Source organism: Loxodonta africana, chromosome 9 (assembly GCF_030014295.1).
Source record: "Loxodonta africana isolate mLoxAfr1 chromosome 9, mLoxAfr1.hap2, whole genome shotgun sequence".
Lineage (NCBI taxonomy): Eukaryota > Metazoa > Chordata > Mammalia > Proboscidea > Elephantidae > Loxodonta > Loxodonta africana.
In genome coordinates, this window is record NC_087350.1 from 29,678,735 (window position 1) to 29,750,823 (window position 72,089).

Sequence of the window (72,089 nt, forward strand, 5' to 3'; positions counted from 1 at the left end):
TGGTTACCACATCACCAGGGCACCCAATCAGAACATTTTTCCACAAAAACCAGGATATAAAATTTAAAGTAAAAAAAAAAAAAAAGATAACAAAATTGCCAAAGTCCAAAAAAAAAAAAAAACTAATAAAACACAAAATTGCAAGAGTAAAGGGACCAACCAAAAGCAAAACATGAAGAAATTTCTTCTATGGAGGCCAGACTAATGTGAAAAAATTATAATTTTTAAAGCTATGGTGCTAAATATGTTTAAAGAAAGCAAAAAAAAAAAAAAAAAAAACACAGAAAACAAACTAAGGGACATCAGGAAACAAACGGAGGAACAAAATGAGAGAAACAAGGAAATTGAAAACATCAAAAAAAAAAAAAAAGAAAACAAAAAAACAAAAATAAAAAACCAAACAGAACTACTAAAAATGAAGAATAAAGCAACTGAATTAGAAATAGTAAGAGAAACATTCAATAATAGGGTCAGACAGAGAAGATCAAATAAATGAACTAGAACACAAAATTACTAAACTTACCAAATCTCAAGAGAAATAAGAGAAAAAAGCAAAGAAAAGCAAACAAACCCAAAAGGAAATATGTGATTCAGTTAAGAAATCTAACATTAGAATTATTGGAACCCCTGAGCATCATGACAACAATAAAGGCATAGAAATAATTTTCCAAGAAATAATCAGAGAGAATTTCCCAGACCTGAACAGAGAACCAAGACTGCAAATACAGGAGGCAACACAAACCCCAATTAAAAAAGACAGAAAAAGATCAACTCCTCACCATATCATAACAAAATTCTTGACAACAGAACACAAGGAGAGAATTCTGAAAGCAACAAAAGTGTAATATAACATACCAAGGGTCTTTCATAAAAATTGGTGCAGATTTCTCCCCAGAAACTCTAGAGGTCAAAAGAAAATAGAGCAGCATATATAAAATCCTGAATGAAAACAATTGCGAATGAAGCATTCATTACCCAGCAAAATTGTCATTAAAAAAAAAAAAAAAGGATGGGACAGGTGGAGCCAAGAAGACAGAATAGTCAGATGCTTCCTATTATCCCTCATACAACAAAGACCTGAAAAACAAGTGAACTGATTATATAACTATCTAGGATTCCTGATCATCAAAGACAAAGCCAAAGAGTCCGACTGAGTGGCAGGGGGAAGGACAGACAATTCAAAAGCAGTGAAGAAGAGCTAGTTGTAAGGTTGCTGGCATCTGACTAGTTGGGTCGGCCAGTGCGCTTGGGCTGAGGTGAGCAGTAGCGTTCAGAACTTGTATCGTCATGTCAGGAGAGACTGGGCAGTGGAGAGTCTGCACAAGTCCTTGGAGCCTGATGGAAGTGACACCGGACCAGCAAAAGTTAAGTGCAAGCAGGGTCAAAATAACCCTTCTGCATCTGAGACTTTCACAGCAAAGTGCCTCTTTCCTCTCACCCACCCCCTACTCTGCTCCTCTCTGACACTAGTCCAGCAGTGTTCAACAGCTACCATACCCACTAACCTGGAACTGAGGGCTATCCACACCCAAACCAGTCTCATGGCTTTAAAAAGTAAGCCACACCCCCAAGCCAGGAATTTAGGACAAACCCTGCCCTTAGCCTAGGCATGGCCACAAGGGATCCGTAGACTTGTAGCACCCTTCACCACTTCCTAGATCAGTGTGGGCTGATTCAACACCAAATGCCCTCATTAACATAAAACAACAGGGCATATTTTCAACTGCAGCAGCCAAGGGGGAGTTGAAGATTCATGACATTTGGCACTGTCCTGCCTCTTAAACAGGGACCTCACACACACACACATCAGGGGCCTGAGGGCTGGCATTATCTCCCACTCCATCTAGCTACCCACAACAGGGGTCTGAGATTTAGTGGTGCCTCCAAGTCCCTCCAGCCATCAGCACCAGGTGCCCAAGAACAGGCTACAATATTCCCCCCACGCACTCTAGGGAAGAGGGACATGCCCTCCACCCAGGCACCTGGGGCAGCTGTCAGCCTCCTGCCTTGCTCCGCACAGAACCCCCTACTGCAGCCAGATATCCATGCCTGCTCCAAACACCCCTACGCAGCCTTGTTTATCTAGGATTGTAGGTGAGAGTCTGTACTACACACTTTGTGACTGACGACCTGGACACCTGTGTTGCATCCGCACAAGAAAAGGGAACAGACTCCTGGGCTTACACACCTAGTAGCTGCTCTAAGCACCTGGAGACAGGCCGTGAGAGCTCCAAAGACCAACAACCAAAGTAGCTCACATGCCTAGCCTACTTGGGCATATCAAAACAGAACAAAAAGCTAGGGCACAGTAAACAAACAACTCAATCACAAAATGGGCAAAGGACAGGAACAGAACCTTCACCAAAGAAGACATCCAAGCAGCCAACAAACATATGAAAAGATGTTCACAATCATTAGCCATTAAAAAAGAAAAAAAAATTTTTTTTTGAGAAATGCAAATCAAAACTACAATGAGATACCATCTTACTCCAGCTAAAATGGCACTCATAAAAAACAGGTAACAACAAATGTTGGTGAGGATATGGGGAGATTGGAACCCTTGTCCTTTGCTGGTGGGATTGTAAAATGATACAACCACTATGGAAAATGGCATGGCACTGTCACAAAAAATAGGAACTAGAACTATCTAATGATCCAGCAATCCCATTCTTAGGTATATAACTCAGAGGCCTAAAAATAATGACACGAACAGACACATGCACACTTTTGTTCATTGCTGCTTTATTCAAAATAGCAAATAAATGGAAACAAATGAAGTGCCCTCAAGGGATGAATGGATAAGCAATTCGTAGTACATACATACAATGGAATACTATGCAACCATAAAGAACAATGATGAGTCCATGAAACATATTATAACATGGATGAACATTGAAGGCATAATGCTAAGTGAAATAAGCAATGAGGACAAATATTGTACAATCCTTTTATAAGAAGACAAGAATAGTCAAACATAGAGAGACCAGTGTTCATTGGTTTACCAGGTAGAGGAGGGGAGAAGGGGTAAGTATACTTTAGATCATAGAAACTTGTTATTTTTGGTGATGGGAAAAGTGGCATGAACGTGGATATAGTGAGCACAGTACAGCCAAAGCAAAAACAAGTGTTTGAGCACATATGGATGGGAGTATTGGTATATTGGTGGGTACAGGTGTATACATAGGTAAGAATAGATAGAAATATCTTTAAAAAAAAAAGTTGTCATCGAGACAATTCCAACTCATAGCGACCCTATAGTACAGAGTAGAGCTGCCCCACAGGGTTCCCAAGGAGCGCCTGGTGGATTCGAACTGCCGACCTTTTTGTTAGCAGCCATAGCACTTAACCACTATGCCACCAGGGTTTCTGAAGTATCTATATATAAAAAAAAAAAACTATAAAAAAAGGTATGTGTAAATACAAATATGTAAATGCAGACACATACATTCATCGAAGACAAAAATATGGATATTCTTCAGACATAACCAATCATCTCCCAAAACTTGAAAGCTTAGGACTATAGTTGTCATGGGACAACTCAGTCAATTGGCATAACACAGTTCACAAAACTCATGATCTACATTCTACTGAATTGAGTAGCACCTAGGGTCTTAAAAACTTGTGGTCATCCATGTAAGGCACAACTATGGATCTCTACTCACCAGAAGCAAAGGTAATCAAAGCTCAGAGAAGAAACAACTCTACACAAGCCACAACCTCATCCACCCTGAAACCAGAACTAGATGGTGCCTGGCTACCGCCACTAACCATTCTGACCAGGGTCACGATAGATGGTCCTGGAAAGAATGGGAAAAAAATGTGCAGCAGGACTCAAATTCTTACTTAAAAAAAAAAAAAAAAACTGGAATGGTAGAGAACAGAGGACTCCCTGAGACTATTGCCCTGAGACACTCTTTAAACTTGGAATCAAGCCTATCCCCTGAGATCGCATTTTAGCAAAATAGCAGAGTAGCATATAAAACAAAGGATATTACACGTAAGATCAGTGCTCTACCTAAAAACCATCAGTATGAGACCCAAAGGTCTACAATTACTCAAAAGCATAGACAAGAAGATAAGGGGACAGGGAAACTAGAGTACTGAAAATGGAACAGAACACAATTAAAGAGAATATTGATGCATTGTGATAAATGTAACTAATGTCACTGAACAATGTCTGTAGAAAATGTCAAATCAGAACCTAACTTGCCATGTAAACATTCACTAAAAACTCAATAAAATGTTATTTAAAAAAAAAAAATTCTGGGCTGTAGCAATGAGTTTGGAAAGAATTGAAAAATCAGGGCCAGAAACTAAGAGTCTGGGTTTGGTCTCTGTTCTCTCTATTCCCATGTCCATCACCTGCCAACATTGTGGTTGAAGTCTCAATTAAGAAGGAAAATAAGCTTATTTCTCAATTCCCATCTGGAACCCTTGGAAGAGATGTATTTGCAACATGAGATTATCACAGTAGGCTAAAAATGGTGGTATTCAAAGTATTCTCTATAATAGTAAATATTTTAAAAGTAATCAGAGAAGGAAAAAAATATTTACATAGAAAGATGATCTACATTGTAATAGGTCTACACAAAAGAATACTAGGCCAGAAGCATTTCTGAAATTGTGGTGTGAGGTACTCTGTGCAGTCTCTCCTCAATGAAATAACCATAAAAAACCAAAACCCACTGCCATCAAGTTGATTCTGACTCATAGGGACCTGATAAAACAGTGTAGAACTTCCCCACAGCATTTCTGAGGCTGTAAATCTTACAGAAGCAGCCTGCCACATCCTCTTCTGTGGAGCGGCTGGTGGGTTCGAATTGCTGACCTTTCTGTTAGCAGTTGAGCACTTAACCATTGTGTCACCAGGGCTCCCTGAAATAACCATACCAAAAAAAAAAAACCAGAAATGGTGATAATTATAAGAAACAATCATATTTATAAATTACCCTCAGACATGCAGCAAACGGGGAAACATTTATTCAAGAAAATCTACCAAATCTTGGTAAAAACAGTGATACGCCATGAAAGCAGTAAACCTAAGAGAGCCAGAGTGCCTATGCTAATATTAGACAAAATAGACTTTAAAACAAACAAAGAAAAAGATGTTTCTTGGGATAAAGAGGAACATTTTATAATCATAAGAGTGTCAGTCCATCAGGATGTCTGGAATAGCCCTTGGAAACAATATGGAGCACAGTTCTACTCTGACATGCATGACTCGACGGCCGTTGGTAAGAATACCACTGCAAAAATGAAGCAAGTACCTCAGGAGATCTGAGCCCCAATTTCTTTTTGTCAAACTCTCAAGTGCTTAAGCTTATTTTATCTTCTAGGAATGAGGAACCCTTTCAAGAATCCTTTAACTATCTCATCAAACACAAAAACTCTTAGCTTTGGTTGAACTCTTCCTTTGTTACTAACACTGCTATCTATCGCTCTCTCTGTTTTCATTAGTTTTGTTGTGGATTTATAAGAGAAAGCTTATGGGGATGAAATGAACATAGGCCTGACAAGTTTTTCTTCAATTTATTCATAAAGGCTAATGAACTCATAAGGTCTCATCTGGCCAGCACATTTCAAATAAATTTTGCAATGAGTCACCATTTTGAGAATGTCTTCAAGTTTTTTTTTTTTTTTTTTTTTTGTATCCTTGAGATCTGCTCCATTCTGGAGGGTTATTGAGCTACCACTTATCAATACCTGGACTTTGGCCAGATTCTGGAGATATAACATTTGCCTAATTGTAATTACTACTGATTTGGTAATTTTCCTTGGGTCTTCTCATCCATTTGGTGTTGTGAAGCAAACAACTACTTCTTTCATGGTTATCTCATATGCATATCTCTCTAACTGGCTTAATTACACCCAGAGTAATCTGAAATTGCAGTGGCTACTTTGAAGAACTTTTGAAGTAAATACTACTGTTCATTTGAGAAACAAATTGGAAAAAAAGGGATAGAAACCCTCATGAGGAAATAACCTAAAAGAAAAACTTTTCTTTTTTCTTAATTTAGGAGACTAAGCACACCTTTTATTTCTATACTTCAAGGATTAATAAGTACTTTTGGATAATATGGCTTCCTTTCTATGTTTTTCTATTGCCACGACTATAATCCAGAAAAAAAAAAAAAAAAGCTTAGCTGAGTTTGGATAATGGCTTTGGTTCCTAGGTAAAAACAAAGCCATGTACCTCCTTTTTGCAGGAATAGAAGTGTATTTACAAATTTGATATATGAATACAGATGTTTTTTATGCTTACAAAATTTCACTTAATATTCCAGATAGAAAGATGACCCTTTTGTCAAATTAGGGTAATTTAATTTTTACCAAAACAATCCTATGTCTTTTTTCCTAATTTTCTCACCATGTAAAAATAATATTAGCCCCATATTTTACTTACAATTGTATTCAACTTTAAAAATTTTCCAACAGTAAATACATGGGTACAGTAAGCTATTGCTTACGCAAATTACTTAACAACACAAAATTATAAAATTATCTTTAATTAAATACAATGGTAATGCAGGTGTCTTTTAAAAAATGTTTTAGCCTATGAATTCTTTGAAGCTACAAATCCTAAGAAATTAAATTGCTTTAAATTGTAAATTCTATTTTTTTGAGTTAGTTATAAGATCTGAGACTGGGGTTCCCAATCTCTGCTCTGTTGACATTTTGGCCCGAGAATTCTTTGTCAAACTAGGGGGCTTTCCTGTACATTGCAGGATGTTCAGTAGCACCCCTGGCCACTATCTACCAGATGCCAGCACCATCCCTTCATTGTAATAACCAAGAACGTCTCCAGACATTGCCAAGTGTCCCTCAGGGGTAAATCGACCCCCACGTGTGATCCACTGCCTTAGACTAATGTTAAATTGTGTTAATTAATAAATAACCTTTGACTACCTGGACTGGGGCTATGTGTATAGGTAGATTGAGATATAGGTTTAGGAGGAGATCTGGCGGTCCAGTGGTTAAGAGTTACAGCTGCAAACCAAAAGGTCTGCAGTTTGAATCCATCAGCTGCTCCTTAGAAACCCTATGAAGCAGCTCTACTCTGTTGTATACAGTCACTATGAGTTGGAATCAACTAGACATTTTTTTTTTTAAATATTCCTTTATATTTTATTCCATTGATGCTTTTCCTTTATTTTTGTTTTCTATTGTATCAAACAAATCTAGATCAAAATCAAAACATGGCATTTCCTTCGTTTCTGGGATATCCTGGAATATTTTTCTTTTATATGCTATGCCTCTTCTAGGTCTGAAACACTCGCAATCCTTGTCTTTTGTCAGTAGGCAACTTATGAAGCCTTATAAATGGAACTTGCCATCTGTTTGATAATTAAGAATTTCAAGCCTTGTTTTTTTTTTAAAAAAAAAAAAGTTAAATCTGTATTGGCGATTATAGATTTATATGATAAATTTTAACTTTTATGAGGTTAGAGGCTATGTCTAAACATGACTTTGCTCTTCATCTTACTTGTCTCAATTCAGATTGTTCCTGGCTCTTAACAGAAGCCTAGTTGATGTGGTCTACTAGAGCCAGTATATGTACCTATTTTGAGGACACTTTTATTTGAAGCACTCCATTTCTACCCTAAATTTTCTCCTAATGTAAAAGTTACTTTTATGATCTTCAGGAGAATCAACTAAATTTCTTCCTTTGTTTATTTTAACTTTAATAGAAAGAAATTTATTGAAGTATGCAATGTGGCACACATAGCAGCCGTCACTTGGGCTATAATGTTGGACAAAAGAGACAGTCCCTGCCGTCATGGGGCTTATGTTCTAGCAGTGGGAGAAAGGAGACAAAAGACATGTAACAGATAAATTAATTTTATATTTTGAAAACAGATTTAAAGGAGGCACAAAGGGAAATGTGACATAATAAGTTGAAAATGTACGTGCTCACGCGTCCACTGGTGCGTGTATACACATATGTGTGTACACGTATGTGCAGGTTGGGAAGGGAGGACTGCTGTACACAGAGATGATCAGAAAAGACTTCCTGAGAAGGTTTCATTCTTGTTGTGACCTTAAGGAGGAGAATAAGTTATCAGTGAAAAGACAAAAGCGAAGTCAAGAAAGAGGAAGCATTTAAGATGTGCCCTGATTAAAAAAACAGCAGATGCTTTTATGAAGCAATTAATCAATAATGCAAGTGAACAACAGTAAAAATTGAGGGACAGTTGTGCAGGGTGAGTGCTTAATGACCTGCTAGACCTTGGTAGAGTGTTGATTTTATGCCAACTACAGTGGAGTCCCTGAGTTGTGCAAATGGTTAATGCTGCTAACTGAAAGGTTGGAGGTTCAAGACAATCCAGAGGGACCTGGGAAGAAAGTCCCAGGGATCTACTTCTGAAAACCCTATGGAACAGTTCTATTCTGACACACATGGGGTTGCCATGAGTTGGAGTCAACTTGAAGGCAACTAGTTTTAACTGGTACAAAGGGAGTGACAGACTCTAATTTCTTAAGAATATCACTTTCATTGCTAAATGGAAAATGATTTGGAGAGTCACAAGGCTGGATGAAAAATGACTTAGTTAGGAGGATAGCAGAGAGCCAGGCAAGCGATGACAGTGGTCTGGTCTAAACAGAGGACAGATTAAAGACTTAATTTGAGAAAAAGATTAGCATATCTAGAGAAATATTTGCATGTGGAGAGTGAGAACAATGGAGAATCAAGGATAATATAGACTTAATGATCATGGCGTTATCAAACAGGATAAAGCTAAGTGATGCTGCATTAACAAATAACCACTAAAACCACATGGCATAAAACAACGAAATTTATTTATAATGTTATATATATAATGTTTTTTGTAAAATATAGTGATGTACAGTTTCACATACTAAAATGCATGGTATGGTTTTTATATAACTAACATTGTCTACTATATGACAGGCACTCTATTATATGATTTTGCTTCATCTTATTTATTCCTTACAACAATGAGATGTTTTGGGTATTTTATTTCCATTTCACAGATGAGAAAACTAAAGTTTAACCTAGTCCTACCATTGTTAGGAGATGTGCATTGTTGCAAATTGCCTGGATTTTATTCCAATGCCATATGTTCGAAATTCGATATAAAGCAACATGTTGTGCTATGCGAAGCCAGTGGATAAATACTATGATACTTCCTGGATTGCCAATTTTCCTTTAAGTATGTCCTATGGAAAAAAAAAAGAATATTGTGATTACAAAATACAAAATGTGTTCGCATTTTAAAACAGGAAACTTTAAAGAAAATATTGAATTTTATTGCTTGTTATGTCATTTGTACATACCTTTGCTATAAGGGTGTGTATCTGGTAAGAATTTAATTCAGCGGCATTCAGGGAAAACTGAAATATCACTGGTTTGCATAAGGTAGGGATTTTATTTCTCAGGTAATGTAAGTCTGGATTTGGGCAGTCTAGTGCTGGCACAAGGTCTTATGATATCACTGAGAACCCAACTCCTGACTTCATGATCAGCCATTATCGTCATGTGTTTGTCACCGGAGATGGCTAGTACTCTGCCTCCATAGTTGATTGCATCTATGCTTTGGGTTTATGCTCCAGAAATAAGGAGACTAGAAAAGAACAAAAGCTAAGGGACAGACAAGCCAGTCAAGTTCGTCCCCTTTTAGATGATTCCTTGGAAGCACCAACTAAAAAAATGTCCTCTTAAATTCAATGGCCCCAATTGTTACACGTGGAAAACTTTAGTTGCAAGGAAGGTTAGAAAAAGTAATTTTTGCCTGGGGAATTGCCACACCCAATAAAATTGGGACTTTGTTAATAAGGAAGTAGGTGACAAATAGCAGTTACCTACCCAAATAATAATCTTAATGTAGATGGCACTGGGTTGGGTTTAATGTAACTGGTGGCTCGAGTTGGGCTCCATCATGCGTTGGAGACATGTCCGTTGGACATCAGAGCATGGCTGTCCTAGAACTGGGCCTCCTGGAAGGAAGTGAGTTTTAATTTAAAGGCTTGAGATGGATTCTCTAATTCTTAACATCATGTGCCATCTGGGCAGCTCTTCCCCTGCAGAATCTTGTGACTGCTGTTTGCAGATCATTGAGTTGGTCCTCAATAATCGGCGATTATCAAATTACAGATTATTGAACTAGGAATTCTCCATTTTCTGCTGACCCTGTGAGTGTTCTCTGCCTCTTGTTGGAACATTTACAATGAAAATTGTTCTCTTGATTTCTGAGAATTTGGATGAAGTAATTTAACTATGGAGTGGCTTTACCTAGACCATAAAAATATCAGATGCAATTTAATTAAGATAACTACGATGAACAAATGGCATCAGAGAAAACCCAAATTGGGTCCTTTATCCCATTCCAAGGTACAAGCAGCTGAGTCTTTGACACTGCCTTTTCTTTTTTTCCAGAAAATTAGAAGCTCTGAACCAAGACTGATGGGATTTTCCTGTCCCCAGGTACATTTTTTATGATTATCATTTAATTATATTGTGATCATGGGTGAACCAAGTCCCTCTGATGATACTACAAATGCCACCTTGTTTTCAGGATTCTCTCATGTTTACTTCAAAATAGAAGGAAACCTCTTCAGTGTACAAATCCCAAAATTCAGACTCAAGACCCAACTCAGTGATGTGCTCAGACTAGTTCTTAAAGGGAAGCCACATCTCACTTTTCACCACGGAGCCATGATTCGGTTATTACCTAGAGTAAGCTCACCCAATATAATCTAACATTTTCAACTTACCCAAATCTCACTGGAAAATATAGAATTTGGAGGGTACAGGAAATATGCAGAGCCAAAAGTAGTTAGATAAAAACCACAATTAAGCTGAAAACTCCATAATTAACGATGCAATACTTCATCATTCACAGAAACACAGATAATTAAAATGGGCCAACCATGAAGGGCTCCTAGGAACAAACAAGGCAAAGATGGCCTCACAGTGCCCCCTAGCAAACATACCAAAATTCCGCTCCACAACATTTCCTTGTTATTATAAGCTGGTTCAAGCTATTGTGAAGCCACAGTTCAGGCAATTCTTGGTTCTAATCACTACTGAAACAATCTGACAAATTATTCAAAAACAGGCTGTTATCCATTTAGTATTAGGCAAGCAAACGAGAATAATATTCATTGATTGCAATCTGTAATCAAGCACTTATACGACTGATTTCTTTTTTACTCCCATCTCTTCTTCCTTCCTTTCCTTCTTTCTTTTTTAAAAAATTTTGTACAGCCTATAATCATGAACCTGAAAGACAATAAAAGTAAAGCAAAGCTAATAAGGCTCAAAGCTGTTTTTCTCTCTTTCAGAAATCCGCATGCGTTCGCTTAGCTCATCACTGAGTTCTTCCAAGCAGACTATTTTTATATAGGACTAGCTGAATTTTACAGTCTATTTATCTTACACCTTTTAATTAAATGGCCTCTACCTGGTGCCCTATTCCACTGTCTTACATAATGTATCTGTTCACATTTCCTTCTGATTAAGAATAAGAAACAGTTAACAGGAGTGAAGTAGAAATATGTGAAAATCACAATAAGCCATAGCAATTTCATTTTCCAACCCAGACTTGTCCTGGCCTTTTCATTCAGGTCGGCTGAGCTCCTAAATGCGGTGAGTAATTACTAATTCCACTTGGTGTTCCCAGCAAAGCTGAAGGTGATGAGGGAGGGAGAGATTTTGCGACAACCAGAAGATGGACAGAAGCATAAAACAATAGTGTTCAATTTCGAGAAAGTCAACAGAAATGTTAAAAATTAGCTAACCCTTCTGGGTGTTATGGAAAACTGTAGGAGAGGTAGGAATCGGTGGGTGACATTTGATTAAATATTGAATTAAGCTAAATACACACAAGCCACTTAATTTTGAATATGTTCTGTAGAATGGAGTTCCAACAAAGTCAAGTAGAGAAACATTTTTAAACAACTCTTTCTTCTGATTATATTTAATTGCTGACGTGATCAGGCCAAGCAGGCCATCCAACAGTACTCTCAGACCAAAACTCCATTTCCTAGTCCTCTTCCACTTATTAAACCCATTTTTTGCAGATAGGCTGATGCTCAAGATAGAAATTTTTCCTTCGCATTCAGAATATTCATTTATCAGCATTTTGCCTTCCCAATTAATTTAAGTGGCTTTGGAGAGGTGTACCCATTGGAACTCAAAGATACCAATATATTTTATTACAAGTTACTCTTGCCCACGCTAACGTTCAACAAGAGAAACAGTGATGATGCTTTTCTGGACAATGAGAACTCTAGAAAAATACGGGAAGGGGGAACAGACATCCAGAACTAGGTAATGGAGGCTTAGTGTTTTTTGGTTCCAGGAAACTCCTGAGTGGACACCTAGAACCTCATCCCAGAAAATTTTATTACAGATAATACATTCACACAAGTGAATTAATATACCTATTTCCTTTCTCCCTGAGTCAATGCACTAAAGAATTCCCAAAGCACTAGAAAATGGAGAAAGGAGGTGAATTCATAGAAAAGACATTTTAAAAGGTTTCAAAACATAATTAATTTTTTTTTAATAGGTTTTGTATTCACATTTGTTAGTACACTAACTCCAGGTATAGAAAGTTGCCCCTGGGATATTCATTGTGCTTCTTTTCCTGTATCTGTCACAGACTGTTATACTTCATCATATTTTTGTCACTCTGCTAGAACACTGGTGGTGTACTGGTTAAGAGCTACAGCTGCTAACCAAAAGGTCAGCAGTTTGAATCCACCAGGAGCTCCCTGGAGACTCTATGGGGCAGTTCTACTCTGTCCTCTAGGGTTGCTATGAGTCAGAATCGACTCAATGGCAATAGGTTTTTTTTTTTTTTTTTTTTTTGCTAGACTACAACTCTTCAAGGACAGGATCTGAATTGTAGTCTAGTTTGTATCTCAAGTATTGTACTTGGCACAATGTAATAAGTACACAATATTTTAGTGAATTTAATTGAACTGAATTAAGTTAATAGTGGTAAATGTCACTGTCCAATCAGTCAGCAAGGACTGGAGGCAGGTACTAGGCAAAACAAAGACACTGGTCAGGACCTGTGACTAGGCATTCTACAAAAGAAAGTTGTATTATGTGGTTTTTATTAAAGCTGATATTAGATTTCTCTAAGCATGTTAATAGTTAACTGATTCCACATTTCTTCTCAACCAACCCCAAAGGAAACCAGGTACATATTATGCAGCCATCTTCAACATCCCAGTACCCTCCCTTTTCCATAGTGCAAGATAAACTATCCCTACAGAGACTGTTTATGCATGTGCTTTGTTTTAAAAGCACATCTATCTTGCTAATCAATGTTACAGGTGCTGTCTTTTAGAGTGCCATTGACCTCTAAATATTTTCAGAGCACTTGACACTCAGCAACCCTTTTCTTGGTGCCACAGCATGCGGTGCACTAAAAGAAAAAGAAAGGTAATTGCAAGGTTAGAGCATAATCAAACAAACAGAAATGCTAACACAATCAAAATAACTAAATAAAGGCACTTAACAAAAGAATTAAGAAGAAATCTTGGGAGGCAAATGAAGTGGTCTGTGTCGTGATTAAGAGGTGGGCTCAAACTGGCCCCCTGGCTCTGGAGAGAGAGGATTTCAATTAGGCCCTTTGTGTACTGCTGTAGGGGCCCTCACCCCTGTGGCTGTTGCTCTGAGCACTATGCCAGAAATAAGCTAGGGGAGACCCAAGCAATCCATGTACCACTTAGGGTGAGAACAAAGAGAAAGAAACTACAAACGATGCAGAAATGCTGTCAGGGTAACTGGTAAAGCCTCAAAAGAGAGAGGCCACCGGACCAATTTAACGACACAAAGAGAGAATTCCTTCTGCTAACGCATTGCCCAAAAGTAAACAACTGTATGGAAAGGAACACAATTCATCCATAAGCCTTAGGGATATAGGGAAGTTACGTGATTCTTGTCTCTCTGCTCTCTCTTTACTCCTCCACTACACCACACACCCACCCACACACACAGTGTTTCACTCAGAGCTAGTTTGAGATTATGAACTAAAGTATATCAATGTTTGCACTATTATCAGCTTAGTTTAGATCATTCACCAATTGAACTTAACATCTTTAGCAAATTCTTCAAAATCTGGACAAAGTACAACCCTCTGGGTGGATGATTCTGGTGGCACAGTGGTTAATAGCTCTGCTGCTAACCAAAAGGTCAGAAGTTTGAATCCACCAGCCACTCCTTGGAAACAATAAGGGGTAGTGAGTCAGAATCAACTGAAAAGCAATGTGTTTGCTTATTTATTTATTGGATAAATGGCATACATCCAAGCTCCATGCCAAAATTCTTTACCCACATCCTTGTGATATAACATTTTTCTATGTTTGGTGATTTCCTTTACAAGATATAAAGTGGGGTCATTTTCCTATGCAAATACAGCATATTTTGTCTTGAAATCATGAGTAGTTTTGATAGCATAAAAAACTAGACAGATAGGTGGATGGATGGATGGATGGATGGATGGATGGATGGATGGATGGATGGATGGATGGATGGATGGATGGATGGATGGATGGATGGAGAGACAGACAGTTGGGCAGACAGATGGGTAGACGGATGGTTGGACAGACAGACAGACAGATAGACACATAGACAGACAGAGATAAAAAAAATTACTCCAGGGAGTAGTTTACTTAAGTTTATTTTATATTAAATAAATTTTAATAATTTTAAGTTAAGTATTTTCTAAAAGTTTGTAACATAAATAGGAGTCCCTTCCTTCAGATTTTTCTATTACCCAGACTACTTCCCAAAACTTTTAATTTTTTTGACCGTTGCTTTCGATATTTATATCAGTACTTTAAAACTATTAGCTTGTGTTACTATTTATCCAATCATCAACTTTAGATACTATCAACTGATTTTTTTATGGTAATTAAATCCACCTTGCTTCCAAACAAACACACATAATGGGCATGTACACAGACACACACATTTCCCTTTTCCTCATCCTTCCAGTTGTAGTTATAACTTTTTTTTTTTAATTGAAAGTCTGGGTTTTCATTATTTAAAACGATCCCATAGTATGTTCTCATGATTGCATTTCTTTTCTCTTACATTTTCACCCTGGAATTTTAATAAACCTCTTGTCCCTTATTTTCCTGGATTTGTTTGGAATCATAACTACATTTTTCAAATGTTCCAACAGATCTTTACCAAATTTTTCAGGTGACCAAATAGAATTCCTTTTTGGGGGGGGGGTCTTCAGTTGTTTTTTGAAAGACCTACCCTTTGCAGCTTTCCATCCTCTTGCTCCAGTCTTCATTGGCTGCTTTCTAGGTCTCCTACACAGTAGTCAAACTGGAACTTCACTGTTGCTTTGGATCTTCCATTTGCTGTTTCTCACTCTTGGTTTACTCCCTTGTTTTGCTGAAGCATATCCTACATTAGCTTCCTAAGAAGAGGATCAAGAGATAAATTTTAAGAATGTGTACATCTGAAAATAAATTTTATTTTCCTCTCACACTCCATTGATAATTTGTCTGATATAGAATTCTGGATTGAAAATATTATTACTCTGAATTTAAAGATATTGCTTGCCTATTTTAAACTTTTTTTTTTTTTTTTTTGGAGAAATTGGATGGCAGGTGAATTCTATTCCATGGCATCTAATAAAATTTTTGTTGTTGTTAATGATTGTTTTGCTCACAACAGTGTGTTTATGATCTTTCTTTTCATTGATGTTTTTAAATTCCCTGATTGTTATTGTTGTTAGGTGCCATCATGACAGTTCCGCCAACTCATAGCAACTCTATGTACAACAGAATGAAACACTGCATGGTCCTGTGCCATCCTCACAGTCATTGCTGTGCTTGAGCCCATTGTCGCAGCTACTATGTCAATTCATCTCTTCGAGGATCTTCCTCTTTTTTGCTGACCCTCTGCTTTACCAAGCATGATGTCTTTCTCCAGGGACTGGTTCCTCTGATAACATGTCCAAAGTACATGAGATGAATGAAGTCTTGCCATCCTTGCTTCAACAGAGCATTCTGGCTGGACATCTATCAAGACAGATTTGCTCGTTCTTCAGACAGTACGTGGTATATGCAATATTCTTTGCCAACACCATAGTTTAAAGGCATCTATTCTTCTTCAGTCTTCCTTATTCACTGTCCAGTTTTTGCTTGCATATGAGTTGATTGAAAATACCACGACTTGGGTCAGGGAACCTTTGCCTTCAAAGTGACATCTTTGCTTTTTAAAACTTTAAAGAGGTCTTATGCAGCAAATTTGCCCAATGCAATGCATCATTTGATTTCTTGACTGTTATTTCCATAGGCATTGATTGTGGATCCAAGTAAAATGAAATCCTTGACAACTTCAATCTTTTCTCCATTTATCATGATGTTACTTATTAGATCAGTAGTGAGGGTTTTTCTTTTCTTTATGTTGAAGTGCAATCCATAATGAAGGCTGCAGTTTTTGATCTTCATCAGTAAATGCTCAAGTTCTCTTCTCTTTTAGCAAGCAAGGTTGTGTAATCTGCATATTGCAGGTTGTTAATGAGTCTCCAGTTTTGATGCCATGTTCTTCTTCATATAATCCAGCTTCTCAGGTTATTTGCTTAGCATACAGATTGAGTAAGTATGGTGAAAGTATACAACCCTGACACAAATCTTTCCTGACTTTAAACCATGCAGTATCTCCTTGTTCTGTTCGAATGATTACCTCTTGGCCTATGTACAGGTTCCTCATGAGCACAATTAAGTGTTATAGAATTCCCATTCTTCACTACGTTATCCATAATTTATTATGATCCACACAGTCGAATGCTTTTGCATAGTCAATAAAACACAGATAAATACCTTTCTGGTATACTCTGCTTTCTGCCAAGAATCGTTTGATACCAGCAATGGTATACCCCTCATTTCATGTCCTCTTCTGAATCTGGCTTGAAATTCTGGCAGTTCCCTGTTGATGTACTGCTGCAACTGCTTTTGAATGATCTTCTGCAAAATTTAACTTGTATGTGATGACGATGAGATACTATCTCACCCCTCTAAAATGGCACTGATTTAAAAAAAAATTGCAAATGTTGGTGAGGATGTGGAGAAATTGGAACCCTTATCCATTGCTGGTGAGACTGTAAAATGATAAAACCACTATGTAAAATGGTATGGCACTTTCTCAAAAAACTAGAAATAGAATTACCTGTGATCCAGCAATCCCACTCCTAGGTATATACCCTACAGACCTAAAAATAATGACAAAAACAGGCATATGCACACCTACATTCATTGTTGCTTTATTCACAATACCAAATAAATGGAAACAACTGAACTGGCCATCAACAAATGAGTGCATAAGCAAATTATGTTACATGCATGCAATGGAATACTACACGAAAATAAAAAACAAGGATGAGTCTGGAAAATATGTTATAACATGGATGGACCTGATAGGTATACTGCTAAGTGAAATAAATCAAGCATATTTGAACAAATATTGTATAATCCTCTTTTATAAGAAGACAAGAATAGATAAATATAGACAGACCTATGTTCATTGGTGGTTACCAAGAAAAGAAGGGGGGGGGGATGGGAAGTCATAATTTATATTGCACAGACTTGTTATTTTTGGCGATGGCAAAAGAGGCACCGAATGTGGATGTAGTGAGCACAGCACAACCAAAGAAAAAAACGAGTGTTTGAGCACATATGGATGAATATAGGCATACAAGTATACAGGTAAGTACAGGTGTGTACATAGGTGGGAACAGATAGAAGTATCTATAAAAACCAAAAAAAAAAAAATCAAACCCATTGCCATCGAGTCAATTCTGACTCATAGTGACCCAACAGCACAGAGTAAAACTGCCCCATAGAGTTTCCAAGGAGTGGCTGGTAGATTCAAACTACTGACATTTTGGTTTGCTGCCATAGCTCTTAACCACTATACCCGTACCTGTTGCTGTCGAGTTGATTCTAACTGATACCAACCATATAGGACAGAGTAGAACTGCCCCATAAGGTTTCCAAGGAGCCCCTGGTGGATTCAAACTGCCAACCTTTTAGTTAGCAGTTGTAGCTCTTAACCACTACGCCACCAGGGTTACAAGTATGTGGGTACAGGTACATATAGTCATTGAAGACACAAATACAGATACTCATCAGGCATAAGCAGGCACATTTCAAGATTGGTTTTCTGGGTTTGAAAGCTTAAGACTATAGTCTCATAACAATTGGCATATTAGGTTCACAAAAATCATGACCTGCATCTTAGCAGAGTAGCCTCTGGGGTTTTAAAATCTTGCAAGCATCTGTCGGAGACACAACCACGGGTCTCTACTTGCCGGGAGTAAAACAGTAAGAAAATAAGCAAAGCTCAGAGAAGTAACAAGTCTACACAAGCCATAACCTCATCTACCCTCAGACCAGAAGAACTAGATGGTACCTGGCTACCACCACTGACTTCTGACCACAGTCACAGTAGTTGGTCCTGGACAGAATGGGAGAAAAATGTGGAGCAGAACTCAAATTCTTATTTAAAAAAAAAAGACAAACTGGGACAGTAGAAAACAGAGGACTCCCTGAGACTATCACCTTGAGACACTCTAAACCTAGAATGAAGCCTATCCCCTGAGATCACCTTATAGCAAAATAGTAGAGTGGCATACAAAATAAATATTAGCCATAAGATCAGTGCCCTACTTAAAAACTATCAGTATGAGACCAAAAGGTCAACAATTACTCAGAAGCAAAGATAAGGGGACAAGGAAACTAGAGTACTGAAAATGGAACAAACAGAACACAATTAAAGAAAATGTTAACACATTGTGATAAATGTAACTAATGTCACTGAACAATTTGTGTGGAAGTTGTCAAATGGGAACCTAAATTCCTGTGTAAACTTTCACCAAAACTCCATAAAGTGTTATTTAAAAAAAAAGTCCTATGGAACACAGCTCTACTCTGACAGGCCAGGGATCACCATGACTTGGAGCCAATTCAAAAGCAACTGTTTAAGAACTGACTTAAAACATCTGCAGATCATCTCATGTCTCATATCTTTCCAACAGATGGTTTGATATCTACCTTGAAGTTGTGGATAACTTAGATAACTAAATTCTCTGTCCAGGTTTAGGCAGAAAAACATGCTTCATGAAAGAGTACAGTCCTATACCACTCTAAATGCATCTTGTTAATATTGTAATAATATTAGGAAATTAAATAGACTAAGATAAACAAAAGAATGGGAATATTCAGTAAGTAAAGAACAAAAGAAAAGTCAAGTTTTTACCTTAAGTATGGCCATATCCGGGGTGTGAGTTGAGGACCGAAGTCTTTTTGCAAATGCAGTAAAATCTGAGAGTATGTAGGACTCTGTAAGAAGAGAGAACTATGTCTCGGCCTTTGTTAATCAGGATCAAGTTAGACTGATGAGGAATCTACCTAAAGGAAATGGAAAACAAGGAGCCTCTGCCTTGAGGTGAGAATGCATGACTCGCTTAAATTAAAACCAAACCTATTGCCGTTGAGTCAATTTCAACTCATAGCAACCCTGTAGGACAGAGTAGCACTGCCCCCATAGAGTTTCCAAGGAATGGCTGGTGGATTCGAACTGCCGACCTTTTTGTTAACAACCAAGCTCTTAGCCACTGCACCACTATGACTTTCTCTTACTAGCTCATTAATGGTGAGAGCTCAAACTTCCCAATTTTGCATTTCCTGACCCCACATACCTGCTGTATTGAGAGCTACCCTACATGTTCTGCTCTGACAGACTTTCTAGACTCAACTATGTTCCTTTTTTCTCCTGAATTTTAGAATCCTTCTCTTTATTAAACAACAGATAAGGCCACGCTTTCACTCAAAACATTGTAACACAAGAAGTTATCACATAGAGCTCTAATACTCATCCAGAAAGTCATTTTAACAATCCATTCTCTGATTCTAGGCTTAATTTAGAACCCTATCATTCAGAACTCTTTATACACAAGCTACATTTTAACCAGCCTAAAATTCTCACGCATTCCTGATTATTCTAATGTTTGTCTGCTATCTTGCTTTTGCTGATGTTTTTCCTGATGCTTAGAATGCTATTCTTTACATCTGTTGTCAAAAGTATCCATCGTTAAGACTTCCATTCACCAACTGTGATGTACTTTTCATACGGGTCTTTTCAAATCTTGCCACTGGGTTTAGTTATTTCTATATGGTGGTATGAGGAAACCCGGATGGTATAGTGGTTAAGACCAAAAGGTCAACAGTTCGAATTCACCAGGAGCTCCTTCAAAACTCTATAACCCTAACTCTATGGAGCAGTTCTACTCTGTCCTGCAGGGTTGCTCTGAGTCATAATTGACTTGATGGCAATGGATGTTTTTTGTTTTTTGCTTTTTTTGGATATGGTAATTGAATGTGAAGAGAATAGATTCTCAGGTCAGGCTGTTGTGGTTTGAATCCCATCTTTGCCATTCAAGTGCCATGTGACCACGGGCAAGTTATTTGTGCCTCACATTTCTCATTTTTAAGATAAGGATAATAATAATGCTTATTCCACAGGGTTTTCGAAGAATTAGGTGATGAGTAAGTATAGATGAATAAGTGTAACACCTAGAAGCTATCAGGCACATAGTAAGTGCCATGTAAATGTGCTTGCAATTATTATTATGTATATGACTTGATTGTAAGCTCAGTGAGAGCTAGAACAATTATTTATTCGTCTATATCACCATAGTCCCTAAAATAGAACCTTACTTTGAGTAGGAGTTCAATAACTGTTGAATTGGGCTGAATTTAAATGAACTGTTTACGGTTTTGTATTTCTAGTTATCATCTTGGCTAAATCTATTAAAAATCATAGTGGCTGATTCTCCAGGAGTGAAACTGTTGAAACCATTTTTTCAAACTCTTGCTGTTCATACAGATAAAGGATATCTCCATGTTTTGCCAAGCCAAATTCAGTAGCATTTAAAGAAAACTTGCTAGATTTCTAAAATTAGAAATAATTAATTTCACTACTTTCCTAAATAATAACGCAGAGTCCTTGGGTGGTGCAAACAGTTTATGTAGTTCAAATCTACCAGCCGCTCCCTGGAAACCCTTTGGGACAGTTCTACTCTGTCCTACAGGGTTGCTATGAGTCAGAATCAACTCGATGACAATGGGATGGGTTTGGCTTTTGGTTCTCTTATGGAATTTTGGCTAGAATTGTGTATGTCTCTGTGTCTGTGTGTGGTAAATATGTACGTAACAAAACACTTGCCATTTTTACAATTTGCACATGTACAATTCAGTGGCATTAATTATGTTCACCATGTGATTCAACTATGAACATCAACTATCCTTCAATTTTCCCATGATGCTTAGTAGAAACTCAGTGTCCCCTAAACATTGTGTCTTCCTCTCACCCTCCCTCACGCCCACTCCTAATAAATAAGCTAATAAACTTTGATCTCTATGTACTTACTTACCTGTTCTAGGTATTTCATATAAGTAAGGTTATACAATATTTGTCCTTTTGTGACTGATACATTTCTTTCATCACAACTTCATAATGTTTTCAAGGCTCATCCATCCATGTTGTAGCATGTATCAGCATTTCATTTCTCTTTATAGGCCTGGAGTTTTCAATAACACTTTTAGAAAATACTGTAAAAGGGAGAAATTTAACCAAAGTTCATAGAACTATATATATATCATATATGTTTTATGTGTATATATGTATAATGGCATTAAAAACCAAATCAGTTGCTTCCAGTTGATTCTGACTAATAGCAACCTTACAACAAAAAAAGGAGCCACTCTGCAGCAGTCGAATAGTCTGATGGTTCAAGGTATGTTTATTAGTCATTTCTGACCAACTATGTGATGCTTAATTTTCTGACCATGTGAATGGTATAAGACCATTTCTCTCTCTCTCTCATGGGAAATAAAACAAGTTATTATGCACGTCTCCTTCCTATTCCTCCATAATACGTCCTCCACGTGTATTGTGAAGCCAAACCTGACATGAAAGTTTATGACAGACTGAGATTGTAAAAATGCATTTTTTTTTATTTGAGACAATTTTGCTATAAAAGCACATTTCAGTCCTTTAAAATAACCGTCGACAAGATTTACTGTATCAAATGGAAGTTTCACACCTCAGTCAGTGGTAGATTTCAAACAAACCCCAGCAGCTGAGCTGAAATTGGCTCCTAAAATCTTTAAATTAGTTTGTTCCCAGATGAACATCCCCCTCCCTTGTTTTTGTTTTTTTTTTTTACTTGAAAAACTCACACTTATCATGCAGCCCACAGGTTCTTTGCTTTTCATTTACCCATTTTGTTATCCTTTTCTTATTGACAGCAACAGGGACCAAGGCAGTGCTACATTAATCCAGCAACTAAAAATAGGCAATATCGTGAATATTAATACAAAGTGGCAGCTCTCATTTTTCCATCCCAACCTATTTCCCATTTGAACCTATTTGTACAAAATGTATTTAAAAATCAGAAACTTAAAGACAACTAGTTGTCAACTCATTGACCTCTAAATTTGCCATTGATTGCAAGGCACTTCTGCAATAGCAGGAAGACTGAGAGTAGATCCCTTGGGGGAGTATGTAGTCACAGGCCAACAATACATTCCAGCCCCTTAAGGTCCGGAATAGAAATTAGAAGACATCTAACCACTTTATGAGTGTTAAAAGAAAGGAGAAATGGATGTCCAGAACCAGAACACCTCGCTCTGTAGGGAGTCAGCCACGTTCTTGGCAAGAAATTCAAGCTTAATGTTTTCTAGATAACTTCCTCTTTTCTCCTCTCTCTGTCTCTTCCACACTCTGGTTGTCTAAGTAGATAAATTAGGCTTAAAAGTACACAGGCCAAAAAATAAAGAAAGAAAAGAAAGCAAGGAAAATCCCAGCAGATTTGACTTTAGACTGTTTTAATTGTCATAATTATTTGATCTTAATAAGCCATAATATGAGGGATAAACTTTGCCCACTAATAACCAATATTGGTGTAATGCTTTTAGGTTTCCAAAAGGTTATCACATAAATCATATTTTCACATTGAAACATTTTTGAGGCAGAAATATTAGTCCATCACACAGAACACAAAGCTGAACCTTGAAGTTTTTTGTACAAAGTCCCTGAGATAGAAATTAAAATTAACTTTTTCAGAATTCAAAGCCAGTGCTCCTTTGCCTGTACTAAATTGATGCTTTCCTCTTTGAAATGTCTGTTAATTTCTGTATATTTCTGGTTAAAAAATAAATTTAAAATTAGGCTGCCTATGTTTAAGCCATTGTGTCGCATCAATTCCGACTCCTAGTAACCCTATAGGACAGAGTATAGGGTTTCCAAGGAGCAGCTGTGGATTCGAACTGCCAGCCCTCTGCTGAGCAGTTCCTGCCTATTTCTAGCATATTAAAAAAAGATAGACCTGTACAGAGTACCCACATAGCACCTCTATGTGTAAAAGTAGACCAAATATTGATGTCTTCTTTCTTGATTTGCTAGTGTTACCATAACATAAATACCATGAGTGGGTGGTTTTAAAGAACAGAAATCTATTTTCTCACAGTTCTGGAGGCTAGAAGGCTGAACCAGGATTTCTCTGTGTTGATTTCTTGTATGGCCCCTCTCCTTGTTTCTGGTGACTGCTATCAATCCTTGGTACTCCCTGGGGTTACTTGGTATCTGTCCCCCTACTATGTGTATCTCTCTCTGTCTATTCTGCTCTTTTTATAACTCAGAAGTGATTAGGTTTAATTTTCACCTAAAACACAACGAAAAAAATCATTAAAAAAAAAAAGTGATTGGGTTTAAGACGCATCCTATTCTGGTGTGACTCCATTAACATAAAAAAAGAGAACCCAAATTCCTATTTCCAAACAAGATCATATTTACAGGTACTGGGATTAGAATACCAACACACATTTTTGGAAGGCACAGTTCAACCAATAACACCCTCAGGCATCCTCCTTTCCTATAAGGATATTTGTAGTAAAATGTTAAGAATTGAAATATTGATGAAGATGGAGCACATAAAACACTTTCACTTAGTCTATTCCTACATCTTGTCATCTGTGTGCTCTTTTGGCAAAATGTGGCATTCAAACTACTGCTGATTATTCTCAGTAGCCCCAAACAGGAACTACCCAAATGCCCACGAGCAGAACAGGTTAATAGATTGTGTTTTGTACACATAATGGTATAGCATGCAGCAACAAAAAAAGGACAATCTTCACTTATCTACAACAATATGCATGCATTTCATAAATGTAATATTAAGCAAAAAATCCAGACAAAAACCAGAACATACTCTATTATTGTATTTATATAAAACAGTGTACAGTAAATCTAGTCTACAGAGTGAAAAGGTAGAAGTTGTTACCCCTGAGGTAGGTTAGTAGCTAGAAAAATGGAGGAAGCATCAAGTATGTCTCTTTATTAGGGTGCTGGTTGTATTTAAAAAACAAAAAAATTTGCCATGGAGTCAACTCCAACTCATGGTGACACCATGTGTGTCAGAGTAGAAATGTGCTCCATACGGTTTTCAATGGCTGATTTTCAAAAGTAGATCACCAGGCCTTTCTTCCAAGGAGCCTCTGTGTGGACTCCAATCTCCAACCTTTTGGTTAGCAACTGGGCACGTTAACTGTTTTACTACCCAAGGACATTCTAACCAACACAAGTCGGTTAAATGCATAAGAAAAAAAATGAATCTTTTTAGTCTATTAGCCATATCAGCCACACTGCCATTTTTTTTTCTCCTCTACAAACCACAGATAGATTTTGAGGCTCTGTCAGCTGAACATGTCAAGCCAAAACTCATTTAAAAAAAAAAAAAAAGCAAAGATCATTTGATGTACAAACACATGAAACTTGGGAACATATCTTCCTGAGCAGTTGACTTTAAACTCAACCTGAATACCAGGGATTTGCTCACCAGTTCTGTAAGATAGCTTACTTTCATGAATAAACATTAGTTATGCCGCTGTCTGCTCATGTCAGTCTGAAGTGAACACACTCTACTCTTCTTGATTTTTTAAGGCGAGAGACAACTTGGTATGGCGATGCTTAAGTAGAAACATCCAGATTTGATAAGCAGTATCATGATCTACCTACAAAAACGTACAATCAAATGTAAATAAATACTTTGGACTAGAGAAAATTCTTAGGCAGCATTTTTTTAAGCTTCCTATATTTAATTAACCAAAACTCATTATACTGTCCTTTACAACTTTGGAAACAAAAGCTTTATTTTTGTAACAGAAGGCATTGATTTAAGATATATATGACTTACCCCAAATCAAAGAACTAGAACCAAAATGTGGGGACCATTATTATGGTTTGATCAATCATTAAAATAGGAAAAAGATTATAATATAACATTGTAATGATGTTTGTATGTGGCATACCCTAATGGTCAAGCTTAAGGAAAGATTTGGTCAATCTGATATGCTATTTTACTACTTACATTGGGAACTTTGCCCCTTGATAATTAATCCAAGGGGTACCAGGAATCATAACTACATTAGTAATCAGTGTAAATTGAATGCGTTTCTTATTTAAAAATTGTTTTTTCATATTTGAAGATTTAAGATTGCAAAACATAAGGCAAGAGGTATCACTTCAGAGAGTTTTCGTCATATAACCTTTTGCTCCCAAGAAGTGGTTATTTCATTTTAATAGTCCTATTTCTATACATATATATATATGTAGGTCTCTCATGCCTGAAATGAATTTTCAAGACTCAATGTCTTTATGCTAAGTATTCAGCATTCCAAAAACTCCAGCTTCTGCAAGTGTGTATAGGTCAGGAGTGAAGTGTTCTATTTTTACAGTGAAATGCAGATTTCCCATTAAAAGGTAAAGCTTTCATTTTCCAAAGTTATAAAGGACAGTATTTGAGTTTTGGTGAATTAATTTAGGAAGCTAAAAAAAATTCCTATATAAGAATTTTCTCTAAAATATTTACATTTGATTATAAATTTGAACATTATTATTAACGTTCAGTTCTTGACTCTGGGGATGTAGGTTAGATAAATATGGATAGATCATATTTAAATGATCAAATTTTGTTGCATTACTTTCAATTAAGTTTGGGCTCATAGCTACTTACACAATTTCAGGTATCGATTATCAAAATACACTACTGTGATTCTCTCTTTTGTCTCTATGCCTCAAAAGTACTTTTAAAAATTTCCTTTCTTCTTTAAAGTAAGAAACAGGGTAGACTCAGAATAAGAGAGGACGTAATTGGGGGGTAGAGGTGAGTTGTGAATAATTGTTCTTTTTTTTCCTTCAGATTTAAATGATTTTTCAAAGTTGACTTCTCAAACGAGAATAAATGAGAATCATACAACCTACAGCATTGTGGGCAGGGTCTTCAGAATTGTTCTAAGTTTGTAGATTCCATGGTCACAAGAATAAGTAGCAAATAAATAGTAAGCTCCATGACAGCCTTGTCTGCATCTTTTTTATTAACCACTATACCCCTATAGGGAGTCCTGATGGCACAGTGGTTAAGAGCTCAACAGTAACCAAAAAGGTTGGCAATTTGAATCCAGCAGCTGCTCCTTGGAAACCCTATGGGCCAGTTCTACTCTGTCCTATAGGTCCTATAGGGTTGCTATAATTGTAATCGACTCCATGGCAATGAGTTTGGTTTGTTTTGGTATAACCTTATCAGGAGCCCTGGAGGCACAGTGCTTAAAGTACTCAACTGCTAACCGAAAGGTGAGTGGTTCAAATCCCCCAGCCGCTCCGTGGGAGAAAGACATGGCAGTCTACTTCTGTAAAGATTTACAGCCTTGAAAACCCTACGGGGCAATTCTACCCTGTCCTATAGGGCTGCTCTGAGTCAGAATCAGACTCAAGGGCAGTGGGTTTAGTTTTGGGTACACCTCTATCAACTAGCACAATGCCTAGCACATAATGTTGTTTGTGGTTGTGTTCTGTCAAGTCAATTTTAACTCATAGTGACCTCACGTGACAGAGTTGGACTGCATCATTGGGTTATCCAGGCTGTGATTTTTATGGAAGCAGATCACATCACCAGGTCTGTCCCCTGCAGAGCCTCTGGGTGGGTTCTAACTACCAACCTTTAGGTTAGCAGCCAAGTGCTTACCCATTGCACCACTAGGGTTCCTTTAGCACATAATCCCCCCATTGCCATTGAGTCGATTCCGACTCGTAGCAACCCTATAGAACAGAGTAGAACTACCCCATAGGGTTTCCAAGGAGCTGCTGGTGAATTCGAATAGTCAAACTTTTAGTTAGCAGTTGAGCTCGTAACCACTGTGCCATGAGGGCTCCATAGCACACAATAGGTGGTTAAAAATCAATAAAGAAAGTATGAGAGATAGTATCTCCCCTACCTTTCAGCCAGTTCTGACCTGTAACATGTAAACCATTCTCTCTCAATATTGCAGTCAAACCAAGTAAGCGATCAGCCAGAGTTCTTTAAATGGCCAGAAGACTTATACTGTCCTGAGCCATGTTTTTACCTGAAACTCCACTTTAAAGTTTGATTCATTCAGCTAAACATTTCATATTTGTTTGTTTTTGGATTTTAACAAGAATGAAACGTTCAACTAAAAGGGTCAAGCTTAAGAGTGAATTTCAGTTAGAAGAGTAGTTTGGAAAAGTAAAAATTTAAAAAATACTATCCATCTCTTCCAAGTTTGGAAATATTATGCTAAATGAGAACCAAACCCATTGCCGTCGAGTTGATTCCAACTCACAGCCACCCTACAGGACAGAGTAAAACTGCCCCATAGAATTTCCAAGGAGCGCCTAGTGAATTTGAACTGCTGACTTTTTGGTTAGCAGCCATTAAATTTTCCTGTGTCTTGCAAGTCTTCCGCCTAAGATGGGTGCGGTCTTACCACCTTTCTATCACTCATTTTAGTGGAAAATATTTGAGTTCTCTGACAGATTTCTACCTTGTGCAGGTTCCAGCTTCTGCAGGTTTTCCTGTATATCCAGCAGGTAGATTTCATTATGGACAGTGCCCTTCTCTCTCCAAATATCTGATTGCACCCACTGTTGTTGGTTGTTTGTTTCTTTGTTTTTAATAGAGGCACTAGAACTTCTTAGGAAAAGAAGCTGAAATAATTCTATAATTGGGACTAAGACATATAGGCAATATGACAATTGAATCTTCTGGGATAGATGATAGAAACAAATTTTCAAGGTGAACAAGTAATGTTGCAAAGAAATGTGTGTCCTAAAGGGAGGCTGTCAGGCCACAAAATCCTTATCATTAGAGAAAAGTGTGTTACCAGACACAACTAAGGGCTATTTTGCAAGCTGTTCTTAACCCAACTACCTTAGTGTCTGCTACATCCCACAGGATAGGAGGACCACATGTGAAACCAAAGAAGTTGTCCCATTAAATCTCTACTAGTCCTTGGGTGGTGCAAACAGCTAACAGGCACAGCTGCTAACCAAAAGGTTGGAGGTTCAAGTCCCACCCAGAGGTGCCTCAGAAGAAAGGTCTGGTGATCTGCTTCTGAAAAATTAGCCATAGAAAACCTCATGAAGCACCGTTCTGCTCTGACACAACATTGATGGGATCACCATGAGTTGGAATTGGCTTGATGGCAACTGGTTTTTTATTTTTCCAAAACTAAGAAAAAATTGCATTGCTGCAAATATAAAGAAAATGCCTTTTGCTCTATTTGAAAGTTTTACTCAAGTCAACTCTAGGGCATCTTTAACAGAACATTGTTGTTGTTAGGTGCCATTGAGTCTATTCCGGTACATAGCGACCCTATGTACAACAGAACAAAACACTGCCCGGACCTGTGCCACACTCACAATCCTTGCTATGTTTGAGTCCGATGTTGAAGCCACTGTGTCAATCCAGCTCTCTGAAGATGAATCCTAAGTCCCATAAGGATTGAGAGAGCACTGAACAGCAGCAGTCATGGAGGTAGCAAAAGAGGTGGGAGCTAAGATTGCTGTGTCTTTGAACAAAGAATCAAAAGACAACTGCCTGGGGGGGAGCTGCCAGCTACATTAATTAGGGAGTACAGTCAGGTAGCCCCCTCATGACATAGAGGAGCAATTGAAGGGGGCTGAGTATTTCCACATAGCAGGGTGATTTATTGAGAATTTTATGTACAAAAACAGTCTACTAATAAATTAACTTTCATTTTGTGTTTTACTGCTCTAGACTCAAAAATATTTGAAAAAAGTCTCCCGTGGTGCCCTGTTAGCACCCTTCCCTCTATGGGTGAAGACAGCTCCATGTTTTCTAGTTCTGTCCATGTAACAATGGGGATAGTAAACAGCCTTCCTTTTGCATTTCTCTGAAAGAAGATCTGTCCTGGAAATACTAAAGGCGATGTCCAAAGGAGTCTTTGTGTTCGGTGGTCAAGGCCACTCAGAGAATCTCCAAGGATATATTAGCATACTGCATTTGGCTCAACCTGGTTTGCAGGAGCCAGTTGTTAGGAATTTTGTAAGCCTGTTGTTAAACCAGCCAATATGAAAGTTTAAATTATATAAACTTATTTTGAAATAACTTATATTAAAAACAGGAGTCTCTGGGTGGGGCAAACGGTTAAGCATTCAAATACTGGCCAAAAGGTTGGCTGTTTGAACCCACCCAGAAGCACCTCCAAAGACTGGCCTGGATATCTGCTTTTGAAAGGTCACACACAGCTTTGAAAACCCTGTGGAGCAGTTCTCCTCTGTACACATGGGGCTGCCGTGAGTCGGAATCGACTTGATGGCAACTAACAACAACATATTAAAAACACAGGTAATGAATACTCAAAACTCATTACTTCCTAATTATCTTACTACATTTGATCATTATCAGTGCTTTTGAGATTATTTGCACATGCTGTCTCTGCATGGTGGAGTCTCCGGGTGAGGCAAATTGTTAATACGCTCAGGTGTTAAGATGTTGGAGGCCTCAGCCTACCCAGAAGCACTTCGGAAGAAAAGCCTCATGATCTACTTCTGAAAACTCAGCCAATGACAACCCTGTGGAACGCAGTTCTTCTGTGATACACATGGGGTCACCATTAGTCGGAATTGACTCCATGGCAACTGTTTTTGGTGTCAGTTTAATGGGAATACTGTATAATGACAGGCTGCTGTGCATCTTTACCCAATGCTGCCTTTACTGGTAACTTGTCACTGGCCATGGTAGGAATATTCACACCACAGAAATCGGCAAACACTATAATCATGGCTTTATTTTTTCAGTGAGCTGGTTGATAAACGTTTGCCAGCATACTAGTGGTTTGAAGTTGTGAGTGCCAAGCTTGGATGAGGGGGGTGGTCTGATCCTGAGTTGGAATGAGGTCACTGAGAAGGAAGACGTAACTGTGTTACAACTTAAACACAGTACCCATGGCATAGCAGGGTTTCAAAATGGGAGGGCTGAGTCACAATTACAGGGAGTGGATGCTAAATCATGTTTTGGAATTCCTCTCAATTTTAAAGGGACCATCTCTGTCTGATTAAAGACTATTGGCAAGGTGACCTTCATAGTTGAGGACCAAGTCTCTCCCCACTTTTTTCTGGTACAGTAGAAACCACAGATTTCTTCTACAAACTAACAGAAGGAAAGTGATTTCCTACTATTCGTTGATACTGTACATTTGCCAAACTTGCTGGCTTGTATCTGGACCTAAATTAAGTTTTATTAAAAAAAAAAAACTTAGATTTGTGACAATACTCAGGCCCCCTTGTGCTGTGGAACAGTTCATACCTGTTACTTTATGGGGGAAAAAAAAAATCCTGGTAAGGAAAAAAAATTGTATGTGGAAGTGCTATGTCACAACAGGATGTTCATTATAAATCATATTTGCTTCTAGGTTTCACATAAACAAAAAATTTGAAATATTTATATTGTCATAGAACCCAAAGAAGTGTGGCTTATGTTTCAAACTTGTGTAGCTGATTTCAGCACCTATTATGTTTTAGACTCAAGATCCCTCCACCATCTCTTAAGTATTGTAAGGCTAAAAGGTGATTTTATATGTGACTTTGGGAGGAGACTGCGAAGTGGGTGAAGGAGGGCATATGGCTCTTCTCAAGACCTGTAAAACCTACCTCAGAGACACTCTTAGGATGGCTGAGACATTACAATTAGACAATGCAGCTAATAAGCTAGGAAAATCAGGATATTGAAGTGTTGTAGCTATCTAGTGCTGCTATAACAGAAGTACCTCAAGTGGGTGGCTTGAACAAAGAGAAATTTGTTTTCTCACAGCCTAGTAGGCTAAAAGTCCAAATTCATGGTGTCAGCTCCAGGGGAAGGCTTTCTCTGTTGCCTCTGGAGGAAGGTTCTTATCATCAGTCTTCCCCTGGACTAGGAGCTTCTCCGTGCAGGAACCCTGGGTCCAAAGGATGCTCCTGGCACTGCTTTCTTGGTGGTATGATGTCCCCTATTCTCTGCTTGCTTCCCTTTCCTTTTATGTCTTGTAAGATAAAAGGTGGTACAGGCTATAGCCCAGGGAAACTTCTTTTACATTGGATCAGGGATGTGACCTGAGCCAGGGTGTTACATCCCACCCTAATTGTCTTTAACCACTGGCAGAGATTATGATTTATAATACATAGGAAAATCACAAAATGGAGGACAACCACACAATACTGGGAATCATGGCCTAATCAAGGTGACACATATTTTGGGGGGACATAATTCAATCCATAACATGAAATTATTGGGAATTTGTTGGTACCCACTGATGACAGTAAGTCATGAGAAAAAAATTGTCTATCCCTTGTATCCTTGAGAGTCTAGTCAGGAAAATGAAACCCTTTTACATAACAAAATGAAGGGAATTTAATGCAGAGAACTGGCTACACAGGTCACGGGATAACTAAGACCAAACAATGGATAAGGAGACAGCCTGGAGATGATCCACAACAGGAAGTCATTACCCTCTCCCCTGAGCTTGGAAGGCCAAAGGGAGCAGGTGATGTCACAAAAGCCAAGAAGCTGGAGCCAAGTATTGATGACACCACCACCAGCAGTGCCTACGAGGTAGAGAGAGAGGCAGAAAAGTGAAAAAATACTCTGGCTTCCCCCTTCTCCTGCTCTCTCTACCGCTACTTCCCCTCCTCCCTCAATCTCACACCAGTGATTCCTCCTAGCTAAACCTAACCATGAGCCAGCTAACAGTGCACCCTGGGAGATGCAGCTTCTGGGGTTCAGCAGAGCAAGAGAAGGAAAAGGGGTAGACTTGAAGAAAACGGACCCAGAACTGCCAAATCCATAACTCCCCTCCCCAAAAAAGAAAAATATAATTTCCCCCAAGGTCCATTAGTGTTAGAGCAGAAATAATAGAAATATTTTTTCTTGCCCACATATGTTATCTGAATAATTTAATTAATTACTGAATTAGAAGTTTATACACTCGTCATTATTCACACCATTCATTTAATTGTTAGTTAGCCTCCTAAGTGAACACAAGATAGCACAAACGTAGAAAGCTTGTTACTGATCCAAGAGGTCCTCTGTTCCATTATCCTAACCTATCTATACTCATCAGAGATACTACAAAATGAAAAATTGGATCAATCTGGCAGTTAAGTCAATCTTTTCACCTCACCTTCTTTCAGATATGCTGAGAAACAGGAAATGACCAAAAGGCAGGAACGAGAGTAATCTGTGGACTGAATGGAACTGTACTGAATAATTGAGAGCTGGCTGTCTTTGTAAAGTGTTTTTATTATTCTACATGTTATTCTTGTATTCTTCAAAATACCTTCATATGTGCCGATATTATTACTGCTGTTTCTCTGCTATATTTCTTTCGACTATCACAAAAATAAGAAAATATGGAATACTAGCTAGGACTTTGTTTTATCCTCCCTAAAGTTATTTCTGGTTTATACAGACCCTCTTTATAAAGATGTTCTTATCACCCTCATTGGTATCGTAAACTTGTACCAAGGAAAGCACCTTTCTTTCCTTTCTGATAAATTATTTCATGAAGAATGTGCCCTTTTGCTTACATACAAAAGTAGAGTTCTTTCAGATCAGAAAGACCATCTATTCTGCTTGCTTTCCACACGCTAGCCATACACAGAGTTGAGCGCTGCAAGCACATAAATTTGTTCTAGCGTTTTGACAACTCCAAAAAACACAAACAAGCTTTAGAGTATTCTAATGACCCTTAAACTATTTCAAAGACAAATAATCTTGGTTTAAACGTTGAAAAGTATTAAAAAAAAAAAAAAAAAGGAAAGGAATCAGGTGCACTTCCTAAATAGAGTCTCAAAAGGTTTATGGAGCAGAATTAGGCAAGATAACCTTACAGTCAATCACATATGACAATGTCTCTTCTCAATGTGCCTGCTCTGGAGCTATATTTCTGCTGACCACTTAAATTTCCTCTTGAAGTATTTTATGATATATTAGAGCCACAGATACAGGATGTTAGTGCTGGAAGGGACTGCCAATGGGCTGTGATTCAGTTCACATATTCTTCCTGCACCAGTCTCTTTAAGATCATCTTTGAGTTACTCTGAGAATTTTGAAGCTGTCGAATTCAGGGCAGTACATTACAATATGCCAATATTACTATTCTCCTGCTCTGACATTCTCCATTGATTGACAGATGAAGGAGAAGGAAGGGCAGTCACCATTAACTGAGAGTAAATGAAACTGGAATATTAAAATTCAGGATTATTTGAGTGACTGAATTGGCTGGCAGAGTGTTCACCAGTTCAGGGTGGGGAAAGATTAATTCTGCATATGACATCTCCACTGTATTTATACAGGTCTACTGGGACAATTGTTTGCCTTGAATTGTTTTCTTCATTCATTTCAGTCAGACAGTTGTGTTGACTGATTTTTCTTTTTGACGCATGGAATGACTGTTTGACTGAATTTACCATTTAACTTCTAGTAATACATTGTAAAAACAATACATTAGTAAAATTAGATTGACAGGTATAGGAAAATCTATCCCAGAACTAAGTAAAAATATAATAATGTCTTCTACAGATATGGCAGTATATGCCCTAGGTTTTTAGGAATTATTCTAGTTCCCACTATTTTGCCACATACCTTGGTTTTATTTTCAGAAATGCAAGGTTACTGGACCCACAGTAGAAGGAAAAAGATCTGTGAAATCCAGATGAAAATAATTTTGTGTAAATCAGACACACAAAAAAAAATTTAGCATGAGATGAATTATAACAGGTTTCTTACTCATCAGGAAGTGTCATTGTTTTAAGCTTTGGGTATTATTCTAGAAGTTCTTCAGACACTTCAGCTTTATTCATACAAAATTCTCTTTGTTTACAGACTTACTCTTTCAGTATTTGTGTTTACTATGACAGCCCATTTCTCCATGTCTCAGCCTATGACTCCTTGTTCTTATTTAACATTTGAGAATTGGTGGGATAGGTAGGAGAGCGCAATTTTTGTGGAGTTGATTGTTATTCAAAGCATTGATTTTATAAAGAGTGTTTTCCTCCCTGGCTAGCTAGTTAACCACGGCAGAGGTGGTTGGATATTACTCTTTAGAAATGACTAGGATCTTGAGGAGGTTCCCACATTCCATTCACCAATATTTGTCCCTGTTCAAGCCAAAATTAAGTCTTTTCAAAATCAGCAGTTTATGGTAGTTTTGATCTTTAATCTGAAAATAACCATTCTATGAGAATGGAAATTTTTTTGGTAGGAAAAAGATATGGTAGATGGGAGAAAGTAATCATAAAATTTGGGAAAAGATGAGATAGAATTTTTTAATGGTGGATAAAGACTTCTGCTTCCAACTATATCAGCTCACCCTAGAAAAACATACTAGAAAATCCAGATAAATTACAAACCACATAGGCTTATGGGCATTAGAAGGATACTGAGGTAATCAGAACCTAAAAACATAAAGTTCGGAGAGAAAGAAACTCAGTGAAGCGAGACAAATGTTCTGAACATGCTTTTCTCATCAGGACATTTGGAAATTCTTGATGAAGAATAAGAGTCTGAGAATCATGGTAAGCTAATACAAAAAAAAAAAAGGAATTTAAAAACCACTTGATTAATCCAAAAGGAAGAAAAAGAGAGCAAAAGCAATGTAAAATACGCAGGACAAATAGACAACCAATGGTAAAGTTCTACAAGTAAATACATTAGTTATAAGCGGTCTACCATATTTTTAAGCAAATAATATGCACCTTCTATATCTGTTTGGCAACCGCACCCTCCCCCGTGAGGTATTTTCATAAGTGCCACTATACCAATTTTTTTTTACATGTTGCTGTAAAAAAAAAATTAGCATAGCACACTTCTGAAAATACCTCATGGAGGGGAGGGCACAACTGGCAAAAGAACATAGAAGCGCACATTATTTGAGTAGAAATAAGGTAAATACTTTAATTAAAGGACAAGCAGAGTTAAAGCAAATCATAAAAACTAGCTCCATGCACTTACAAGAGACAAGAGTCATACACTGTGTACGATGAAACAGAAAGGATGAAAGTGAAAGGATGGAAAAAACTATATCCTAAAATCATTACATAAATTTGATGAAACTTTACCAATATTAAAATAGACTTGAAAGCAATAAGTATTACTAGAGATAAGGTTAGATATTTCATAATGAAAAATTGTCAGTCTAAAGGGAAGATATTATAAATCTAAATTTCAATGCAATATATGAAGGAAAATGCCAATAAAAAGTATAATTAGATAAATGTATGATACCTATATCAGCACATAGAACAAGTAAAAATATCAGTACCTTATAGAAAATCTAAATGCCAACATTAACAAATTTGGCCTAAAATTTACATAGAATAGTGAACCAAGTAGCACAAAATGTACGTATTAGGCATACATCTCCCAAGGGCAATGGCACATCTAAAAATGTCAGCTACATGCTGGTTATACTGCAAGCCTCACTACGTTTCAAAAGGTTGTAATACATTAAAATTAAGGACCATTAATGGAACAAAAAGGCCAACCACAGCTTGGAAGAAGTTATTTGCAATACATATATCCCACAAAAGCTTCATATCCAGAGTATATAATTAATTTTTACAAATTACTAAGAAAACACAATAAAAAGTGGGCAAAAGTCTTGGAAAGGCACTTTATAAAAAGGGATATCCAAATGGCCAATAGACATATGAAAGGGGTTCAGACTCATTAACCATCATGGAAATGCAAATTAAATACCAATAAGAGAGACTATCCATCCTCCAGAATATCTACTGTTAAAATAACTAATAAAATACCATGCATTAGTAAAGATGTAAAATAACTGGAACTCTCATGTACTGCTGGTGAGAGTGCAATTGGGAACAAAGTTTTGGAAGGCTGTTTGGCCTAATGAAAGATGAACTTATGCACACCCTTTGACCCAGCAATTCCGCTCCTGAGCATACATCTTACAGAGATGCCTAGATATGTTCACTAAGAGGTGTGTACAAAAATTTTCACAGAAGCACTATTCTTAATATAAAGAAACTGAAGATATTCTTAAACATTTGAGTAGATAAATCAATCACAGTTTATTAATGTAAGGGCAAATTTTATAGCAATGAGAATGAACAAACTAGAAATACACACAATAACATGAATGTGTCTCGCAAACATAATGATTCCGTGTATACAAACTTCAAAACCAGGCAAGGCTATTAGAAAAAAAAAATGATGACAGAAATTGAGATGGTGATTACCCTGGTGGGGGCTGGGATGTAATGTGTCTGGAATAGGGCAAGAGGGGTTCTCTAATCCTTGTAATGTTGTCTCATGATCTGAGTGTGGTTACCTGGGTTTGTTCAATTTGTGAATATTTATTGAGCTATATACTTAGACTTGTGCACTTTTTACTATACTATAATTCATTAAAAAAATTATTTCAGAGAAACGACAGTGGAAGAAAGAGAATCTGGCAAGAGAAAAAACTTGAGAATTTTGTGATGTCCTGGTCTCAGGTGGACCCACCCATAGATTTCTGGGACAAAATAGTCATTAGGGTTAAATTAAACAACAATTTGGGTGTTTATGAAAGACAAAGCAAAGGGTAGATGTAATGCTTAGACTAGCTTAGAGACCTGGAATGAATTTTATTTGGTGTAAAAATGTAAACTCTATTAAATAATCAAGGACACATCCATACGATGGAATAACATCATTAAAAAAAAATGGTGAGCCTGTCTCTGGGAAAGTAAATATGTAAGTTGCAGAATACTGCATATGGTGCTCCTGTTCACATAAAGCCCCTGGATGGAGCAAATGGTTAAACGCTGGGCTACTAACCAAAATGTTGATGGTTCAAACCCATCCAGAGGCTCTTTGTAAGTAAGGCCTGAAGATCTACTTCTGAAACATGGGGTTGTCATGAGTCAGAATCGACTCGACAGCAACTAACAATAACAATTCATGTTAAAAAAAAAAAAAAAAACTGCAGAGAAGACTGTTCTTGTGACAGCTTCTAGAAAGGAGATCTGAAGTTCTGTCTTGATGGAGAAGCCTTTGTTTATATCATTAAAAAAAAAAAAGTTGCCGTCCAGTCGATTCCAAGTCATAGTGACCCTATAGGGCAAAGTAGAACTGCCCCATAGGGTTTCCAAAGAGCGCCTGGTGGATTCAAACTGCCTGCCTTTTGGTTAGCAGCCAGAGCTCTTAACCACTACACGACCAGGGTTTCCGTGTTTACGTTATAGGGTCTTTTATTTGGTTTGAATTTTAATTTTGCAATGGTTTGGTTTACCATACATTTAGTGGTGCCGTGGGGTCCTGACAGAGCAGAGTAGCCCCCTTATGTCCAGCCTATCTGGATGGTTAAAACCATGTCATGGATTGAATTGTGTCCCCCCAAAATACCTGTCAACTTAGCTGGGTCATGAGTCCCGGTATTGTGATTATCCACCATTTTATGTGATTTTTCCTATATGTTGTAAATCCTACCACTGTGATGTAATAAAATGGATTAGTGGCAATTATATTGATGACGTCTACAAGATTAAATAGTGTCTCAAGCCAATCTTTCTTGAGATATAAAAGAGAGAAGTGAGCAGAGAGATATGGGGACCTCATATTATCAAGAAAGCAGTGCCAGGGGCAGAGCACTTCCTTTGGACCTCAGGTTCCTGCACTGAGGTGATCCCAGACCAAGGGAAGACTGATGACAAGGACCTTCCTCCACAGCCCACAGAAAGAGAAAGCCTTCCCTGGGAGCTGGTGCCCTGAATTCAGACTTCTAGCCTACTGGTCTGTGAGAGCATAAATTTCTCTTTGTTAAACCCATCCACTTGTAGTATTTCTGTTATAGCAGCACTAGATGACCAAGACAAACCCAAAACCAAACCTGTTGCCATCGAGTCAATTCTGACTCATATTGATCCTATAGGACAGAGTACAAATGCCCCATAGGGTTTCTAAGCCTGCAATCTTTATGGAAGCAGATTGACACATCTTTCTCCTGCAGAGCTGCTGGTGGGTTGAAACCTCAACCTTTCAGTTAGCAGCCAAGGCTTAACCACTGTACCACCAGGACTCCTTACCAGGATGGTTACCAACCAGTAATTACCACATTGAGGATGGACTTAGTTGTCAGGTGAAGCAGCATTCAATTAGAGCACCACCCAGCAGCAACTACTGTCTCTGGTGGAGCTGAGGAAGGATCAACGGGAGGAGAACAGTGAGCAGGACAGAGGAGCAGCTTCCAAACCAGGCTAGCAGAGAGCACGGAGAATAAATATCAAGATCAGGAGCAGTCACCAAGGAAGAGCTCTTAATATACGAAGGGAAGGAGAAATGAAAACATGCTTAAGAGATGGCACTTAATTCCTTTTGGGGATACCTTCCTTCACTGGGGGGAGAAAAAATCTTCAATAAGTGCTTGATGTAGAGGGTGAGCATCTTCAGAATTCCCAGGTGGATCTAGGTCCCAGGGCCACATAATGAAGGATTTGGAGTATCCCTGGGTAATCTAGCTAAGAGAGGATGAAAAACAGAGACGAAAGGAATGGAGAGAGAAGAAAGAGAATCTGTGTCCTGCTGCAGGGTAAAATTGCAAGTTTTCACCCCATCCCAGATATTAAATAAGACCCACCATGTCCCTGAGTCTTTTAGGTGAGTCAATTTCTTTTGGTCATTGTTGGGTGCCATCAAGTTGCTTTCGACTCACAGTGACCCCATGTGACGAAGTAGAACTGTCCCCACAGAGTCTTCTAGGCTGTAATCTTTATGGGAGCAGATTGCCAGGTCTTTCTCTTTTGGAGCCTCTGTATGGGTTCAAACTGCCAACCTTTTGGTTTAGAACCTGAGAATGAAATCAAGTTTCTAGTCTGGGTTACTATAGAATAGAGGCAAAATGTTTATCAACATTTTCCCACCTGGAAGAGGAGGCCGTGAAGATCTAAGCTGCTCACTAGGAACCAACAGTAAAGGATGGGAACTTGAGTCTATTGAGTGGCCTTTCAGGAGTTAAAAGCAAAAAACCAAACCCAGTGCTGTCGATTCGATTCCGACTCGTAACAACTTATAGGAGTTAAATCCTGTTAAAGGTGAATGTTGTACCTTTAAGGATTCCTTTTCTGTCTCTGCCTCACATTCCTCCAAGCCCATTGGGGAATGAAATGGTTGCGTGAACACTCTGACTTGTTCTTGGTGCTCCCAAGAGTTTGACTCAGTACTTGAGGCAATCTGCCATCCCTTTGCCAGCCTTGGTTTCTCAGTCTCCATCCTCCAGGCTAGACTCCTCCAAGCCTCCTTCCTATTTATCTGCCTCCTCCAGTCCCTCCTTATCCCTTTCCTTAAGGGAGGTGATTAAAGAGGACACTTTCCATTTCCGGAAGACAAGATGATCACTTGATCTCATGATATTCAACTCTTTGATTGTTAAATCTCTTACATTTCTAGCTTGAGCATGGGTGTTTGTGGCTTGCCCAAGTCAGGAGGTTTTGGAACATTTTTCTTTCCTCAGCATGAGCATCATGACCAGTTGCTGTCAAGTCGACACCAACTCATGGCGACCCCAGGCGTGTCAGAGTAGAGCTGTGCTCCATAGGGTTTGCAAGGGCTGAACTTTCCCATTAGCAGGTGAGGGTGTTAAAGGTTTCATGGCCAAGGGACTCATTTCCTTAGCATGAAGTCTCTCCCCATTCTCCTTTGCTCCCTCTCCTCGGCCATCTTTATTCACTGACTCACAGGCTTTCTGGACTCTGAGGAAGATAAGCACCTCCCAGGACTTCTGCTACAGGACCAAACATATTGAAATGCCTTTTTATGAAGATATTGAAACAATAGAAAAAGAATACATGAGGATTGTTTCTCCTGAGGGTTCAATTATTTAGAGGGCCTGTAGCAAACTTTGATTGATAAATCTAACCTTACCTTCTCTGGCAATAGTTGATCACACTGTGATGAAAACAAGTTAGAGAATGGAAAAATAATATTCGGATTTCAACAATATAATGGAAATGCAGGGACCGTCTTTGACTTTTGCAAGGTGAGAAAAGATTTCACCTTTTGATTGTGTGATGGCAGGAACTCTTTTTAAAACTAGGCCAGTCTGTAGGATGCATTTAAAAAATCAACCTCTTCGGCTACAACCGGAAACCCCACAAGATTTCTCGATCTCTCTGGGGCTGGACACAAAGTAATATTTAAGAGTGGTGCTTTGTAGGTAAAGATGATGAATACGACTTGGAAGTACATCAATGGCTAAAAATAGGGGGCTGGCAGCTATTTATTGAAATGTTTTCTGTCATTAAATTTATTCCATAAAAATTTTAAATGTTCAAGTTCAGGCAAACAAGCCTTCCCAAACATCAGGATCTTCAACCCTGTTAACAGCCAAGTGTACATTGTTCAACCCTACTTTGGCTGTTCCAGTAGCTACTAGGTTTCTTTTGTCCTCCTGTTATTATTTCCTAAAGTGATATTCCTGTTTCTAGAAAAACATAGTTATGTGACCTTGGGAAATTATATTGTATCTTTGGGTCTCAGTTGCCTCCTTTGTATATTTGGAGTTACAGTTAATGCTGCTCGGTAGAGCTTTTCTATGACAGTGGAAATATTCTATGTCTGCATTGTCTACTATGATATCCACTAGCCAATGACAGAGCCCTGGTAGCGCAGTGGTTAAGAGCTATAGCAAGCTACGGCTGCTAACCAAAAGGTCAGTAGTTTGAATCCACCAGCCTCTCCTTGGAAACTTTATGGAGCAGTCCTACTCTGCCTCGTAGGGTCGCTATGAGTCAGTATCGACTCGACGGCAATGGGTTTGGGTATGGATCCTGTACCAAACACCTTTCACAATGACAGGCCCTATAATGGCTAGCCAGTGAGCACTTGAAATGTGTCTAGTGTAACTGAGGAACTGAATTTTTAATCTTATTTAATTTTAAATCATTTGAATTTAAATAGCCACAAGTGGCTAGTGTCTACCATACTTGACAGTGCAGATCTAGATGATTTTTAAAGGATATTCTATGTTCTAAAATTCTTCCATTCATTAACTCAACCTAAATACTTTTGCCTTCTGACAAGCAGAAAACAATTTATGCTTTGCTTGAAATTATTTTTTAAGAACTTTGTCAGTTTGGTAATATTGTATTGTAACAAATGTCCTTTGCTTTATGACACTTTAATAATACTGGAGTTTCCTGATCTCAACATCACCTTCTGATTACGGAAGACATTGTGGATGAACAAGGAGGACCATTTCAAGAGATCACGAGGAGAAGCATCCTTCTGATTTTAATGTCAAAATGCTAAAATGCTTAAAGGAAAAGACTTGCCTTTTTTATACTGTGTTATTTTCTACCTGTAGCTAGAAAATATTGATAGTTATGTCTAGAAAAATAATCGTTAAGAAAACTGCTCATCTATTTTTGAAGCTGATTTGGCTGTTAGTGGCTGTCATAGCATTTTATGCATTTCACTAACCAAACAAATGCAGTTGCCCTGATTTCTACATATGTGTCTGTGTTTCCCACTAGGTTATATATTCTTTACAAATAGGAACTATATTTATGCCCAGCCTCCAAGCACAGCAAAACATCCATTGCTAATTCAGATCAAATTTTTAAATGTGAGACAAAATTTTAAATTTATGCTCATAAACATCCAGTAAACCAACCAGAAAGCAAATGCAAAACTTTTCTTTATTTTGGGGGGATGCCAAAAACAAGTAGCTAGTATAAGATCATATCTCTAATAATTGCTACTATATTTCAAACATAACATGTTAAACTTATTTTAAAATATATCTTTATCAAAGGCTTTGAGGTTGTGGCTAAAAGATTGTATCAAAAGCCTCAATAATCATTTGTTCTGACCAACCTGGATCATGTATTCAAAGTAATTGTAAGATGAAGTAAAGTTTCAGAAATCCACCTTTGACCTAAAGCAGTGGACCAATGGAGACACAGTAGAAATTATGGACACCTTTACTGCAGGAGACAGAACATGGTCAGCAAACTGGACCATTACTCTCTGTATAATTACACCTGCAAAAAATAAATATAAATTAATGTGAATTCCCCAGTATAAGAACTCATCTTTTACCTGGCATTGTTAAGGAATGAGATATTGTACATCAGAGGAAATTTTTTAATTTTTTTAAAAACCTAAGAACTTAAGGAGGCATATTTTAACCATCACTTTCAGTATTTTTTCCCTAAAATTAAGAAATTTATTCATGAGATATTTAATGTTTCCTCATAAGTTGGGGTCATGAGTTCAGTGAACAGCTGTATTACTAGTGTGGATGGAAACAAGACAGGCATGCTTATTAAGACTGAAAATGGCACAATACAACAGGCATAACTGAGACAAGAGCAAAAAAGAAGCCAAATCATGATTTAAAACAATCAGTAAATGCGAAGTTCTCCGTCTCTGCATTTAGGTCCAAAAAGAGACACCACAAAGATAAGTGAGAGACTCCAGTGACGTCAGCTGCCTTGCTTCTTGTTGCCTTCTTCCTTTCCGTTTTCTTTTACCTCAGTTTATTCTAGAGACAGTTCAAGGCCGCTTCCAAGGCAAACTCTATGGCTTGCATACTCTCACACAAACTTCAAAATATTTCCATGAGGCAAATAGCATTGAAGTGAAACATAATTCATCAGACTGATTTTCAACCCCTTTCCCTGACCTGGACCTCCCCACCATGTTAGGCCCCAGTTGCTTCATCTATTAAGTGATATGTTTGTATTTAATTCTAAAGTCTTCATTCTAAAGCTCTAAGATTCAGTGACTCCTTGAATATGTTGGGTTTTGTTTGGTTTTTAATTTTAGAGACAATTAAAACCATAATTACTCTCAAAAGGTAGTAAGTTTCATTAGCTTAGTAAGAAGTGCTTTGATACTTAGATTTTGCATAGATGGAAGATGACTTAGTATGTTTTAAGAGACTAATGATCCATTCTCGTGAGCGATGGGAAAAAAGGGGAAGAGAGTTAATAAAATACTAAATGATCCCTACAAGTTCATTTAGGCAAAGTGTAGCAGATTAGGCAATATTGGAATGTGCCACAGATATCCATTCAAGTTTTCATTTATTTTTCTACAAAGTGGACCCAGTTAGCTGACTCTCATGTTGGGTAACTCCACAGTCGACAGTTTCATCTTTGAAAAAACTTACTGTTTCTGGAGGAAGAAATAGTGTCAATCAGTCCTAATTGATGTTTAGCTATAGAGTGCATTTGAAATGAAATTATTACTTCGCCTGATCTCAGCTTAATACGATTCAAAGAGAGGTAAAATGCACAAGAATTTATGGAGTCTCAGTTCTCCACGGTAAAGCAGGCGATAAATTACAATATTATTTGGCCATGAAATTAACAAGCCATAGAAAGCACCCCATTAGCAAGGTATACAGTGATAAACAGCAGGCAATGATCATGATATAAAACAAAATAGACTCCGTGTGTGTTGGAGTAGCTGCCAATAAAATCATAATTAAATGCATTCATTTGTGTCTTTGGCAGGTAAGCTCTTTGAGGGCAATTGCTATGAATTCTACGTGCCTGTCAGGATATTATAGCCCAGCGTCTACGGCCTTTACCCCAAACCCTGAGAAAGGTTTACTGGGAGCAAACACAAACCTCTCCTCGATACAGCATTTGGACCACTTGCATATCGGACAACGAATCCACAGATCTTTTACACTGGTCCCAATCTACTACCCCCTCAATGAATGTGGAACAAAGTGTGGTGTGTTAAAAGAACTAAGAAAGATTGGTGGGCATGAGGAAATTAAACAACACTGACATAGAGTAGAACTAAACTAACCTGAGATTACCCTAAACTATCGGGGCAGTTCTACTCTGTCCTATAGGGTCGCTATGAGTCGGAATCGACTCGATGGCACTAGGTTTTTTTTTTTTATTAGCTTAAGCCACAGACATGTAAATGGAAACAGTTAAACTCAGAAAGATACTTTTTTTTTTTAACTTTACAGACTATATCCCTCATCTTAAATTAAATGCTACACTTTTATCCAATAAGAGAACACTATTTTTCAAGGATATCTGGGCCCTAGAAAGAGCACGTAAAGGTTAGCTGACTCAACTTTAGCAGTTGAATTAGCCCTCAGGTGAATTTCAGGTGAATTACTGATCCTTTGAATTTTCCAGAAGTGTTACCAAAAAATGAACGGTAACAGGGCTGCTGCCTTCGGTAGTTTTATATTATCAAGATTTTGCAGGAAAAATATCCTTCTGAATTTAAACATAATGATGCCAACCAGCTCAATTTATGTAGAGGAGTTTACAAAACAAAAACCACTTGAATAATACTGACAACAATCTTCCTTGCTTCAACTCTGTGCTTCTTTGAAAAGTTTCAAATATCCATATTGAACAAAGAAAGGCAGATACTAACGATGCCAGAAGCCATAGCTATAGATGTCTTTAGAATAAATCAGTTGCACGTGCCAGAATCCTGCTCAAAACGGTTCAGCCATTGTCGCCACTGAAAGTTGGAAAACATTATTTTGAAAACATAAAAGCCGAGGTTTGACATCTTGGTTCTCTGCAGTTCTTTCTTCCCCTGAGGAAGACATGATGGGTGTGAAAATGAGTAGGAATGAGAAACACATACAAAAATAAAAATACTACTTTTCACATTTGCATCACAGTAATGACACAACGTGGTTATAACTTTGTAAGCAAAAGTCTATTGTCAGAATCAGTGGACTACAATCAAAGGATCGGGATCTTTGCATGTTTTCATTTTGTTAATTTTGTTTTCCACTGATGAATCTCAAATGCCTGGCACCAGAAAGGGATCAGTGTATATTTTTTGAATGACGAATAAATACTAGTGGTCAATATGCATTTCAAACAACGGGCAGTAAGCTGTGTTTTCTAAAACAGAGCCTGGAAGGGAATCTTTAAGGTATTTTTTGTCAAAGATTATCATAATATATGCTTTCCCTGAAATGATTCGATTAATCAGTGTGGATTGCTTTCCCCAGCTTCTTGGTCCTTCCAATAAAAAAGCTACTACTTTCAGCAGACTGCAATACATACCACACGAATATGGTTCTTCGTGACCCTTTTTGCGCTATAATAGTTCGAGGTTTCCTCATCCCTCCTTGCTCAACTTAAACCTGTTTTTTCATTAATGACCTCGGATTTCCCTCTCACTCTCTCAGTTACAGGTGTCTTCTGCAACTCCCACTTTACTCTGGAATTAAAAGGAAGAATCAGCAGCCTGTTCTCTAATGATACCTCCAAATCATTATTGTATTGTGATTGTCCTGAGGAGTAACCAAACAATTGCTATTAGTGCCCCCTGGCATTTTGTGGCTTAAAAATTAACCAAGGTACAGTTTGTGAAAAATATGCTGATTTAAGATGATCTTAACAGCAGCAGAGATTCAGAAGTCATTTAGGACTATTGGTGTGAAAAATACCCTCCTCCTGGCAGATACAAACCAAAACAAAAACCACACCTGCTGGCGTCAAGTCAGACCCTATAGGACAGAGTAGAACTGCCCCCACAGATTTTCCAAGGAGCGGCTGGTGGATTCAAACTCTCGACCTTTTGGTTAGCAGCCAGATGCTTAACCAATGCTATCTAAAACTCTTTGCCTGGCAGAAAATAAAAAAGCACAGCAATGGATGGTTTCCTTTTTTTTTTTTTTTAAATTTTTATTAAGCTTCAAGTGAACATTTACCATTCCAATCAGTCTGTCACATGTAGGTTTACATACATCTTACTCCCTTCTCCCACTTGCTCTCCCGCTATTGAGTCAGCCCTTACAGTCTCTCGTTTCGTGCCAATTTTACCTTCTTCCCTCTCTCTCTATCTTCCCATCCCCCCTCCAGTCAAGAGTTGCCAACACAGTCTCCCGTGTTCACCTGATTTAATTAGCTCACTCTTCATCAGTATCTCTCTCCCCCCCACTGACCAGTCCTTTTCATGCCTGATGATTTGTCTTCGGGGATGGTTCCTGTCCTGTGCCATCAAAAGTTCTGGGGAGCATTGTCTCTGGGATTCCTCTAGTCGCAATCATACCATTAGGTGTGGTCTTTTAATGAGAATTTGGGGTCTGCATCCCATTGGTCTCCTGCTCCCTCAGGAGTTGTCTGTTGTGTTCCCTGACAGGGCAGACATCGATTGTGGCCGGGCACCAACTAGTTCTTCTGGTCTCAGGATATTGTAGGTCTCTGGTTCAAGTGGCCCTTTCTGTCTCTTGGGTTCTTAGTTGTCGTGTGACCTTGGTGTTCTTCCTTTGCCTTTGCTCCCGGTGGGTTGAGACCAATTAATGTATTTTAGATGGCTGCTTGTTGGCATTTAGGACCCCAGGTGCCACAATTCAAAGTGGGATGCAGAGTGTTTTCCTAATAGAATTGTTTTGCCCATTGATTTAGAGGTCCTCTCAAACCAAGTTCCCCAGACCCCAGCCCCTGCTTCGCTATCCTTTGAAGCTTTCATTTTATCTCGGAAACCTCTTTACTTTTAATCCTGTCCAATTAGGCTGACCTTCCTTGTTTTGAGTGTTGTCTTTCCCTTCACCCAAAGCAGTTCCCATCTACAGATTGATCAATAAAAAGCCCTCTCCCTCCCTCCCTCCCTCCCTCCCCCCTTTGTAACCACAAAAGTATGTGTTCTTTTCCGTTTTTTCTATTTCTCAAGATCTTATAATAGTGGTCTTATACAATATTTGTCCTTTTGCAACTGACTCATTTCGCTCAGCATAATGCCTTCCAGATTCCTCCATGTTATGAAATGTTTCAGAGATTCGTCACTGTTCTTTATCGATGCGTAGTATTCCATTGTGTGAATATAACACAATTTATTTACTCATTCATCCGTTGACGAACATCTTGGTTGCTTCCAGCTTTTTGCTATTGTAAACAGAGCTGCAATAAACATGGGTGTGCATATATCTGTTTGTGTGAAGGGTCTTGTATTTTTAGGGTATATTCCGAGGAGTGGGATTTCTGGGTTGTATGGTAGTTCTATTTCTAACTGTTTAAGATAACGCCAGATGGATTTCCAAAGTGGTTGTACCATTTTACAATCCCACCAGCAGTGTATGAGAGTTCCAGTCTCTCCGCAGCCTCTCCAACATTTATTATTTTGTGTTTTTTGAATTGGTGTCAGATGGAATCTCATCGTAGTTTTAATTTGCATTTCTCTAATGGCTAATGATCGAGAGCATTTTCTCATGTATCTGTTGGCTGCCTGAATATCTTCCTTAGTGAAATGTGTGTTCATATCCTTTGCCCACTTCTTGATTGGGTTGTTTGTCTTTTTGTGGTTGATTTTTGACAGAATCATGTAGATTTTAGAGATCAGGCGCTGGTCTGAGATGTCATAGCTGAATATTCTTTCCCAGTCTGTAGGTGGTCTTTTTACTCTTTTGGTGAAGTCTTTAGATGAGCATAGGTGTTTGATTTTTAGGAGCTCCCAGTTATCTGGTTTCTCTTCATCATTTTTGGTAATGTTTTGTATTCTGTTTATGCCCTGTATTAGGGCTCCTAGGGTAGATCCTATTTTTTCTTCCACGATTTTTATCGTTTTAGTCTTTATGTTTAGGTCTTTGATCCACTTGGAGTTAGTTTTTGTGCATGGTGTGAGGTATGGGTCCTGTTTCATTCTTTTGCAAATGGATATCCAGGTATGCCAGCACCATTTGTTAAAAAGACTATTATTTCCCCCATTGACTGACACTGGTCCTTTGTCAAATATCAGCTGCTCATAAATGGATGGATTTATATCTGGATTCTCAATTCTGTTCCATTGGTCTATGTGCCTGTTGTTGTACCAGTACCAGGCTGTTTTGACTACTGTAGCTATATAATAGGTTCTGAAATCAGGTAGGGTGAGGCCTCCCACTTTCTTCTTCTTTTTCAGTAATGTTTTGCTTATCCGGGGGTTCTTTCCTTTCCATATGAAATTAGTGATTTGTTTCTCTATTCCCTTAAAGTATGACATTGGTATTTGGATTGGAAGTGCGTTGTATGTATAAATGGCTTTTGGTAGAATAGACATTTTTACTATGTTAAGTCTTCCTATCCATGAGCAGGGTATGTTTTTCCATTTAAGTGTGTCCTTTTGAATTTCTTGTAGCAGAGTTTTATAGTTTTCTTTGTATAGGTCTTTTACATCCTTGGTAAGATTTATTCCTAAGTATTTTATCTTCTTGGGGGCTACTGTGAATGGTATTGATTTGGTTATTTCCTCTTCGGTGTTCTTTTTGTTGATGTAGAGGAATCCAAGTGATTTTTGTATGTTTATTTTATATCCTGAGACTCTTCCAAACTCTTCTATTAGTTTCAGTAGTTTTCTGGAGGATTTCTTAGGGTTTTCCATGTATACGATCATGTCATCTGCAAATAGTGATAGCTTTACTTCCTCCTTACCAATCTGGATACCCTTTATTTCTTTGTCTAGCCTAATTGCCCTGGCTAGGACTTCAAGTACGATGTTGAATAAGAGCGGTGATAAAGGGCATCCTTGTCTGGTTCCCGTTCTCAAGGGAAATGCTTTCAGGTTCTCTCCGTTTAGAGTGATATTGGCCGTTGGCTTTGCATATATGCCCTTTATTATGTTGAGGAAATTTCCTGCAATTCCTATTTTGGTGAGAGTTTTTATCATAAATGGGTGTTGGATTTTGTCAAATGCCTTTTCTGCATCAATTGATAAGATCATGTGGTTTTTGTCTTTTGTTTTATTTATGTGATGGATTACATTAATGGTTTTTCTGATATTAAACCAGCCTTGCATACCTGGTATAAATCCCACTTGATCAGGGTGAATTATTTTTTTGATGTGTTGTTGGATTCTATTGGCTAGAATTTTGTTAAGGATTTTTGCATCTATGTTCATGAGGGATATAGGTCTAAAATTTTCTTTTTTTGTAATGTCTTTACCTGGTTTTGGTATCAGGGAGATGGTAGCTTCATAGAATGAGTTGGGTAGTATTCCGTCTTTTTCTATACTTTGAAATACCTTCAATAGTAATGGTGTTAAGTCTTCTCTGAAGGTTTGGTAGAACTCTGCAGTGAAGCCATCTGGGCCAGGACTTTTTTTTGTTGGGAGTTTTTTGATTACCGTTTCAATCTCTTTTTTTGTTCTGGGTCTATTTAGTTGTTCTACTTCTGAATGTGTTACTTTAGGTAAGTAGTATTGTTCCAAGAATTTATCCATTTCTTCTAGGTTTTCAAATTTGTTAGAGTACAATTTTATGTAGTAATCTGATATGATTCTTTTGATTTCATTTGGTTCTGTTGTGATGTGGTCCTTCTCGTTTCTTATTCGGGTTATTTGTTTCCTTTCCCGTATTTCTTTAGTCAGTCTAGCCAATGGTTTATCAATTTTGTTAATTTTTTCAAAGAACCAGCTTTTGGCTTTGTTAATTCTTTCAATTGTTTTTCTGTTCTCTAATTCATTTAGTTCAGCTCTAATTTTTATTATTTGTTTTCTTCGGGTGCCTGATGGATTCTTTTGTTGCTCACTTTCTATTTGTTCAAGTTGTCGGGACAGTTCTCTGATTTTGGCTCTTTCTTCTTTTTGTATGTGTGCATTTATCGATATAAATTGACCTCTGATCACTGCTTTTGCTGTGTCCCAGAGGTTTTGATAGGAAGTATTTTCATTCTCGTTGCTTTCTAAGAATTTCCTTATTCCCTCCTTGATGTCTTCTATAACCCAGTCTTTTTTCAGGAGGGTATTGTTCATTTTCCAAGTATTTGTTTTCTTTTCCCTAGTTTTTCTGTTATTGATTTCTAGCTTCATTGCCTTGTGGTCTGAGAAGATGCTTTGTAATATTTCGATGTTTTGGATTCTGGAAAGATTTGTTTTATGCCCTAATATGTGGTCTATTCTAGAGAATGTTCCATGTGCGCTAGAAAAAAAAGTATATTTTGCAGCAGTTGGGTGGAGAGTTCTGTATAAGTCAATGAGGTCAAGTTGGTTGATTGTTGTAAGTAGGTCTTCCGTGTCTCTATTGAGCTTCTTACTGGATGTCCTGTCCTTCTCCGAAAGTGGTGTGTTGAAGTCTCCTACTATATATGTGGAGGTGTCTATCTCACTTTTCAATTCTGTTAAAATTTGATTTATGTATCTCGCAGCCCTGTCATTAGGTGCGTAAATATTTAATATGGTTATGTCTTCCTGATCAATTGTCCCTTTTATCATTATATAGTGTCCTTCTTTATCCTTTGTGGCGGATTTAAGTCTAAAGTCTATTTTGTCAGAAATTAATATTGCTACTGCTCTTCTTTTTTGCTTATTGTTTGCTTGATATATTTTTTTCCATCCTTTGAGTTTTAGTTTGTTTGTGTCTCTAAGTCTAAGGTGTGTCTCTTGTAGGCAGCATATAGATGGATCGTGTTTTTTTATCCAGTCCGTGACTCTCTGTCTCTTTATTGGTGCATTTAGTCCATTTACATTCAGCGTAATTATAGATAAGTAAGTTTTTAGTGCTGTCATTTTGATGCTTTTTCATGTGTGTTGTTGTCCATTTCATTTTTCCACATGCTTTTTTGTGCTGAGACGTTTTTCTTAGTAGCTTGTGAGATCCTCATTTTCATAATGTTTAACTTTGTGTTTATTGAGTCGTTACGTTTTTCTTGGCTTTTTTCTTGAGTTATGGAATTGATATTCCTTTTTGTGGTTACCTTTTTATTTACCCCTATTTTTCTAAGTAAAAACCTAACTTGTATCCTTCTATTTCGCCTTGTATCACTCTCCATCTGGCAGTTCAATGCCTCCTATATTTAGTCCCTCTTTTTGATTATTTTGATCGTTTATCTATTGATTTCCATGATTTCCTGTTGTGTGTATTATTTTGTTTATTTATTTATTTTTTAGAATTAGTCTTAATTTGTTTGTTTTTGTGCTTTCCCTGTTTGAGTTGCGTTGATATCAGGACGTTCTGTTTTGTGACCTTGTATTGTGCTGGTACCTGATATTATTGGTCATCCGGCCAAACAATCTCCTTTAGCATTTCTTGCAGTCTTGGTTTAGTTTTTGCAAATTCTCTAAACTTGTGTTTATCTGTAAATATCTTAATTTCTCCTTCATATTTCAGAGAGAGTTTTGCTGGATATATGATCCTTGGTTGGCAGTTTTTCTCCTTCAGTGCTCTGTATATGTCGTCCCATTCCCTTCTTGCCTGCATGGTTTCTGCTGAGTAGTCTGAACTTATTCTTATTGATTCTCCCTTGAAGGAAACCTTTCTTTTCTCCCTGGCTGCTTTTAAAATTTTCTGTTTGTCTTTGGTTTTGGCAAGTTTGATGATGATATGTCTTGGTGTTTTTCTTTTTGGATCAATCTTAAATGGGGTTCGATGAGCATCTTGGATAGATATCCTTTCTTCTTTCATGATGTCAGGGAAGTTTTGTGTCAGGAGTTCTTCAACTATTTTCTCTGTGTTTTCTGTCCCCCCTCCCTGTTCTGGGACTCCAATCACTCGCAAGTTATCCTTCTTGATAGAGTCCCACATGATTCTTAGGGTTTCTTCATTTTTTTAAATTATTTTATCTGATTTTTTTTCAGCTATGTTGGTGTTGTTTCCCTGGTCCTCCAGAAGTCCCAGTCTACATTCTAATTGCTCGAGTCTGCTCCTCTGACTTTCTATTGCGTTGTCAAATTCTGTAATTTTATTGTTAATCTTTTGGATTTCTACATGCTGTCTCTCTATGGATTCTTGCAACTTGTTAATTTTTCCACTATGTTCTTGAATAATCTTTTTGAGTTCTTCAACAGTTTTATCAGTGTTCCTTGGCTTTTTCTGCATTTATCCTAATTTCATTTGTGATATCTTTAAGCATTCTGTAAATTAGTTTTTTATATTCTGTATCTGATAATTCCAGGATTGTATCTTCATTTGGGAAAGATTTTGATTCTTTTGTTTGGGGGGTTGGAGAAGCTGTCATGGTCTGTTTCTTTATGTGGTTTGATATGGACTGCTGTCTCCGAGCCATCACTGGGAAACTAGATTTTCCAAGTAGTCAGCTAAAAAAAAATGCAGTCAGATCCCTATCTGAATTCTTTCTCTGGCTCCGGGTATTCGGATGTTAATGGGGTCGCCTGGGGAGGGTGGGGGAGGGATCTGAGAGCTAGGAGTGTAGCACCACAGAATATAGAGCTGAACACCACGTTCACGCTCCGCCCCCGTTCGCCATAATCCGGGCTGGATGGGTCCCTGGCTAGGACACTGCTTTCCTTGCTCGGAAACCAGTCACTTCCTCCTGGGGACTTCCTCCGGTGCGCGGCACCGCTCGTGGGCAGTGGGTGGGCGTTTCCCACACGAACGGGTGGGCCCGCCCCCAGGGTCTATTCTGGCGATTATAATTAGGTCTCGCGGTCACGCCCCGCCTGTGCGCGCGCCCAAATCCCAGCAGGATGACTTCCGGGTTGAGACGCTGCTTTCCCTGTTCGGGAACCAGTCACTTCCTCCCCGGGACTTCTCCTTCCGGAGCGCCACACCTCTCGCGTGAACTGGTTTGGCGTCACCTGCACGGCCAGGTGGGCCCGCCCCCTGGGTCAATTCAGGGTAATAAAAATGGACCCCGTGCTCACGCCCCGCCTGTGCGCGCGCCCAAATCCCAGCGGGATGACTTCCGGGTTGAGAAGCTGCTTTCCCCGTTCCGGAACCAGTCACTTCCTCCCGGGGACTTCTCCTTCCGGAGCGCCACACCTCTCGCGCGAACTGGTTTGGCGTCACCTGCACGGCCAGGTGGGCCCACCCCCTGGGTCAATTCAGGGCAATAAAAATGGACTCCGCGCTCACGCCCCGCTCGTGCGCGCGCCCAAGCCCCGGCAGGACGGCACCCCGTCTGGGACGCTACTTTCTGCGCTTCGGGACCAATCAGTTCCTCCCGGGGACTTCTCCTTCCGGTGTGCCACACCTCTCGCGCAAACTGGGAGGGCGTCACTCGCACGACCAGGTGGTCCTGCCCCCTGGGTCAATTCAGGGTAATAAAAATGGACCCCGCGCTCACGCCCCGCCCGCGCGCGCGCGCACGCGCCCAGATCCCAGCGGAATGGCTCCCCGTCTGGGATGCTGCTTTCCCTGTTTTGAGACCAGACACTTCCGGGGATTTCTCCGTCTGGTGTGCCGTGCCACACGGGCGGACTGGGTGTGCATCCTCCCGCACGAACGTGTGGGCCCCGCCCTGGGGTCACTTTAGGGAAATATAGTTGACCCTCCCCCCGCTCGCACCCCGTCGGCTTCTCGCCTGACTCCCGGCGGGACGGCACCCCAGCTGGGACGCTGTTCTCCCCCCTCCCAGATCAGTCACTGCCTCCCGGGTGCTTCTCCCTCCGGCTGCGCCCCTACGCCGCCCGCGCCAACCTGCTAGACTTCCTCCCGGGATGGGTTCGGGGGGGAAGGGGTGGGCCCCCTTTCTGTGCCGTCTGCCCCCCTGGGCTCTGCCCCAGATCGAGCTCCGAAGGTCACCTGCCTGGTGCGCTGGCTCCTAGTTCTGAAAACAGTCGCTGTCTGCCCGTATTTGTTCGTTTTCCGTCTCTAAGTCTGTGCTTGTTGTTCAGAGTTCGTAGATTGTTATGTATGTGATCGATTCCCTTGTTTTTCCGAGTCTTTGTTGCAAGAGGGATCCGCGGTAGCGTCCACCTAGTCCGCCATCTTGGCCCCCCTCTCGGATGGTTTCCTTTTGTGGAAAGAAATGCTTGGCTTCAAGAAGGCTTGAAGTTCATGCATTTTTCTTGAATTAGATTGCTCATTAATTATCTACAACGAGGTAATTATCAGCAGAATTGGTGTAAGCAATTACGGAGATGCCACTCAATGTTTTCTGCTTGTTGACTTTTCCCTCTTTGCTTTATTCCATTTGACTACCTGAAATATCAGAAATATGCATGTCTTTCTAACTTTTTTTTTTTTTTAACCAATTCAAGGGTGGTTATCTACATGCCGAAGAACGTCACCAAAATAAGGTATGGTAAATGGAATCTTAAGAAGCATAACATATTTGAAGCCCTGGAAATTGTCAAAAAAACAATTATCATGGACAACTTTACATTCTCCAAATTTTGCTCCAAATTTTGTTGATCTCTATTTTATCTGGTAATTATTCAAATTTTCTACAATGATCATTTGTTAATTTTATAATCACATAATCAATGATTTAAGAGCAAAATATATAATCTTCTGTTACCTAACTATAATTTTTAAACTGTCCCTCTCTTCGTCCTCAGAAGATGTTGTATCACGTATCAGTAAATAACCGAAGACTTTCAATATAACAGTACTTTATAGTGACAAGAACTACTTTTGGCTATCTCTGTCCTAAGCCAACAGACTATAAAACCACAGTATATAACTGAAAGTATTTCAGGGTTACAAAAATGTTACCTGCCAAAACTCAAAAAGAGCCTACAAATTTTTATAGAAAATATCCCTATAAAAATATATAAATGAACCATGATACAATCTGGTATATATAATATACTGATTGTAATTTCAGGAGCCCCTCCCATTCTTGTCTGTCTGCCTGTTAGCTGCCATGGAGGCAACTCGGACTCATGGTAACCTTACGTGTAACAGAACAAAATGTCGCCTGGTCCTGCGTCATCCTCATGATTGCCAGCATGTTGGAGTTGATTGTTGAGGCTATTTTGCCAACTCATCTCACCAGTGGTCTCCGTCACTATCGTTGGCCCTCTACTTCACCAAACATGATGTCCTTCTCCAGCAATTAATCCTCCTGATGATGTGTTCAAAGCAAGCGAATTGGACAATACTTTGTTGTAATCCATAAAATTTTCCTTGGCTAATTTTCAGAAGTAGATCACCAAGACTTTCTCCCTAGTCTGTCTTAGTCTGGAGGCACCACTTAAACCCATCCACCATGGGTGACCCTGCTAGTATTTGAAATACCAATGGCATAGCTTCCAGCATCATAGCAACACCCAAGCCACCACAGTATGACAAACAAACAGACGGGTGGTAGCTCCTGTCCTTAGTTAGCCAGAAATTATAAAATACTTTTGACTTTTGGGAGCCACACCATCTCTCACACCAACCACTCTACTGCTTCCTAAAATAAAACAGGAAATTAAACTGAATATCATGCAAAAGAAAAAAAAAAATAATGTTACTGGTGTAGAATCTTTTGTTTAAAGACAACAACTTCAGTAGCAGAGGAAACTTTACACCTGTAGGCTTCTGATAACCTCTACATTTCTCAGATTTCATGCTGAATCACTAAATGTCATTATTTGTCTGAAGCTTTTTTTTTTTAATAGACCTTTCTAAATCAAAGGAATAAATGCTGAATATTATTTTGATTCCCAAATCCAGAAATCATTTTGATTATGCCTGGGTGATCTTCAGGAGTTTGTTGGAATCATCAGAGGACTGGACAAACTACCAATGCACAGCCAAGCTGATAAATTGTAACAGAATCTAATTATTTATTGTTTTGGCTAAGAAACATTTGCAAGACTTTTGAAATGCTAATATACAGTTGTATGATGAAGAATCTTCATCTACACGAAGGGGAATAATTCCAAGACACTTCATAAACTCTTTCATTATCTGACACTGGTAATCTACTATCAAGACCAGCAAATAGGATATGAATGGCACACATGCCCTCATTAGGTCAATTACAAAAAATTTTTAAGTCTAATACATGTCTAAAGGAGTCCCTGGGTGGTGTGTAACGTGCCCAACTTCTAATCAAAAGTTGGAGGTTCAGGAAAGGCCCGGTGATCTACTTCTCAAAAATCAGCCACTTAAAACCCTAAAGAGGACATTTCCACTCTGACACACATGGGGTTGCCATGCGTTGGAGTCAACTCTATGGTAACAGGCTGTTTTTTGTTTGTTTTGTTTTGTTTTCAATATGTGTCAATAATGTGCTGGGCTTTAAGGGTGTGATGCTGATCTAGACATGCTCAGTCCTGCCCTCCTAGGACACAACACCTGGAGAAAAGCCTTCATGGCATAGGCTCAGGCTCCTAGGTTACAGCCAATGCCACTATCGTCAGGAGACCAATATAATACAGGCTGCATTTTAAACAGGTCTCATACCCTTTGTCACTTTGCTTTCAATATTTTTGCTTTCCTTCAAGGGACATGATCCAATGGCCAATTTCTCCCAGTTAGTGAGATTTGGGGAAAATTTACCCAGTGAAGGATTATTTTTCTTATATGCAGCAATAGATAACTGGAACGTAATTTTTTTCTATACACTAGAGATATACGGGAAATCCTCGTGGTGTAGTGGTTAAGTGCTACAGCTGCTAACCAAAAGGTCAGCAGTCTGAATCCACCAGGCACTCCTTGGAAATCTTATGAGGCAGTTCTACTCTGTCTTTTAGGGTTGGTATGAGTCAGAATTAACTTGATGGCCACAGGGTTTTAAAAATACACAATTTGTGTTCACTGGAGATATACAATTTCTATACACTACCAAACCAATTGTCTTCAAGACAGTTCCAACTCATGGCGATCCCATGAGTATTAGAGTAGAACTATGCTCCACAGCATTTTCAGTGGCTGGATTTTTTTGGAAGTAGATCGCCAAGCCTATCTTCCGAGGCTCCTCCGGGTGGACTCCAAATTCCAGCTTTTTGGCTAGCAGCCAAGTGGATTAACCGTTGGCACTACCCGGGGCTCCACCTGTAGGGGACTCCAGGTGTGCACTGGATATGCACAATTTCTCTCTCCTCCTTACTGTTGAGCTAAAGAGACCTTGACTAAAGTCACTTGCTCTAATCCTATTATTTTAAAATATGGCTGCTTCTGCTTTGAGAGATTTCTACTGGACCAATAGGATGGTAAAGCAGCACTGAAGCAGAAGCAGGTAAATTTCAAAATGACAGCTCTAAAAATATCCTCTCTCCTTTTGTTCTCCTTCTTTGCCTTTGCTCTGAACACCTATGCCCTGACTCATTGCCTTTACCCTTCCATGATTACAGCTACAAAAAGTTTTCCAAGAGCAGGGAGTATTTATGATTTCATTTGCTCCTGAGTCCTTGGTGGAAAAGGATTGCTACCGGTTCTCTCTAATTCTGCATACACACCGTTAACACAAAAATTGTATTATTTCTTTTATATTCTCCTTAGCTTCATACTTCTTTTTTTTTCTTTTTTCTGGGTCAATATTGAAAGAATATTTTTTAAAGAAACTGTTATTATTTCCCCACTGTCCTTCCAAATTTCACATTTGTTCCTCCAATCTCATTTCCAACCCTGATTAAGAGAGGCATCAAAAAATATAGGAAAGTTCTTTGTGCTTTTTCTGTACTAGCCAATTATTCTAATTTGTTCTGTCTCTAAAGAATGGGATGAGAACTCACAAAGCCCAATTATGCGATCCATTCCAAGGGAAAGGTCTGAGGGTAGTCAATTCACTAATGAAACTCAGTGTGTATTAAGAGTTGACAGAAGCAATCATCAGGATATGTATTCTCTTAAATTAGAGTTTTTCACCAGATGCACAACTTTCACATTGGATAATGCATTCTTTAAGTTCAGAATGGAACAGGACAAACAGAAAAGAAAAGAAAAAAACCAACACAACGTTTTCATGTAATAACACAATAATATAGCCCTCTTTCTTCCCTGTGGAATTTAACCTACTTTATGGAGACAATTTAGCACAAACCCCTAAGAAATCTAACAGAGCCAAAATCCACCTCACAGCCTGTGGAGGTAAAGGTCAAAATGATTATTGCCAAGCCCAGGAGACTGCAGCACCTACCAAAAAGAGTACAGAACAGAAAAATCTGGAAGCTTGTGTACTAATTTCGGTTACTCCAGTAACCATTAGTGTGATCTCAGTGAACTCGGTTGGCCTCACTTTTCCAATTTTAAAAACCTGCATCACGCTTTCAGTAGAATGAAATATCATATTTGAAATGTTTCAGAAATCTTTAGGGGAGAAACAAATAACACAAAACAAAAATCATGCTTCCTGACAAAAATTGAATAATCCAAGCAGCCAATGGAGACTTAACAGAAGTCTGCCTTGAACCAAATTATGTGAAGCAAGTGCTTTTGTGAAATCCATTTGTGTGGTATTATTTATTGGGCTGAAGAATTGCAGAGGATCATATTTAAAAACCCAAAACCAAACTCATAGCCATCAAATCGATTCTAACTCATAGCGACCCTGCAGGACAGACTAGAACTGCCCCATAGAGTTCCCAAGATGGTAAATTCTTACGAAAGCTGGAAGCCAACTGTCACAGCTTTCTCCCATGGAGCAGCTGGTGGCTCCAACTGCTGACCTTCCAGTTAGCAGCCAAGAACTTAATCACTGCACCAGCAGGGCTCCTTTTTAAATTATCGCCAACTGTTTGGAGAATGGAGATCATTAAGTTTATATTCTAACTTTGACCCTAATCCAAGTTTATGGAGAATTTAGAGAAATATCCCAATATCCTATATCCACTTGGATGTAGATATAGGATATTGGGATGCAGAGGAGGAATACAATACGCAGACAGGCCCCATATAACTTATTTCATATGTGGTGGTTTTAATTGTTATTGTTGTTGGCTGCCGTTGAGTCAGCCCCAAATCATGCTACCCCTTGCACAACGAGATCAAACCATTGTGATCCACTGAGTTTTCAGTAACTGATTTTTCAGAAGTAGATTACCAGGCTTTTCTTAGCCTGGAAGCTCACTGAAACGTGTTCAACGTCATAGCAACATGCAAGTCTCTACTGACAGACTGGTGACGGCTGCACTTGAGGTGTATTGGCTAGGAATCAAACCGGTCTCCTACACGGAAGGTGAGAATTCTACCACTACTGCCCCCAAGTAGTTTTAACACATGGTCTCGAATTCTTTGCTATTCCTTCCATTCAGAGGTGGGGGTCTGTGTTTTTCTGCCTTGAATCTGGGCAGGCTTTCATCGCTTTAACCAATAGAGCAAGGATCAGCAAATCATAGACTATGGACCAAACCTAGGTCACTGGCTGTTTTATTGGAATACAGCCATTCTCATTGTGTACATATTGTCTATAGTAATTTTCATGCTACCACACCAGAGTTGAGTAGTTGCAACACAGACTATAAGGCTCACAAAACCTAACATATTTACTATCTGCTCTTATAGAAAAAGTTCTCCAGTCTTTGCAATAGACTATAACATAAGCGATGCTGTGTGATATCGAAGGCTAGGTCATAAAATGCCATGCAGCTTCCTCCTGGTTCTCTTGGAATACTTGATCTCTGAAGACTTGCTCTTGGAACACTCAATTTTGAAACCTAATCAATATACTGTGAAAAGTCTAAGCCACACAGATAGCAACTTGTAGGCACTCCAGTCCACAGCCCCACTTGGGCCCAGTCTTCAAATCATCCCGTCCCAGGTAACAGACACAAAAGTGAAAACACTCAGATGTTTCTAGCCCCCAGCCATTTGAATCCCCACCAGCTGAGGCTCCAGACTTCAATCACGAAGTGGAGAAAAGCCGCTCCCACTGTGCCCTGTCTGAACTGCTACCACACAGATTATTAAAATTATTTTTGTTTATACACCACTAAGCTTCAAGTGTTTGTTATGCAGCAGTAGAAAACAGCAACACCATTTCACTACACCAAAGATGTGTGTTTTACAGGGGCATGTTTGGATGAGAATGTTGGCTATTCAGTTCTGATTATCATATGTGATAATAACAATGAATATGCACACAGGGATATAAAATAGACATGTATGTATAGATTCTATCTCTCTCAGTTCAAACCCGCCAGGCGCTTCTTGGAAACCCTAATGGGCAGTTCTACTCTGTCCTATAGGGTCGCTATGAGTCGGAATCGACTCGACGGCACTGGGTGTGTTGGGTATAGATTCTATATAAACTAGTCTGTACGATCCATAATATGAGGGACCTTTATAGAAACCCAACACTTTTTTCAGCACATCCTATGTTCTAAGAAACGATAGCTGAGCCTTCTCCTTTAAGCCTCACAGCAACTCCATGAGAGAGATAATATCATCTTAATTTTACAGATGAGGAAACTGAGATTAAAAGAGGTGGCTTGCCAAGAGGACTCATCGAGCTAAGTTTTAGAGTCAGGATTTGAACCCAGGCAATCAGGCTTTAGAGCCCCTACTTTTAGTGGCCAAGCTATATACTGAGCAAGGGGATGAAAGCTGAAATCATTACCTAATGTTCAAAAATTTAAATAGAAACGTAGTAGGTGTGCTCAAAAGAATATAGACCGGGGCATCAGAAGGTTTAGGCTCTATATACAAGATGAATTCTACCCTCATCTCGATAGAGACGTGCTTAAGAAAAATAAATAAAAGAGTGCTGTGTATTTTGGTTATTAACTCCTGTATTTAAAAAAATAAAAAGTTACTAGCTGAAGAACAGAATTTTAGCAATGAAAGAAAAAAAATATTGTCAGTTATTTTCCAATGACCTAAAATATCAATTCAAATCAAATCTTTATTAAGTTTCTCAGTCATCAGAAGTCTTTTCCATTCCTAATTTTCCAACTCCTCATCTGTCTAATTTTGGCCATGGTTTGCTGATCCAGTGTTAGACCAGCATATATCAAAGGCCACGGGCGAATGAGTCAAGAGACCTAAGTTCTCATTCTCGCTGTAACACTTTCTAGCTGAGTGAACATGGGCTTAAAATTCTGTTACCCCATCTTTTAGTGAGGTATTTGAACTATTTAAACTCTTTGATCCCTTCCAGATCTGATATCCTACCCTTAATGTTGCAAACAGTGGGCAACAGAGGGGAAAAGCCCATTTGCTCAGTTAGATTACACCCAAAAAGATAAAATTCTATTTTCTTCTCTCTCTCACCCACTAGGAAGAAAGCTGACAATACATCAACACTTCTCTCTGCTTCAGCTAGCCTATGATATGTCTAGCCAATAGGTCCCATGGAATGTCCATGTCCATCAGTGGGAGACTTGGACTTGCTAAAATTTGAAGTAGAACAATGTGATGGAAGAAAAGCTGTCCAGGATATGAGTCCATGAGGCTGAGAGCAGAGAACAGGAACAGGCATCTGAGGATACCTACTCTTAAAAAAAAAAAAAAACCAACACTAATTCAATAATGAATTCCATAATAATTACATCTGAAGATGTAATGCAGAGGACCCAACTGCTGCTTCTTTCCAAATCAGCACAAATGAAGCACACCGACGAAGGAAGAGCATAGAGCATTAGTCATGATAGACAAAATTGTCTTTTGAGAGATGGACTCTCACATGGTTCAACTCATGATTTGGCTTCAGAAACCACAAGGCACCTTGTCCTTCCCAGACCACTCCTGAAATCTCTGTAAGTAGGATTTGGGCATTAGTTTTTTTTTAAAGCTCCCCAGGTGATTATAATGTGCAACCAGGACCGAGAACCACCACCATATCCAATTCTACACACACAATAGAGACAGTAGAGGAAATTTAAAGTGAACCAGGGTGAGATAGTAAAACAAGCTCTCACTCTATTGGCTGGAGATAGACAAGAGGTTGTAGATTTAACAGAATGAGAAGACAACAAAGAAATCAAATGCTTTACAGCTGTGCATAGCTAATTGCCACTGAAATAATTCAAACACCATAACCCCTTGATCCTAAAATTCTTTCACACTGTTCAAAATAAATGTTAGTTGAAAGAACTCTGAGAATAATGTCATAAAGAAAAATAAGAGATCTTAGTTTCTATACTAGTTGGGTTCATATGTGCTATTTTCATAATATAAGCTAGATATCATTCTTTCCATTTTTACAGATAAGGAAGCCTAGGTTCAGAAAAGCTCAGTTGTTTTCTCAAGACCACTTACTGAGGGTGTGGTAGGCAGAATATTGTTGTTGCTACTTGCTGTCAAGTCAGTACTGACTCATGGGGACCCCACGTGTGTGGAGTACTGTGCCTCTTAGGGTTTTCAAGGCTGTGACCTTCTGGAAGTGCCTCCGGATGGGTTTGAACTGCCAACCTTTCAGCTAGTAGTGGAGTGCTTAACTATTTGGGCCACCCAGGAACCCCGTGTTAGGCAGAATAATGGCTCCAAAGAAATCCTTCCCGTAATCCCCAGAACCAGTAGCAAAAGATACTCTGCAAATGTAATTAAAGTTACTGACGTTGAGATAGGAAAATTAACCTGGATTATTTTGTGGGCCCAATATAATCACATGAGTCCTTAAAAGCAGAAAACTTTTCCCAGCTCTAGACAGAGAGAGAAAGAGATGTGACAATAGAAGCAGTGAGTGTCAGAGAGATACAACATGGCTGGCTTTGAAGACGGAGGAAGGGGCCACAAGCCAAGAAATGTGGGTAGCCTTTAAAGAAGGTAGCAAAGTCCAGGAAATAAATTAGAGACTTCAGAAATGTAGGCCCACCAGCACCTTGATTTTTGTGCAGTGAAACCCATGTCAGAAATCTGACCTACAAAACTATAAGGTAATACATTTGTATTGTAAGTCACCAAATGTGTAGCAATTTGTAAGGTGACAGAGGGCCAAGAAGAATCGGGCTACATATTCACAACTAAGCATTTTTTAAAAAGGGCCTAGCTTCCTAATACAGAGCTACAACGGCTTCAGTAAAGCCCCAACCTATATCGGGGCAACAGAGCCTAACGCAAAACGGTGGCAGCAGCAGGGGTTTTCTGCCCCACGCCTGGGCAGAGGGGGCCTGATTCACCGCAGCAGTAACATCAGTGAAGGCTGGGTAGGACCCACCCCCTTCTCAGTACTCCTCAGCAAAAGCAGGCCTGATCTGCTGGCACGGCACCCACTGTGCCAGTGGCAGAAAGTGACCCATATTGGGCAATTCCTGAACTTCCCACTCAATGGCATTGGGAAGCCTTGGCACTACTTACCGGGATTGAGTGGGAACAGGAGAGAGCCAGAAGAATTCAGACCAGAAAAGCATTGCAAGGGCTCTGAACACTAAATGGTCATTGGCACTCCAGCTCTCAAGAGTAGGCCAGGCCCTATGTGCTAAATAATGAATGAAGCTGTTACCTGTTTCAGGTTCTAGTATCAACGTTTTTTTTTTTTTTTTGGTGGGGGTGGATAAGTTTTGTTCTTGTTTGAACTTCTTGTTCACTTATATTAGAGTCTATTTGAGCCACAAACAGAATACATAGAAGGAAAAAGAAATAGCCTTTTGCCATACGAATCGTACCTACTTCATGGATGTGAAATAAGTTTGTTCCCCGTTGGAAGGGCTCTTAAACTTTGCTGTTCATTGAATCACCAGGAGACCCTTAAAAGACACTGATTCCTGGGCCCCACCTCCAGAGATTCCGATTTAATAGGTCTAGGGTGGAGCCTGGGTAGGAGGATTTTTCAAAGCTCCCCAGGGGGTCTTAATGTGCAGCCAGTTTCTGAACCACTGCCTCTTGGCTTCCAGCCAGCCACTTTTCGGATATAAATCTAAGACACATGGGCTATCACTTCAGCTCTGCTGCTAAGTAGATTCCATTTCCTCCCTCCTGGAAGATTTGTACTGTGGAAAATGACTGACAGTTGTGTTGATTCTCTGAAATGGACTGAAATTTCCAATTAACTTGAACAAGGGAGGGAGAAGGGGTGAGTGCAATAACGCGCATCATTTACTTCTTGCCTTATGTGCTTCGCTAGAAGCTTTGGCAATGGGGATCTGCTCTCCTCTTCCTGCTAATGGTAACATTTGTCTTAATGCAGCTCTGAACTTTGCGAGGCCCTAAGTAGACAACATCACAACCTATTTACTCCCCCGCCCCCTCCCACTACCACCATTACCCTACTCTCAAGCCCCGCGCCTCGCCCCTAGTACACTCACGGACATCAGTGCACTTGAGAGCAAAGTAAACATATTGACCTTCAATTCTTCTTCGTTTCAGCTTCCCTCTTATCAGGAGATGTCAGCATTTAGTGCAAGGACAGATGCTTGTCTTTTGGTGAGGCATGTAGACAATGCCATCAAGAGACAAATAGCCCTCGGGGAGGGAAAAAAAAAAATCTTTCAAAAGGTTGATGCTCAAAAGAAGCTCTTTCAGCCATCTCAGCTTAGAGGTCAAATATCCAAAATAAAAACGGTTAAAAAAAAAAATCTAAATTTCCTCTCTCACTGAAATAAGGTAGCTTTCTGGGAAAAAAAGAAAAAGAATCTTAAACGTTAAATTCTTTTTCCTAATGCAAAGTAAGCTTTCTCTCCATTAGAATATACCTCTCATTTGCTAAATTATTCATGATGTTTAATTTCCGAAATGGCACGACGTGAAGGAAAACAGAGGCTAACCTCTTACCCAGCGTGAATTGAATCTCCTTTTCCGAAGACCGGACTTTAGTGAACAATGTTGAGTTTGCCATCACAAATATTTTCTCTGTAATCTGTTTGAATTGAGGGGCAGTGTTTTGCCTCTTCAGTGTACGCGAGGCAACTATAACAAACATAATATGATGCCACTTTGATGGGGATTTTCTCCATCCATGTAATTTGAAATTTGACAGTACGTATTTTAAATTCTAATGGACTGGATAATACTAGAGCAAGGACTGAAAATAAATCCATAACGTTCAAGTTCAAGCGTGGTTTGTCCCTGGGGTGGACTGCCACAATGGGGGAAAATTTGAGCCTTTTCCCCAAGTCATTAAGAAAGCCTCCAGCAAACAACAGCCCCAGGTGCATCTCAAAAGAAAAAAAAAAGGTGGAATGTTTAATCATTATAATTCTGGGTTACAAAAAATTCTTATAAATACGACAGCTGCCTCTGTGCCTTATTGTTTTACAGGATAATAGCGATTCCTGTAGCAGTTTCGTTGCCATATGTGTACGATAAGTAAATGAACATAAAATGGAACGAACGCATAAAAGAAGGTAAAACCCACCCAGCTTAACAAATCCACTCTCTCACCTGCTGTGTACTGAAACCTGAAAAAAGAAATCATTTGGATCGTAAGGATTAGTGAAATAACAGTCTCTGTTAACAACACGGGCAGGCGGGCCTAAGGGTAATTTGTCTGATGTGAAGCTGTCAGGCTGGTTACCATTTAATACTGACCTATTACCCCGGCCACCCCCCAAAAGAAAACAAACTTATTGCCTTCAAGTCAATTCCGACTCATATCAACCCTATAGTAAAAACTGCCTATACATTACCCTGGTGGGTACTGGTTAAGAGCAACAGCAGCTAACCAAAAGGTCGGGAGTTCAAATCCACCAGCCACTCCTTGGAAACCCTATGGGGCAGCTCTACTCTGTCTTGTAGGGTCGCTATGAGTCAGAACTGACTCGATAGCAACGGGTTTGGTTTTTTGGTTTTAGTTGGAAATGAAATCCATTGACTGCCTTTTTACCACCATGCATATAAATAGTGTGGAAAACACTGTGGCCATAAATTTAGATGCACTAGGATCAGAAAGTTTAAAATTAGTCTTCCCAGACCACTCATAACTAATCAATATTGCATATAATTCTTAAAATTCTGGAGAATCTTTCTGATATCTAAAAATCTCAGAAAACATTAGTTATTCCTCATCTCACTCTTCACGCCTCATAATTGGACATTATCAAAAACCCTTAGAAATGCAAATCAAAACTACAGTGAGATTCCATCTCACTCCAACAAGGCTGGCATTAATCCAAAAAACACAAAATAATAAATGTTGGAGAGGCTGCGGAGAGATTAGAACACTTTTACACTGCTGGTGGGAATGTAAAATGGTATAACCACTTTGGAAATCGACTTGGCGCTTCCTTAAAAAGCTAGAAATAGAACTACCATACGATCCAGCAATTCCACTCCTCGGAATATATCCTAGAGAAATAAGACACTTTACATGAACAGATATATGCACACTCATGTTTATTGCAGCACTGTCTACAATAGCAAAAAGATGGAAGCAACCAAGGTGTCCATCAACGGATAAATGGATAAATCAACAATGGAATACTACACATCGATAAAGAGCAGTGATGAATCTGTGAAACATTTCAAAACATGGAGGAACCTGGAAGGCATTATGCTGAGTGAAACTAGTCAGTTGCAGAAGGACAAATATTGTATAAGACTATTATAAGATCTTAAGGAATAGTTTAAACTGAGAAGAAAACATTCTTTTGTGGTTATGAGAGGGGAGGGAGGGAGGGAGGGTGGGAGAGGCTTATTTACTAATTAGATAGTAGATAAGAACTACTTTAGGTGAAGGGAAGGACAACACTCAATATAGCGGAGGTCAGCACAACTGGACTAAACCAAAAGCAAAGAAGTTTCCTGAATAAACTGAATGCTTCGAAGGTCAGCAAAGCAGGGGCAGGGGTTTGAGGACCATGGTTTTAGGGGACATCTAAGTCAATTGGCATAATAAAATCTATTAAGAAAACATCCTGCATCCGACTTTGAAGAGTGGCGTCTGGGGTCTTAAATGCTAGCAAGCGGCCAACTAAGATGCATCAATGAGTCTCAACCCACCTGGATCAAAGGAGAATGAAGAACACCAGGGCACGAAGTAATAAAGAGCCCAAGAGACAGAAAGGGCTACATGAACCAAAGACTACATTATCCTGAGACCAGAAGATCCAGATGGTGCCTGGCTACAACCGATGACTGCCCTGACAGGGAACACAGTGGAGGGCCCTGAGGGAACAGGGGAACAGTGGGATGCAGATCCCAAATTCTCATAAAAAGACCAGATTTAATGGTCTGACTGAGACTAGAAGGACCCCAGTGGTCATGGCCCCCAGACCTTCTGTTGGCCCAGGACAGGAACAATTCCAGAAGCCAGCTCATTGAACATGGATTGGACTGGACAATGGGTAGGAGAGGGATGCTGGTGAGGAGTGAGCTACTTGGATCAGGCAGACACATGAGACTATGTTGGAGCCTTCTGCCTGGAAGGGAGATAGGAGGGTAGAAGGGCTTAGAAACTGGCAAAATGGACACGAAAAGAGAGAGTGGAAGGAGGGAGTGGGCTGTCTCACTGAGGGGAGAGTAATTGGGAGTACGTAGCAAGGTGTATATACGTTTTTATGTGAGAGATTAACTTGATTTGTAAACTTTCACTTAAAGCACAATAAAAATTATTAAAAAAAACTCAGTATTTGTCGACAAATAAATATTTGTGAACACACACTGTTGCAGCAAAGTCATACTATTGATGAAAGAATTCTTATTTTGAATTTAGTAACATAAAGACAGGAGCAGAAGATACCTGTGCTAACTTAGGGTGACTGATAAATATGAGAAATCAATAAAATAAATTTCATATATTGCTGGTCAGTCTAAAATGTAATTAATATCCTTGCTTTTCCTGGACTTCAGCTTCTCATATGTTTCTCATCTAAAAAAGTGGTTACAAGCACAGACCATGGATCCAAACAGACTCAGGTTCAAGTTCACTTACTACCTATGTGATCCTGGGCAAGTTGCTTAACCTATCTAGGCCTTGGTTTCCTCCTTTATAAAACTCATAAAAATCACTTGCTTTATGTATATGTTTTAGAGTTAAATAAAGAATATGGATTTAGTATAGGGTGAGCCACATAGTAAGCAATAAGAAAATAATAATAATAATAATGTTAGCTGACTAAATTATCATTATATCTTTCTTAGTGGACTTTGCTGCTTTGCAATTTTTTGTTCCCACGAATTTTTTTTAGCTTCAGTGTCATCTAACTCCCCCCATTCAGCTAGTTCCTCTTTTCTGTTAAAAAAAAATGACTTTCCGTGGATTTCTAATGACTTATCATTCCTTTTACAAATTTTCTCACTTACCTCCTCTCAATTACCTTATATACCCACTGCCATGGAGTCAATTCCAACTCATAGTGACACTATAGGACAGAGTAGAACTGCCCCATAAAGTTCCCAAGGCTATGAATCTTTACTGAAGCTGACTGCAACCCACATCTTTCTCCTGTGGAGTGGCTGGTAGGTTTGAACCACTGAGCTTTTAGCAACCGAACGGTTTAACCTCTGGGCCACTAGGGCTACAATTACCTTATATAGGAGGCAGATTTACCTTGAAGCTCATAAAACTGAAGCTTCAGGGCTCCACATTTCTATGGGTACCTTCTAAGGCCCTGGGAGGAACCCTAGAAATGTGTTCATGTAATTACGTTTTTGCAAAATTTTCAAAAGTGAGATATTTTAATTTCAATCAGATAAGACAGCTAATCACTTCCTTTTCTAATTTTCCCTACACAATATTCTCCTTGTGTTGGGTCATACTGGAATGGCCATAGGCTTTTTTGAAGGAAGTTTGAGTTGAGGTTATTATGGGATTTACAGACACTGCCATGTAAAATATTGTCTCTGTTCCGTTATAAGAATGGCTTCAAGCCTTACTCCCACCACTCACTCTACCCAATTAACCAGCACTGCAACACAGATATACAAGGACAACAGCAGTTTAACAATATGGCCATATCCTACAGCTCACAGCTCTGAAAAAATGTGAGTTTGAAGTAGAAAAAAAAAAAAAAAATGGAAAAGTATGAGGCCAGAAGCTGTTCTGTGGAAAATTATTTTAATCATCAGACGTGTAAAACTGTAAGCAAAAAAATTCAGTTCTCAGCAATGCCTAGTCAAAACAAAAGTTTTCTCCTGTCAAGAGTATACTTAATCAAAAATGCAAGATATATATATGTATATATACACATATATATATACACACATACATACATAAGATAGAAATTATGGAAACAGCATTTATCAGATAAAACAGTATAGTACTTATGAGGAAGTAATCTAAACAGGTATTCTCAAATTTAACAACAATTCTAAAAATCAAGATGACATTATTAATGATACATTGTGAAACTGAAAGGAACTTTTCTAAACAATCAGTAGTTAAAAGAAAATTCAAATCAATGATGCGAAAGGAAATCTATGTATATAAAGTGCACTAATATATTATAAAAAAATATATATATAAAATCATTGTCATGTAAGGGGGCAATTACAGAGTTTGTAGCTATAAGAGTAGAAAAAAGTTTTATAAAGATGTATCAGGTAGTAAAAAAAAAAAAAAAAAAAAAGGAGCAATCTGAATTGCTGACCTTTTTGTTACCGGACAAGCTCTTAACCATTGTGCCATGAGGGCCCCATATTTATAACAGAAGAGGTAAAAGAAGTAATAAACTGGAATAGCTCAAGGTTTCATGTTGAATTCTGCATGTTGTTGTTGTTAGTGGCCATTCAGCTGGCTCCGACTCATGGCAATAATAGGTACAAGGGAATGAAAGATTGCCCAGTACTGCACTATCCACACAATTTTTCTTACGTTTTAGTACTTCCTATAGTTGCCAATTAAAGGAATGTATAATAATAACAAAATGCAGTTAAAAAATTTATAAAGCTAAAATAAAATTGCACAACTCATCTGTCAATTTGTTGTGCAGTGGCGGCTTCTGTGCTGCCATGGTGCTGGACACTGTGTCACCAGCATTTCAAATACCCGTAGGCTCACCCATGGTAAACAGATTTCAGCTGAGCTTCCAGACTAAGACAGACCGGGAAGAAGGACCAGATGGTCTACGTCTGAAAAAATCACCCAGTGATAACTTTGTGAATAGCAGCAGAACATTGTCTGATATAATGCCAGAAGATGAGCCCCTCAGGTTAGAAGGCATTGAAAATGCAACTGGGGAAGAGCTACCTCCTCAAAGTAGAATCTACCTTCATGACATAGATGGAGTAAAGCTTTCTGGATCTTCATTTGCTGATGTGGCACAACTCAAAGTGAGAAGAAACAGCCGCAAACAACCATTAATAATTGGAACGTAGAATGTACAAAGTATGAATCTAGGAAAATTGAAAGTTGTCAAAAAAGAAATGGAATGCTTGAAGATAGATATCCTAGACATTAGTGAGCTAAAACGCACTGGTATTGGTCATTATGAATTGAACAATCATCCATATGGTCTACTATGCCAGGAATGACAAATTGAAGAGGAATGGCTTAGTATTCATTTGTCACAAAGAACATTTCTAGATCTATCCTAAAGTACTGTGGTGTCAGCAATAGGGTAATATCCGTATGCCTACAAGGAAGGCCAGTTAATATGACTACTATTTAAATTTACTCACCAACCACTAATGCCAAAGATAAAGAAACTGAATTTTTTTACCAACCTCTGTAGCCTGAAATTGATCAAACATGAAATCAAGATAAATTGACAATTACTAGTGATTGGAATCTGAAAGTTGTAAACAAGGAAGGATCTGTAGTTGGAAAATATGGTCTTAGTGATAGAAATGACCCCAGAAATCGCATGATAGAATTTTGCAAGACCAATGACCTATTCATTGGAAATAACCTTTTTTCAACAACATAAACAGTGACTGTACACGTGGACTTCACCAGATGGAATACACAGGAATCAAATTGACTACATCTGTGGAAAGAGACTATGGAGAAGCCCAATGTCGTCAGTCGGAACAAGGGTAGGGGCCGACTGCACAACAGACCATCAATTGCTCATATGCAAGTTCAACTTGAAGCATAAAAAATTAAAACAGGTCCACTTGAGTATATCCCACCTGAATTTAGAAATCATCTCAAGAATAGATTTGAGGCGTTGAACACTAATGACTGAAGGCCAGATGAGCTGTGGGGTGACAAGAAAGCCACCATACATGAAGAAAGCAAAAGATCTTAAAAAGACAGGCAAGAAAGACAAGACCAAAACGAATGTCAGAAGAGACTCTGAAACTTGCTCTTGAATGTAGAATAGCTAAAGCAAATGGAAAAAATGATGAAGTAAAAGAGCTGAACAGGAGATTTCAATGGGCAGCTCAGGGAGACAAAGTAAACTTATTACAATGAAATGTGCAAAGACCTGGAGTTAGAAAGCCAAAAGGGAAGAACACATTCAGGATTTCTCAAGCTGAAAGAAATGAAGAAAAAGTTCAAGCCTCAAGTTGCAATATTGAAAGATTCTGTGGGCAAAATACAGAAGTACACAGGAAGCATCAAAAGAAGATGGAAGGAATATACAAAGTCACTGTACCAAAGAGAATTGGTTGACGTTCAGCCATTTCCCCACCCAAAACCAAAACTCATTGCCATTGAGTTGATTCCAACCCATAGTGACCCTATAGGACAGAGTAGAACTGCCCCATAGGATTTCCAAAGAGTGTCTGGTGGATTCGAACTGCCAACCTTTTGGTTAGTAGGTATAGCTCTTACCTACTATACCACCAGGGTTTCCTCAGCCATTTCAGGGGTGGCATATAATAAAGAACTGATGGTACAGAAGGAAGAAGTCCAGGTTGCACTGAAGGCACTGGAGATAACCAAGGCTCCAGGAATTAACAGAATACCAATGGAGCTGTTTCAACAAACAGATGCAATTCTGGAAGTGCTCACTTGTCTATGCCATTAAATTTGGAAGACAGCTACCTGGTAACATATTTGTGCCCATTCCAAAGAAAGGTGATCCAACAGAATGTGGAAATTATCGAAAAATATCATTACTATCACACGTAGGTAAAATTTGCTGAAGATAATTCAAAAGTATTTGCAGCAGTGCATCCACAAGCAAAATAAAAAAATATATCAGTGTATAAAAGACATTTACAAAAAATAACAAAATTGGTCTAATACTATGCAGAATAGTGCAGACAACTAGGAGAGAATATATACTTTACAGATATATATAGGCCATTACCAAATTTAAACTATATAGTTTCAGAACTTAAGACTCAATAAATTTCAAATTATTAAATTCATAGTATATTATCTAACCATGGTAAGCTTAAGATAAAAATCTACAACTTAAACACATTTAGGAAATCCT